Genomic DNA, 64,444 nt, shown 5'->3' on the forward strand with positions numbered 1-64,444 from the left:
GATGCAACGCGTAAAATATTAATTAAAAACACAATATATAATATCTACAAATATCTAAGCTTTTATAACACTTCACTACTCTTGTCCAGGCGCGCAACAGAATAGATTTCTTGTTTCATTTTATATCAGATGTGTTGACTTATAACTGAATATCCGGTTGGTAAGGTTAGTTTTTTATTGTTTAAGTATAACACACACGAAATATTTCCCCCCTCTTACCAAATGTCTAGTTGCGCGCCTGCTCTTGTCTAATAATAATTTAGCTTTTAACTGATGCTCTTTATGTCGACATGACCACGGAATTTGTTGGTTAATTTGGTGCATTTTCCAAAATAGGAATTTTCGACATTTTTTTCAGGACAAGATCCACATGGCTACATTCCCGTGAACTATCAACACTACTACCACTGGGCGGGATCTCATTAGCTATCGGTGTCAATACAGAGACTATAATATGAATAATGTCTCGACCAGGACACGATCTACACGCGGCTACAATCCTGTGAACTATCAACACTACTACCACAATGCGCGATCTTGTGAGCTATCGATAAGAATCGAAAGATCGTAGCTTTGTCAACCGGACAATAGCAATCAATTGATCAATGTCTCAAACAATACACGATCCACATGGCTACAATCCCGTGAACTATCAACGTCACTAACACTGTGCGTTATCTTGTTAGCTATCGATATGAATCAGAAGCTTGTACTTTGTCTCCAGACAATAGCAATCAATTGATCGATGTCTCAAACAGGACACAATCTCAACTCGTATGTTTCAACACCAAATTACTCTCAACGCTGTAATCAAAGCAGAGTCTCTATATCAACTAGTTTATTTTAGATATCTTATGTTACAAGTTAACATGAATCGACGTAATAACAAGTTCTTTGTAAACATATATACAGCGTAGTTTAAATTCAATGTACATATTTATAAGATTAGCGAGGATAGATATAACGTAGTTAATCTAGTCACAATGCATGTTGTAATCATGTTACGTAACTCATGTTTATCTAGGTATGCTCAGGATTTCTACGATATTTGCAACAGACTTAAGTTTATTTAAGAATATTATATATGAATATTTGATGATGACCCTACATCAAATCATTTAAAAGATCAAAGCTTTAAACGCATTAAACTTTAAATACTTTTGAACATTTTTGAATAGGAAAATTTACCGACGTCATGGCCTCGGATTCTGCATCTAAACCTTTAAAGGGACTGTACGCGTAATTTCAAGTGACCCTTCACGGAAAGATGACAACGGACGATTCACAATGTTACTCTTGAAAGCTTTTTCAGATCATGGATTATAGATTTCATAATTATATTATGTTAGATTGTATCTGTATACACGTTGCTTGTCTGGTTGTCTGTCTGTCTGTCCGTTTGTATCCAATAAAGGGAAGGTTTACGGAAAATTTTGAAAATCCACGATTTTTTTATAAAATCTGCATAACTTTTGTTAGTTTTTGTTTTGCAATGCATACAAAGAGAAAACGTTCACAATTGAAATATTATAATAGAAAAAGGGTACCGTCTAGAATCGGGGTGTGCCATCTTGGCAAAGAAATTCAATTGATTTATGCTTACAGTCCCATTAAAGAGTTAGTTTTTCTTAAAGATATTCTCTAAACCTTCTGAAAGAAAATTCCCCATACTTTTGTAGACTTTAATGCATCTTAGATTCAGACATAAAAAATTCTGTCAAACTTCTAAATTTATCGAATCTTGTAAAAGTTAGAAAAGTAAAGTGGCATTTTGGTGGAACTTGAAATTGGGTTTTTTATTGTAAATAAAAAAGTTAACAGAGCTGAAACTTTGAAAGTCACTTTGCGGTTAAAATTAAGTAAAGATCGTTCTGGCAATTTTGATCAATTCTCTATGTAAGATTAATCATTAAATACTTATTCCTGAACACCAGCGATTAAATATTTATTCCATGAAAAACAGCGATTAAATATTTATTCCATGAAAAACAGCGATAAAATATTTATTCCATGAAAAACAGCGATTATTCCATGAAAAACAGCGATTAAATATTTATTCCATGAACAACAGCGACTAAATATTTATTCCATGAAAAACAGCGATTAAATATTTATTCCATGAACAACAGCGACTAAATATTTATTCCATGAAAAACAGCGATTAAATAATTATTCAATGAACAACAGCGATTAAATACTTATTCCATGAACAATAGCGATCAAATCTTATTCCATGGCAAGCAGCGATTAAATACTTATTCCATGAAAAGCGGCGATTAAATACTTATTCCATGAAAAGCAGCGATTAAATACTTATTCCATGAAAAGCGGCGATTAAATACTTTTTCCCTGAACAACAGCGATTATTGATACTTCTTCCACAAACAAAAGCGATTAAAAATTTACAATTTTTTTATCGTACATTCAAATTTTACGAAAATCAAAAGTTTTTGGAGACTACTTTTTGTAATTCTGAGCATCCATAAACCTTCCCTGGGGTTTTTTAAAGGTCTCAAACAAAATTTGGGCCCAATCGGTTCAGCTGTTTAAACTTTTACTGGATACAAACTGACAAATGAAAGACAAGCAAAGTATATATATATATAAAAGGGATTACCTAAATCCTTCAAGTAGCAAGTGTTGCAAATTTGAGCTAACTTCTAGGGATTAAGAATACATAAGTTCCGACCTCTGGGCTCCACAATTTGCAGTTTAATCTGGGAGTAAAGCTTACAGCAGGATTCCTGGAACCCATTAGTTTCACTTTCTCCGTAGTCAAATCTGGACTTTTATAAAAAGAGAGCTGAACATTCTGTACTTTTTTCAAACATCTCATTTATATAAATTTTGATATAACGTTGACACAGTTTTGTATCAATTTCTTAAGACTGGGACATCAGATAGAACTCATATAGGTCGCGATCAGATCCTGAAGTGTTAAGGTTTCAGCCTTTACCCCCCCCCCTTTCATTTTCCTTGACAGTCCCTTAATGAGTAATGGTACAGAAATCAATGTTAATTAGAGGCCAAATGAGGGAACAGGACGTTTAGGAGTGGGCATCATTTCATGGAAATTAATAGCATCTCTATAGCACAGCTCAGAATAGGTTTAGGCATATTTTTGTCTGATAAAGATAGGGGGGAAGTGTTTTCCCCCCCCCCCCTCCCCTATGAATTTGCCCGGAGGGTTTAGATAAGGGAGTGTGATACATGTCCCTAGCCCAAATTTGCAAGGCCTTCCCATTAAAAAAATTCAGACCTCTAACTATCTTTAATGGTTAGTATGCAAGGCAGGATTTTAGAAAAAGTTCAAAAAGTACATCGAAATACATCCATTTTTCAAGTGCTTTTTAATTATATAAATTTAGCCCTGTAGCCTAATTAATAAAAAAAATGTATTAACCTTTTCTGATTTTTTTGAAACAACAACGACCCGCTGTTTGACTATCCTCCACCCTATCCTATGCATAAAACAAATTTTATCAAAATTTGCTCACAACTATGATGTTGAAAAAATGAAGAAGTTGTAGCGTTCTAATGTAAGTCGTTTTTGAGTTATTTTAAAAAACCACAGGGGGTGATGCGGAAAATCCCCCCGCCCCATTGTGATGGGGTTACGAACTAGTAACTACTGGATTTCAGATTTTTAATTTCTTGTTCCCACATTTTCTATTTTTGTGGAAGATAATAATTGGTATTTATGCAAAATACATACACACTGAAGAACAAACAACGTTTTAAATAGGATTCACACCTAAACAAACCCTACTGAAATCTGAGTGCTTAAAAATCTGATTTACATCTTTTGTTATATATTACTGTACAACTACTGTACAGTACACATGTAGAAAAACAATATTTTGACGAAAGAAATCTGCCCTCTTCCTGCACATCTTTGGCTTATAGTCCAAAAAAAGATTAAATTTTGAGTATTTAAAAATTGGCTGAAATTTTTTCAGAAAACCTATGGGTAGCTGGTTATCCCGGGGTGACATACTGGCATGGGCTGACAACATTTTGGATTTTTGTTAATTCCCTGGGTAACACGGGCAAAGGGAGGTCCCCGAGTAAATATGTATAATAATATAAACCTAGGCAACGCCGAGCTGAGTGCTTTACCTCTCTGAAGATTCTATTTCTATATATAAGGCTTAAGTTTAAACTTGAAAAGCAAAGTTTAGATGCAAGAATGTTTGGAGTTGATGTATAGATAAATAGAATTTAATATGCAATGTTCAAGCAGCATTTTTCAGAGCAGAAAGGAACTACAGACATACGGGCAGAAAGGGACTACAGACATACGGGCAGAAAGGGACTACAGACGTAATTTTAATTAACTCTTCCTGTTACATGTCTGATTTACATAGGTACCATTTAAACCTGACTGATCACTGATCAAGGGTAGTGGTGATATCCTTCTTTTCTTGCATTTAAATCAAGTGCCTACATATGTTATGCACAAAAGCGTTTGTAAAATTGTCATAAGGAATTGAGTCTTTGCTACAAACACCAACTTTCAAATCCTTATATCTTTGCAACCTAATGTCACAGACCTCTGATATTTCAAAATATGACTTCTGTCAGATCAAATATTATAAGATTGAAATGACAAAGATTTACACCATGCATCAGATTGCAAAAATATAGGTATTAGAAAATTTGAGTTTGTTGCAAAAACTAAGTTCCTTTCTATACATCTAGCTGTTCTATATTAAAAAAAACTCTTGCTATTTATTTTTAGGGAATCTAGAAACTCTAAAAGTTCGGGAAAGCCATTGATGGGCACACTCATTTCCTGGAACTCAATTTTAATCTAGAAATTAAGGATTGTATCGTCATTGATGATCACACACAGGTTTACAGAGAACAGTTGTAAATCAGACATGCCATTCTTTTTATGGTGGGTTACTCAAACATGAGTTTTCCAATTTTCAGGATCTAATTTCTTTCAGATAATTTAATAATTATTTAATGCAGGGTTAACCACAAAGAATGAGACTGTAATGACGACCTCATACTTATAAAATATGTCAGTTACAAGGTTAAATTGAGTCTTTTGTTTTGAATAATGTCTTTTAATGGATTATTTATTGACATGGCAACGAAAGAAACCAGTTAACAGATGACGAAAATCCTATAAGTAAAAGGAAATAGACAATATAAATACTGTACAGTCGTCTCTGAAGTCTCATCCTTTATGGGAAACCCTTTATAATGTTTTCTTGTACAAATATGAAATTCAACCTTCCCCCAGCTATATTTATTTAATCTTGAAACGCAAAATTTTGCTCTTGTCTGTCCTGAGGCAACCAAATACTTTGGATCTAAGGAAATGTGAATTCTTCTTCAACTGTATAGACTTATTTTTAATGGACTCTTTATTTACAGATTATCATGTTTGATCATAACAACAGTACAGTACAGTACAGTACAGTACAGTACAGTACAGTACAGTACAGTACAGTATAGTACAGTACAGTACAGTACAGTACAGTACAGTACCCTTAAAAGTGTTTTTATTAAGAATGCGAGAGATACGGATATCAATCATCTTCTTTCTGAAATTTTTTATTTTCAACTCTGGTTTCTGTATGCAGTGACTTGCGCATTTCTGTTTCGGGAAGAAAATTGTCTGAATAAAACAAATACAAAAGTTTCCAAAACAATAGTTACTTAAATCAGACTTAAAACTTGGCTTCATTAAAATCTACCACATTTGAGACCAAATTTGATGAAAAACAAAATTAGTTGAACCGTTCAAAGTCTAATTCATTTAATTAATTCAATTTATTTAATTCACTAAATTCATTTTGTTAATTCAATTCATTTGCTTTTAATTCATTCAATTTATGTAATGCATTCAGTTCATTCAATTAATTCAATTGATTAAATTGATTCAATTGATTCATTTTATTCAATTGATTCAATTAGTTCAGTTGATTAAATTTATACAATTCATTAATTTAATTAAATTCATCAAATTCTATCAATTCATTCAATTCATATAATTCATTTAATTCATTCAATTCATTCAATTCATTCAATTCATTCAAAATCATTCAATTCATTCAATTCATTCAATTCATTCAATTCATTCAATTCATTCAATTCATTCAATTCATTCAATTCATTCAATTCATTCAATTCATTTAATAACCAAAAAAGGGCGATATTCAGCGATGAAAAAATAGAAAATTTGACTCTCAATTATGATATGATCGAAGTTTTTTTTAAATTGGTAATTCCTAAATGAGTTTAGATTTTTTCAATTTTTTTCTTTAATCAATGTTGCTTCTAATTTGCTACTGTATATTATTTTCCTGGTGCAAAAAGAATTTTACATTTTGGATGAAATAGTCACATTCACATTCACATTCACATTCAATTTAGTCAATTTAGTCAATATAGTCAATTTAGTCAATTTAGCCAATCTAGCCAATCTAGTCAATTTAGTCAATTTAGCCAATCTAGTCAATTTAGTCAATGTAGTCAATTTAATCAATTTAGTCAATTTAGTCAATTTAGTCAATTTAGTCAATTTAGTCAATTTAGTCAATTTAGTCAATTTAGTCAATTTAGTCAATTTAGCCAATTTAGTCAATTTAGTCAAATTAGTCAATTTAGTCAATTTAGTCATTTTAGTCACTTTCTTAAGTGAGCGCATAGTGACTGGTGGTTTTGGCTGATGAATTTCGGTGGTGAAACATAAATACTCCCTAGCATCTGTGGCAGCAGTGGATGCTAACACCATGGAAGACTGGTCTATATTTGGGATCTCACCTACCTACATGAGATCTGGTTGGTATATCTCAAAACAAATGTGAGGCCGCACTTCTGACTGTGACACACTTACTAACTTACAGTTGGGGTACAGTCCAGGGTCCTCACCCCTGTGCCCGTACTAGAGGGTGATTCACAAGATGAACTTAAGTACAGAACAAAACTGGACGGACTCACATGACGACTCATGCGAGGACTATGGACGTTCTATATCTCCCGGGGGATTCCCCTTGGGGGGTGAACACCCAAGTGAGGGTGGGGGAGGGAGGGGAGGTGGAGAAGCAAGGGGAGGGAGCATGGGAGGGAGGAGTGATATGTGTTATTTGTGATAGAACTTTTGGGACCGGGTGGGGCCTGGCGGTGCATATAGCAAGGACACATAAAGAAGTAGCTGATCTGGCGACTAAGGAGGATCATAATAGCAGAAGATTGGTGCGATGGACACCAGCTGAGTTATTAGACTTAGCAGAGGAGGAAGCTGCATTGATGAAGAAAGGAGCACAGTTCATGATTGAAGCTCTACTACCACTCTGTCTGGGAAGATCTCTGGAAGCTATTAAAGGGCAGAGAAGGAACAAGGCTTATAAGGAGCTTGTAAAGACTGAATTGGCGAAGATTGTTGCAGAAGGTTTGTGCATCGCTGGAGACGACGGAGAAGGGGCTTCAGTGGAGGGAGAGGAGGGCAGGGGTGAGGGTCAAGGGCCATCTAGGAGTGGTCCAGCATCTAGGACACTGTACAGGACTCAAGGAAGTCTGAACCAAAGGATGGAACCAGAACAACAGAACGACCAACAGAACCCACTAATGGGCACTGAAGGGAGGGCGACAGGACTGGCACACCTAAGGAGAGACGCTTTGAGTGAGAGACAGCAACAGATCGACATGACATGACAAGAAACAACCGTTTATAAGTAAAAAACATGAGAAGGCAAAATTGAGACACGCTGCATCCAAGCAGTGCTATCTGGGAATCTAGAAGTTACTCAGGCAATACCCAAGGAAGAATTAGAGAAGTATTGGGCTAGTATCTTCTCCAGAAAACCAGAAGGCATAGTGAAGATCGATACTGTTAATCCACCTTCAGATACTAGTACTAGTCTAAAAGATAATTTTCCAGGACCAGATGGGTTAAAGAAGTCTGATGTGGTGAAAATTTCAATACAAATACTCCATCCAATGTTACTGCTCTTCCACTGGGAAATGTAACATTAGTACCGAAGAACGCAAAACCTGAGAATCCAGGGCAATACAGGCCTATAACAGTAACAGTTATAACAGTTACTAAGGCTATACCACTGTATATTGGCTAAGAGGTTAGTTAGGCTCCCTCTTAGTAAAAGGCAGAAGGCTTTTCTGCTGCGAGACGGTATAGCGGAAAACGCATTTATTATCAAACGCCTGATAAAAGGTGCAAAGGCCAGGAAGGATGATCTGTTTCTGGTATTTATGGACGTGGCCAAGGCATTTGATTACTTAGCTCACACTAGCCTTCTGCAAGCCGCAGAGAGGATTGGAATACCAGCGTTCATGTGGGAGTATATAGCTCTCATATACGAAGAAGCTAAGATTCAATTCAAAGGAAGCAAAAAGAAAATCAAGCAAACCATGGGAATAAGGCAAGGATGCCAGAAGTCTGCCCCATTGTTTGACTGCATGCACTTAAAGTGAACATGATTGGAGGACTACTACACTCACTAGTGTTGGTCCATGTGAGTCTTAAAACTTTTCTAAATTTAGACCGGACAGTAAGGAGATACGTTAGGAGATGGCTACATCTACAAAGCGATACTCCCAACAGCTATGTTTCATGCCAACACTGCTGATGAAGGACTAGGAATTCCATCTATGGTTACTCGGATCCCTAGGCTAAGGAGGAGCAGACTAGTTAAGATGACACAGTCGGACCATCCATTAATCAAGATAATGGTATCGTCTGGAACCAAGGAGGCGGCTGTAAGGTTAGCGAGTAGTGTAAAAAGATGTCCAAATTACCAACAGGCAATCTGAACGGAGAGCCTGGAGAGAAGAGTTGATTACTAAGACTGACGGATGAGGTTTGCAGTATCACACTGGATTTGGGGATGGGTGGATCACAGAGCCTTTATTTCCAGCCAAAGGAGGGGAGTTTGTCAAGGCATTAAAGGTTCAATGTTTTTTCTCTAAACTGTATTAGTCCTTCTCTAAATTGTATTAGTCTTAAAAGTTTCCTCTCCTCAAAATATTGCTTAAAAATGCAAGATAGTATTTTCCACAAGCATCCTTTTTTTCCAATCATTTATAACCCTTCTGATTAGTAACCCCGAAAATTACCCTCTGCCTTCTGCTAATTAATCTGCAGAATTGCTCCATGTGTACATCTATAGTCAAAATGAACTGCTTTGATCAGGTGTATTTTTAAATAACGAAAAATTACTGCCAAGAAAAATTATACGCTAAAGTAAGTTTAATTATCTCAGAATAGTAACAATAATAATACATATCCAATTAATTGGTTGATTGAGTAATAAAATGGACATTGGAAGGCGTAACTCCAACGTAAATTAATTATTTCAAAATAGGATTACAATCTCTAGTACTTTTCACTGATTTCTTTTCCCTGAGTCTCTTCTTATCATTTTCCAAAAAACTAACTTTAAGCTCACTTAACTTTCACTTATAAATATATGTTATACATTTTATTATGGACACACTGGGAGCAGACCAAGCCAGAGTAAGGGAGGACTATAAAACCTAAGTTATCATTCTCGAGTCGACTAAGGTAAAAAAGTTAATTATAATCTTTTTTCTTAACCTGTGCATTACTCCTTCACATCTACAATTTTACCTGCAGAACTTCTCTACTTGTACAATGAATGAATGGTAAAAATAATTGTCAAAACAATCGTCCAAAAGCATGATTGAAGCATTAATGAATCAATGTCAAACCTGTCAGATGCTTTCTATTAATTAAGTGATTGTCTATTTGGATGCAGCTTACATCCAATAATCCCAGTATAGAAACAATAAAAATACAGGTCTGCAAGTAAACTACCATAATCATATTTATACATGAGGTCTATTTCTGTTCTAATTTATTATGATTGTCTGTATAACCTTAAACAGGGGATTTAATGAATTGATTGATTGACTGGGCAGTAAAATGAACAAAGAAATTTAACCCTTAACGCAAAGTAATTAGTCCTCAAGTAAATTACTATAATCCTTTTTTATGAGGTCTATTTCTTGCTTATTCTAATTGCCTTTACATCCCTAAATTTAATTAATTGATTGATTGAGGAGTAAAATGAATAAAGAAATTTAAACCTTAATGCAAAGTAATTAGTCCCCAAGTAAATTACTCTAATCCAATTTATACATGAGGTCTATTTCTGTTCTTGTTTATTCTAATTGTCTTTATATCTCTAAATTTAATTAATTGATTGAATATTAAAATGAGCAAAGAAATTTACCCCTTAACGCAAAATAATTAGTTTTAGATAAAGGTGCATCCCTTAAAATTGTCACTCTTTCACTGAGAGATTAATTACATTTCACTCAAAATGCACTTTTTAAAAACGTTTTATACATTTATAAAGGGTACGCTGGAAGCAGAATTAAAGAACATGTCAGAGTAAGGGAGGACTGATAAACCTCAGATACACCCTCGAGTCGACTATGGTTACGTCAGAAGATATTAAGAATGACTGCTTCTGGGAACCTTCCTATTTTGTTCTCAGCGAGATCCAGAGGAGCAGAAACCATATCACTCACACTCTACTCCAAACTATTTCCGGTAAACTTAAAATTCCAATGGGAATTTTATTTAATTATATTAGTTGGTTTTATCTTTGTCTAGGTCCAAGCACTTTTTGTGATGTGCAAACTGAAACTCAGAAGAACCAGCTCCGATTATAAGCTTGATCTGAAATAACAAAAGTAATAATCCCAGGGATTAATGCAATATGTAAAAGAAAAGGTCTTTCTTACTTCCTCAAGCTAAAATTGCTCTAATTCTGGTAGAAATCCTTGTCTAAAAAAGTTTTCCTTCTACTGATAAGATTAAGATAGAAATTTATAATTTATAAAAACTGTGATCTTAGAAACCTGTGAATCTGAACAGTACACATACTGTGTACTGCATTCCATACATATATAGAGAACTATAGACTTGTGTACATTTTCATATACTTTCTAATTAATTGGAACATAATTTTGTACTTTTATCATAGAAAGAGATGACCTGGGCAGTTGAAGCTGGAGATATTTTATATGAACTCTGCAATACATAGATTTTCATGTTACTTAGGTCTATTACACCCTATACTCATAATATAGTACGAGAATACCACTGCATAGGAACACAAATTAAATCCTAAGGATAAATTTCTGTAAACTTAAAATACATACACTACAGTATAAAATAAGCGCATTGTAAACATTCCTAGTGTAAAATATGATCATTAGTTCCCCGGAGACATATAAGCTTCTACATTACATACATATTTTACTGCTCAAGTAATAATTTCATATGCAAAATGTTTTCAACCCAATAAACAAACATTTACACAATATTTGAACAGGAGTAAACTGTTTATCAGAAGCACCCACAGCTCTTAAGATCATCCCCTGCTACGTCTCTACTTAGTTCTACAAAGTGTATTCCATATACCAAACTTGATATAATTTCGAATTATGGTATACTGTCCTGGTTAAAATTATTCAAATGCTCAAATGCGGCTTCTGCTATATAAAATTTTTTCTAGAATTATTTGAATGCTCTGATATGGTTTCTGTTACATGCAAGTTCTTCTGGACATTACTGAATAAACCGACTACAAAATGTTTATATGTGATACACAAATTATCATGTCCTAAAGTATGTCTCTTAGTATTCTCCAAAAATACCATCCTAAATATAAAGTATTAAATCTTCTGATTTTTCTTCCATGATAAGCATTTACGATATTCTTACTCATAGTAGAAAATATGTGGTGCCTTAAAAAAAAACTTGACACTCCATCCTTTTATTACAAGGCATCGTGACTATAAATATGTTCCTGTAACATGCAGTTTGTTCTTTATAATATGTTTTTTAATATTCTCTAAAAATGTTGTCCTAAACATAAAGTATAGAATCATCAAAATGTAATGTATTATATGCGTTTTCGATTGCATTAAAGTAAATATTAACATGTTTTATATCTCTGCAACATGCAATGTATTTTCTTTTTAAAAAGGGCAACGTCAGCATTTCAGCTAGTTGCACATAAAATATAAAAACTCATTTCCGTTACCCATCAATGTAATATATGTAATATATATTATGTAATAAAACTGTATACATGTAAAGGATAAGAAATAAGAATAAATATTTTGTTTTAAAAAAAAGGGTTCGATGTAATGCCATGAAGACGCCTGTGAGGGGGGACAGAGGGGCCCCGACCTGCAGATTGGACAAGCAAACAGCTAACACGACTGACAAAAGTCAAATGTGTCAGTTAACTCATGGCTTGAGAGTCAAAAGACACGATGGAATTGTTAAACTAGTCAGACTGGGGTTACAGAGAGTAGGATATACAGTTCAGCTGCTGGAGCCGAAGAACACGACTGAAGGAACAGTTGTCAAAACGGACATTGTTGCTTGGAGGAGAGACAAAGCTGTGGAGACAATTGCAACCCAGAGGAAAGGTATAGACAGAAGGTGACTGCTTTATGACAAGAACGCTGTGAGAAGGTACGTGAAGGAGTAGGCTCTCCGGGTTAGTGGTGCATCAGTGGAAGAGATAGAAGTACATGGATTCACCATCAATTTTAGAGGTGGCTGGTCTACCTGCACTAAGAAGCTACTTAGCAGACAGGGGTTGGGTACCTCTCTCAAGCACTAAATCAGCATCCAGACGCTAACAACGACATGGACAATCATACAGACTTACGATAGGGTTAGTTTGGGGTACAGGAAGTAGTAGGAGGAGGGAAGAGACTGGGAGGGCAAACCCAGCAAATGCACAACAGTGTGTGACCCCATATCCTTATTTGGATATGACGTCAACTTCAGCGCCTAACACACACCTGTAACTGCAAATGACATTTGGCGCCCCCAAGCAAGCAAACAACACCGGGGGGGGGGGGGGGAACTACTCACACAAACACAACCGGGTTTAACCGGGTTTGATTGGAGACCTAACCCTTAAATGCATAGCTCTGTTAACTCGGAGGGTAGGGTATGCAGTAGGCCCACAAAACGAGCTACCTTCTGCACTCTCCTACGGAATAAATTGTCAGAACTCAAAGGTGTAAAAGCCGAAGAGGCTAAAGTAGTGCAATGTAAAAGGCGGTTTGACAGTTTCTAAACGCTATAGGGTACTGCCTCGGCCCGGCAATGTGGAGTAAAAATGAAAAAATAGTCAATTTAGTCAATTTGGTCAATATAGTCAATTAAGTCATGTTTTTTTGTTAAATCTTAATATTTTTTTTTAAACTTAAATGTTTTACAAAGGAAAATTGATTGATTGGTTATAAAATATTAGAATTTTCAAAATAAAGAAATTGAAACGTTAGAGTTTGTGACAAGTGGTCCAGTCCTTTGTCCAACATAATCCAAAGTATAAAATAGAATCAAAATATTTAATCATATTTGCCAGTCTTAACAATTAATCTATACTTTACTATACATATATACTTTAGGTAGAGTGTAAACCACATTTCAATAAGACTTTCTGATACAGTGTTTCATCAAAGAATTTAGTGAAAAATTTATTTCAATTATTAAAAATAAATTTCTAAAACATTTATATAATTAGAAAAGAGTTTTTCGATTTATTTTTAGCTGTACAAAAATGAAGGGAGGGGAAAGGAAGGCATTTTATATTCTAGAACCCCCCCCTTGTATCGGCCATTTATATTGTAGAACCCCCCCCCCTTGTATCAGCCGTTTATATTGTAAAACGGCCTCTCCCCCTTGTATCAGCCGTTGCAGAATGTTTGTTGACAAATTGACAACATTTTACATACAAAGTTTAAAGCTGATGTAATTTGTAAAAGTTACACAGTTCTTATACTCTGAGAACCAAGAATGGAAGTAATTGTAAGACATAAATAGATTTACATTTATTTACAAATTTATCACACGTCAAGCATTTTCAAAAGGTTTTAAAGATACATATTTTTACGTATGTATTTATACCAAGTAATTTTTCTAAGTATCTAGGATCTAATTTCTTTTCTTTACTTTAAAAAGTTTCTAGGTGTTAAGGTTTTAACAAACATATTTTTACCCCATACATATAATTCATACCGAGATATATTTCTAAATATCTAGGTTTTTAACAGAGATAAGAGAGTTACAGTCGTTACAGAGATAGATTAAAACCTATAATATGCGATATTTTCCACAGCATGTTCTATTGTGTACAAGTACTGTACACGGCCAATCAGGAGACATCTGTATTCAGGGATATTTAAGGATCCTTTGAATAGGAAATGCAAAATCTTTAAAAATAGACAATATTCATAAACGTTATGTTTTATGTTTAAAATTGAAGTATTTCTTTATAAAGTTGTAAAACTTAACCCCTGAATGCAACAAGTGGCCGAGAGATGCCAGTCTAAAATATTACATGGAATCATAGCATGGCGTGCCAGGACACTATGGGCCTGCTCAGCCTATCCAGGTAGAGCATGGATGAGCATTCTGTGTAGTCTGTGTAGTCCGTGGTTTTAAACAATAATTAAGTAAATTTTATACCAACAAATTTTGTTAGGTATCTATTTTTGGTTACCAATATTTATGAAAATTAGTTCAAAGAAGAAATTTCGAAAAATGCTTCAACTCAGAATATGCTTCTGGAAAAATTGGCAGCTTAAGCTTTCTTCCCCTCGAGCATCCTTGAAATTATCTCTGGATTTTACGGTAAACTGAAACATCTCATACAAAGTATTTTGTCTAAGTCCATATGTCTGAACATATGTAATTGTACCCAATAATACATAAATGTAATACCAAAGAATTGAATTAATTGTCAGTTTTTAAAATACAAATACTTTGTCTCATACAATGTTAAATAATTCTTAACTGCATTTAAGAATATGTTCAATAAGTATAAGCTCTGTTCTGTTCTTCAGCTTATGTAAACTGAAAAATTCCTAAATTTACCAAATAAAGAATTGTTAGATTTTTGCCTAACATATGTCAATATTTTTACCAAAGAAATCTTTACAAAAGAAAGTATGTCCTTTGCATGGATGTTAAATACGTATTTTGATGTTTTGCAAACCTAGAAATATGTATAAATAAATAAAAAGTATTTACAGGTTTTTCTGTTAGTATATATAAGAGTTCTTGTATTCAATAAACAAATGATGACGACATTAACCGGCAAGAATCAAAGGTATACAAACAATACTTGGATCGAGAAGAGGTCATGTGAAAGTAATAAATTCATAGTCACTAACTTTTGATAACTTTTTATAAAACCCAAAATTCACTCACATATTTCTTAGTAAATGGACAGACATGGACATTTTTGGTTCAAAAAACCTGTTCAACCATTTGATAAGTTTCCCCCAACGGAAGTGAGTCTTTGCCACTAACTCTGATTCTCTAATACCTATCTTTGCAACCATTTTTTCGAATACCTTATAAGATATTTCAAATTATGAATTCTGTAAGATCAAATAATCTATGTAAGTTAAAACATAACAGGTCTACATACAGGGTGTCCCACATCAAATTAGACCGCGTCAATGGGTCTAAATTACAATTTGGGGGACAAATCAGAAAATTTAACAAGAATGAATCATTGTTGCAGAAAAATAATACCCTGTCTGCAATAGCAGGAAATTTAAAGTGATTCTGTATATGTGGTTTTAAAATGAAACAAGAATAACTGAACAATAATTTATTACTTTAAATACAAATATGTATAAATTCCACTCTTGAAAATAGAGAGCTCTGTGGCACTGACAGACTCGCAAGACTCTTCCGAACTAAACAAAAGTTGGGTTAAACAAGCATTTAAAAGTTTACAGCCATAAGGGTCCCATAAAAGGTCCAATAGCTACAGCTGTAAAGAAGCTAAAGTTAAGCTTATAATTCATAAGTTTAAAGCTTAAATCATGGTATTAACCAAACTCAACTCTGTTTACTTTAATTGGAATGCAATAATGGTGCTAATCAATAAATTATTATGGCTATTTAACCATTTTATTAGCATTAACTAATGCACTGGTGACTCGGTAATTATGAGGACCACTGTACTTTTAAAAGTAATACTCTTGAGAAAAAACTCGGTAATTATGAAGACCACTGTATCTCTCAAATTAAAACCATGTAATAAATTGCATGGTAAAACTTTTGCATAATAAATGCAATGAATAAAATTGGCGAACTTAAAGCATTTTGCCAATAATTGCAATGTAAAAGTTGCAATAAATAAGAAAGGTTGCAATAACGTTGCAAAAATTAAAGATATCGCTGCAAAAGTTGCAATAACGTTGCAAAATGTGGCAAAACGTTGCGAAATGGAATGAATTGCTGAAACTTCCAAAAAGGCAAATTTCATTAATTGCAAAAGAATTGAGTTGCAGAAACTTCCGAAAAGGCAAATTTCATGGGTTGCGGAAACTTCCAAAAAAAAGGCAAACTTCAAGTAAACTTAAATAAAGGTTTATGCTTACTTTTCCGGGCAGAACCACAGATGAAGAGATGAACTGGCAATAAAGATGCAATCAAAGAACAGGCTCCAAACCAGAATGTCCCGTCTTTCAGTTTCAATTCAGCTCAATTCAATTCAATCCAATCAATCCAATTCAATTCAGTCGTCGCTAAATATAAAAATCATTAGCTTTAAGTAAAAACGTAACTCTTAAAACTGTATTTAGCTCAAACAAATTATTATAATGTTAAATTTAAGAAAACCAAGAAATAAGGATTCTAAGGATTCTATTTAAGAGAATCAAATGTTTTAAACCTCAATTAACTTCAACAATTTAAAGAAATAAAGATTCTAAGGATTCTATTAAGAATTTAAGAAAAATTTTTAAATCTCAAATCTCAATTATCTCCGGCAATCCACAAAGATAGAAATAAAGATTCTAATCAGAGATAATAACATTTTACGACTTTTCACGTAAAACATTAAAGTTTTGGCTCATTAAAGTTTAAGGCTCATTTTTACGCCAAGAATAAAGAAGTAAACATGTTTATACCGACCTCTAAGCTCCGGATTCACAACACAACTGGCGTGTTTGTTTACATTTAAATCCAACCAAGGAGCCTGATGTGAATCCAACCAAGGAGCCTGATGTGAATCCAACCAAGGAGCCCCATTGTGAATCCAACCTTTGAGCCTGATGTAAATCCAACCAAGGAACCTGATTTGAATCCAACCAAGAGGAGCCTGATGTGAATCCAACCAAGGAGCCCCATTGTCAGGGGCGGATACAGGATTTAAGTGAGGGGGGGCAAGATTTTTTAGGAACAAAAAAATTCATAATTAAGAATTGACTTAAAAGACTCAAAAAGAGTCAAAATTAATGACTAAAGACTAAATACTAGATTTTTAACTTTTCACACATTATAGTTTATTAAGACAGATATTTTCCCATCAGGACATTTGGAGGAAAATGTACGCTAGATTCTGACGTGTGTATTTTGCTTAGTCAACTACACTGATCTTGTTATTAGGTGCAGTACGTGGAAAAGGGATATGAAAATAAACTAACATTTCGTGGGGGTGGAGGAACCATTCATGGTCTAAATATGGGTTATAAAAAGAAAGAATTGTAACTTTTTCTCCACCTTAATTGTATACATGATAAAATGGTAAATGAAGACAACTTCTCATAATTTTACAGTTCTCTCCAAAATAAAATGGTAAGTATTGACTACTTTTCAAAATATACACTACAGTGCTTCCCAAAATAAAATAATAATAATTGAAAACTTATCTTAAATATACAGTGCTCCTCAAAATAATATGGTAAGCATAGACGACTGCTCTTAAATATTCAGTGCTCCCCAAAGTAATATGGTAAATGATGACTACTTTTCATAAATATACAGTGCTTTCCAAAATAAATCTTCTTTTCTCACTTTCTCTTTCTTCCTTTTTTTCTCTTCTTATTTCTTCCTTCCATTTACAGTAACATACAGTAATAAAATGGTGAAGTGAAGACGAATTTATATAATATGCAATCTTTTTACAAGAAGCATCTATCCGATGTAGAATGTAGACATCGGTGAAAATGTCCCCTTTGTATAGAATGTAGACATCGGTGAGAAAGAATTCGATTTAGTATATACTACATGGTACCGACATCGAAGTGTTCAGATGTGGGAGATCATATCTGCGCTGTAGTATATACTACATCGTATGTACGACAGATCTTGGTGGGTGCCGTTTACTATACCGCCAGGACCTACATTGGATGATGATCGGAGCTCCGCCCAACTCTGGCGAAGCCTCGTATATACGAGGCAGTATAACCAAAATCAGTTATTTTGCTATCTGGGAATGTTCAGTAGAACAACATTCATTATAAGGCACTAAAAAGTTAAAGAAATAAATTAGTACATTTGAACAAATGTACTTAGTGATCAATTTAAATATCATGTACAATTTCAAATAACATAATTCAGATCTTAGGTCGGATACATTAGTTGTTTTCCAATGAAGTGTGTATCCGACCTATGGTACATCGGACCAACAGCAGCTCGAAGCTTCTGTAAACCAACTGCGGAACTGCAGGTAGGTCCGAAGTATCGTAGGACGGATGTAAAACAATCCATTTAAAGACATTCAGCAAAGACGACTATTTTGGTCTACCAGAAGATTTCGCGGCATTATTATCTAAAGGCGCATGTTTGTCTTGTTGAAAGGCAAATAAAAACAAACAAAGAACACTCTTTAGAAGAATTTAAGTATATGAACTATTTAACAGGCTGATCTTTTCAAGACTCATAATAATGATAATGTGAGAAAGGTGGCGACAAGCATCATGGGTTCAACAGAAAAGTTTTGTTTGAAATGGAATGATTTCCATGTAAATATCGGCGCGGCTTTTCAAGAAATTCGTCACGAACGCGAATTTTTCGATGTCACTCTGGCATCCGAAGATGAACAGATTCAGGTACGCTTTGCGCCTCTCAATTCTAAGTGAGGTTTTTATCAATGTATCAGTTTTTTGTGTCCTCGTACATTTTTACAATTATAATAAGTTACTCTTTTTGGATTTTATCTGGTAACACGCTGGACCCCTGGCTCTGGAACCATGCACGACAAAATAGGTTTAGCCATGCCTTTAGACGTCTTCACCTTACTCCCATAAACATTAGGGTAATTTCCTAGAGAACGATTTTTTGGACCCCCTCATATCAATTTTGTACATGGTTAACAAATGGATAAAGTTGATCAAGTGGCCGCAGCGCCCGACCCCTTAGCCTGTTCTAGCCGCGCCGTAGCGCTCGGCCCCCTAGCCTGTCCTAGCCGCCCCGAGCGCTCGGCCCCCTAGCCTGTCCGAGTTACAGCGCTCGGCCCAGAAATTGTCTTAACCTAACCTAAAATAATAAAAAATAAATAATAATATTTTTGCTGAAAAATGAATAATAAGTGGTTATGTATAAAATTGATAGGAGGGGGGGGGGGGGTCAAAAAATCATTTTTTAGGACGGACCCAACACGGATACGTATACTAGGAGGAACTGATGGCCCGCTACTGGGGGTGTATGTAGCGGGTAGGCCTACCCATCCCCCCTTTTGAAATTAAAACGTAGGTTTCCAGGGCGGATCTGGCCCCCAACGGTAGCCCCCCCCCCTCCATAAAATTTATATAGATGCCCCAGACTGAAGTTTACCCAATATATATCAACGATGTAAAAAAAAACTATATTTAGGCGCACAAAGTCATCCTGTCAGCCTGTAGTCCATTTTTCCGAGGTGTGCTCAGGAAAAATAAACATGAACATCCACTTCTATATCTTAAGGTGGGTCCTGGTTCTTGATGTATTCATTTATGATGTTAATCAACGTTTTGATGATAAGAGCAATGATTAGTTAAAAATTTAATAATTATAACATGCAAGGTTTTGGTTTGTAAGGTAATTAACGATCTGCAATTCTTTTACTCAGAAAAAATAGATATTGATATACTCTTGTAGTAGATGCATTAAATGTAGTTCATGCATTTTTTAATAAATAAAATATAGTAGCTTGATAAATTGAATGATTGGTTAAATGATTTCTTGTCAATACATAAATAAATTAATAGCTTGATTGATTAATTGATTAAATGATTTCTTGATAATACCTAAATCCACTAGCTGCTTGTTTAATTGATTGATTGATTGATTAAATACATTTTGGTAATACCTAAATCAGCAAATTGCTTGATTAAATAATTTTGATTGATTGATTTCTTAATCATTTTGCTTGTTCAGGGAGTTAAATTTACGGAGCTGCTCTCAATATTAAACTTTATGTACAACGGTGAAGTAAATGTAGCTCAGGTACAACAGTTAAATTCTTATGTACTGCGGATCTTGTAAACAATACAGTGTACAGAGTTACCCACAAAGAAAGAGTCTGAAGAGGCGACTGTAGAAATCTTTTTAAATAGTTCGATTCGGAGATTTTTTGTCAAATATTTAGTATTTTTCTGATTCAAAGTCAAACAAAACGATTGTGATAAAGAGGTCGCCAGGGGGGGGGGGGGGGGGGGGGAGGACATTCGCCCCCCCGAATTTGGAATTTTTTGTTCCCATTTTCAATAGCATACTTAAGGGAAAGAAACCCTAGTGCAAAACAGGAAAAATATCTGTCTTAATAATAAATAATAAACTATAATGTGTGAAAAGTTAAAAGTCATTTAGTTTAGTCATTAATTTTGACTCTTGTTGAGTCTTTTAAGTCAAAAAAAAGTTTCGCCTGCTGCACGATTTTTTGTTCCTAAAAAATCTTGCCCCCCCCCCCCCCTCACTTAAATCCTGTATCTGCCCCTGGTGGTCGCCGCTTCAGTGTCTCTTTTTTAAGGTAACAGTGTATTTCATAAAATCTTCAGATATGTCAACAAACATTTTCTTTATTTTTTTAATATGTATTGCAAGGGGTATCTTTAAACCCCCCCTCCCCCTGATAATAGGTATGTTTTTGTGGAGCGGGAATTTTTTTTAATGATTTATTCGCTTCATAGAAGAAATTAATAAATTTTGGAATAAAGAATTTAAATAATTTAAAAAAAAATTGTTTTCTGATGTCAAATATTTTTTCCCCCGAGAACATAAATAAAGTTGAGCATATAAACCCCCAGATTTATCGATCTTTATATTTCGAAAGAGCTCTGAATAAATATTTTAATTGTATTATTTTGATTTGTCTAGGACGAATTATCCTCCTTTCTGGCTGTTGCTGAGGAGTTAAAGGTAATTTTTTTTAAATATTATACCCTGGTGATAATATTATATCCCAGCTGCTAATAGTATATCCCGGATAAAGACTTCTGCACTTCTAAGTTTAAGGATTTTTGTCTCGATTGTTTTCTTGCTAATTTGAGTTTCAGATTGATTCTTTTTATCCCGAACTTGACACAAGAATCGGAGGATAAATCCTAGAATTTCTTATATAATTCTAGGATAACCCCATTGTCATTGACTTGTAAACGATATTCAGATCAAGGGATTGAATAATTGATCTTGTTGTATTTAGATCAAAGGATTGAATATTTGATCTTGTTGTATTCAGATCAAAGAATTGAATATTTGATCTTGTTGTATTCAGATCAAAGGATTGAGTCAGACTGTTGATCAGTCGGAGAATAAAGTTGATCAGGGTAGAACCAAGGATACTAGTCCCAGGAGTCAGGGATATTCAGGACCCAGGACCAGCTCATCATACCCTACACCTAGGTAGGTCAACTCAGTTACGCACAGGTCCAGTCAGTTGAATCTGAATCAAGTCAGTTGAATTTAGGTCCCGTCAGTTGAAGTCAGACCAAGTTATTTGAGGTTGGATAAGGTCAGATAAGGTTGGGTCAGGTCAGTTGAGGTCAGGTCAAATTAAAATAGCAAGGTTCAATTTATTTGAAATGAGGTCAAGTCAGTTTAAGTTAGGTCGAGTCAGTAGAAGTTTAGTCTAATCAATTGGAGTTAGATCAAGTCAGTTTAAGTAAACCTAATTAAGGTTAGGTCATGTCAGTTGCAGTTAAGTCAAATCAGGTGAAGTCTTTTGAAGTCAGGGTTAAAAAGTAGAAGTTGGCCATTTTGCTGCAACAAGTTAAGTAATAGCAGATATTTTATGTCAAGTGATAAAGTCGGCAATATTTTAGGCCATATTTTAGGTCATATTTTAGGTCAGATTTTAGTTCATATTTTAGGTCATATTTTAGGTCATATTAGGTCAAGTTTCGACCATTTAAAGTCATGCAAGGTCATTCTAGATTTGATTTGATTTGATTTGATTTGATTTGATTTGATTTGATTTGATTTGATTTGATTTGATTTGATTTGATTTGATTTGATTAGATTTGATTTGATTTGATTTGATTTGATTTGATTTGATTTGATTTGATTTGATTTGATTTGATTTGATTTGATTTGATTCGATTCGATTCGATAAATATTGTTTATGCCCAGGTCTAACTATGGATCTCCCTCCCCTGCCAAACGACCCCGGACCAACCAAACCAAACCTACCCATTCAGCTTCAAGCACACCAAAGAGTATTTATAAGGTAAACTTCTAAATCAAGAAGTTCGAAACGGATCTTTTATTCTTATACAGTATTTTATTCTTATTAAGTATCTTATTTTTGTTAAGTAACTTATTCCTAATATATTCATGAATATATGAATTAAAGAAAATATCAAGAATAAAAACTTGTCAAATTTATATTTTTTAAATAAATACCGGATCTACTCTGGAATGGGTATTTTACACTGTACATATAATTTTGGATTGTGATATAAAGCTTTAAATTACAATCTCCGGGAGTATTCAGAAATTTTAAAAAGAGCGAATTATTTAACAAAATTTGAAATTAATAAAAGGCTAATATGAAAATTTGCATTCAGGAAACGATTATCTGAGTATTCTGTGCGTATTTTGGCGTTAAAGCTTGGAGACAATCCAATAAGCTCTGTATAGTATACATGTATCATTTTCTACTTCACATAATGTACATGATACAATTGTTTGCAGGATGAATGCTTAGTACCAGTTAAGAATGAGCCTGGAACACCAGTAGACAGGGTAATTTAGATTGGTATTATTAATAGATATCAATAAATCAATCAATCACGAAAAAATCAATCGCGAAAAAATGAGAAACTTTCGCGCATTAAGAAATGTGAAAATTTTGCGAAAAAATTCGGAATTTGAAAAATAATGAAATTTTTTTGGCGAAAATTCATCAAAAAAATGTTGCTGAAATATTTTCGTGAAATGCCAAATTTTCTTGAAATTTTTTTTTTGGCGAAATTTCCCCTTGTCTTTGCATTTTTCGCTTCATTCATTTTCGTGAAAAAATGCCAAATTTCGCGAAAAAACTAGCGGAATACAAGCGAAAATTTTCACATTTTTTCGCGAAAAGTTTCGTTCGCTTCAAACCCTAGTAGTAATGCGCAAGTCACTTTTACAATTATACAATATATCAGTTTAAACATAATTTTCATTTAATCTTTCAAGTGCGTACCTTGACATGGGGCATATGAGAACTTATCAGAAATTACTTGTCCCGATTTTTGCGATTTTTAAGCATCCTTTTTTTAAATCGTATTTACATGATGGTCTATCAATTCTCTTCTGTACCTTTCTGTCAAAAACGATGATCTTCCCTTTAAAAAGAATTTAATATATTTAGAATTCGTCTCCTGAAGATCAATCTGGGGAAGATGTGCCGAATGAAAATAGAGCTTTATCTGTGAATAATACCCAACAGGTAGCAATGGTTTTATGTACGTATTATATTTTATCTATCAGTCTTGTTTCTTTTTTAAAAGAGATTTGTTTGTCCCCAGGACATGATCGGGTTGTTACAATCAAATCTTGGAATTTTTTCTATTGCGAAAGTTTGGTGTTGTCTGGGGTTGAAACCACAGGTTTGTGTGGAGTACGGGAATCGAACCCGTGAACACCAGTCTGGACACCAATCCAGTTACTAGCTGTGGACAAGTGTGCTTAACTTCAGTCATCTGACGAGAACTGGTGTCACACACTTTCCACCCCACCCCACATATAGACTTATATCTATCTATCTTCAGTCTTATATCTATCTGTCTTTAGTCTTCTATTTTATCTGTCTTCAGTCTTATATCTATCTATCTTCAGTCTTATATCTATCTATCTTCAGTCTTATATCTATCTGTCTTCAGTCTTATATCTATCTATCTTCAGTCTTATATCTATCTATCTTCAGTCTTATATCTATCTATCTTCAGTCTTATATCTATCTATCTTCAGTCTTTATCTATCTATCTTCAGTCTTTATCTATCTATCTTCAGTCTTATATCTATCTATCTATCTTAAGAATGTCTTAAGCAAAAAACATTATGAATGCAATACCTTACTTAACCTGCCGGAAATAGTTAATGGACGATCAGATTTTTAAAAAATTTTCCTTCAAAAAAAATTAGATTAAAAGAAATCCATTAATAAAGATTGTAATTTGAAAGGTCCTCGAAACCTAATTTTGTCTCACTTATATTTTAAAGGCTTTGGCTTTTTTTGGTTGCCCTTTGAAAAATGCCCTTTGGAAAGTTTATTTTGTAAATATATAAGTACCCAACCAACACCTAATAACGAAGAAGAACTTCGGTCGTTTTTGAGGGCCTTAAAATCATTTTTAAAATATTAAAAAGTATTGAAAAATATTTTAAATTATTTGTAGGATCCTGGATATTTAGAAGAGTTTCCTGTTGAAGATTATGAAGGAATGGATGGGTTAGAAGAAAGCGACATTCAGGTTCGGGGTTAATCATCCAGAGTTGGGAACTGTGATAAATAATCTTGATCGTTTGATCTCGATATTTACTGTTGGCACTTTTAATTTGATGATCTTTAAAACTACACCTTTCCATAACTTCATTTAAGTTATTCTTCCCCTCATCTAACCTCCATTTAACCCCGAACTTGGTGCGATTACACTGCGGGATATCGAATAAAGGTTAAATTAATCTGCAGATTAAAAAAAGATCGAGGTAGATCAAGCATTGATCTCTATAAGCTCATTAAGGATGAGGTTTTAGACACCACTTGTGTAAAAAAGGGAGAGGGGGTGGAAGAGTTGATTTTAGTAAAATATAGCCCTTTTAAAAACATCTTGTCTAGTAGTCTTAAGTTGAACTTTTTCAAAAAAAAATTCAGATAGAAGACCAAAGAAATCAAAGATATTGGGTTTAACAGAATTCATTGTGAGTCGTTGATGGCATATTGAAAAGAGAAGTACAAGGGTGTTTATTTTTAAGAATTGATTTTTGGTTGACATCAAAAGGAAAGTCTTTCATTCTTTTTGATACTTTCTAACCAAAAATTCATTTTTTTAAATGTTTCAATTTTATAATATTTTTCAGGGCAGTAGAAAAAATTTATGAGGCCCCAATTTTATTTGTCATAGGTTTTATTTAAGTTAATCTAAATATAAGACATACGATGCACTTAAATTCATTTAATGACGGGTTGTCTTTTTAATAATAATAATCTTTATAGAAGAATTCCCCCCATTCTGTAAAGAATGTAGACTTATGCTATTTTTTTTAAAAATTCAACCAATTAGTTTTCGATTGCCTTTGAAAGCTGTAAGCTGGAGATCTTTTAAGAACTGTTCTCGTGATTTTTCTAGATCAATTCATGGGACTTTTTAAGTTCCAAAAAATTATCGTAAAATTACACCACCTCAATCCTTAGCCATTTACCAAAATACAGGATAACCTTCAAAGATGAGACTGTAAAAACGGCCTGAATCTCTTTAAATATTTGAAAACCTGGAATTTCTGAAAACTGTAGAACTAAACAACATATTATGAATCATGTAGAAATGAAGCACTCGCAGGAAATACTTAATAATTATTTAATTTATACACTTTTTGATCAGTTTTAAAGTTCTAGAAAGAAAAAAAATACAAAAAGGTTTATTAAAACAGTTTTAAAAATTGGTTCAAAGAAAATTATCTTTTTTTCTATTTAAATTAAATCCAATTGATGTGTTGTGTCTTTTTCGGAATGATGGTTGATCGCTTGCATGTTAGTTTGTTTGTTTGGAAGTGAAAGATAAAATAATTATAAAATTCTGTCTCTGCAAATTGGACATCATTCATAAATTTTCATCTCTGTTTTGAAATTTGATGTTGATATTAAGTGTATATCCAGGGGCCCGGGTACACGTGTCCTATCTGTAATGTTCTAGTCCCCTCCTACCAGGCCCTCCACAAGCACATCTCCAGGAACCACAACACCAAGAAGAAGAACGACGTCGTCCATAGTAGTGTTAATTCATGTCTTATACCAGTAGATTATCTAGACTACCCACTCTAGTTTAATTTGAGACTCTACGTGCCCCCCCCCCCCCACCTCCATTATCCACTTCAATATTAAGTTTGACCCTGTGGCATTCATTCATGGAGGTTAATGATTGAGGGATGTGACAAACCTGTTTTGGGACTTAAGTTTCCGGGTTTTCCCTTCTTCCCATTGGGATTATCTTGATTGTACACTTTTGCTTTAATCACAACAGATATATGTATGATGTATGTACTTAAACTGACACTTTATTTAAAGATGCCATAAATGAACACAAAAGATCTACCCTTAGAACATTTTGTGTCCGAAACTTTTAAGTTAAATGTTAGGTAACAATTAATATATTTTATAAATGTTCCATAATTCATTGTTGTATTTACTCCGACAAGATATGGAATAATGGAATTAAATTGGTGAATTATTTAATAAAATTAAATTGATGCGTATGCCGTATATGTATTCTGAACTTGAATTTATAAATAACAGTCAATTCCTATTATTTTATTGTTATTGATTATGAAATAAAACCTTGAATGCATATTATCATCTCTAAAAAAGGAAAAAAATATTATAAGATAAAATAAATATGTTTTAATTTGAAGATTTCATTGTCAAATAATATACAGGATTTCCAAACAGTGTAGAACTCGAAATCATTTTTTAAAAATCATTGAACCGGTAGTTTACAATAGTTTTTCCTAATCACAATAAATACCCCTCCTTTTTCATGAATTTTTTATGTGCCAAATTTATTATGTTTTTATCCTTTATTTGTACACTTTAAGAAGTATTTATGTATAATTATTGGGCAGTGTTACAAACCTTGTATTTAATTGTTAACTTAAATAAATTTTGAATTGTAAATTATATATTTTATTATTTTTTTTCTTTTGACTCTTGTATCACATTTAGTATGTGGTGTTCATATGCAACTTCTTAAATCACATTTACAACAATTACAACTTGTGCAATGTGCATAAATATCATTTTTTTGCAATGAATTTTTGATCTCTTTTCAATGTTTGTGAAACTATTTATTACATTTATCTTGAAGTTGAAAATAATCAAGAAAACATAAATCCAAAATTTTATACTTTTTTCGTCTCTTTTGTTTAAATTGTTGTTTTAACCTAATTTCCGACTGTGTCGGGAAAAAATACCTTTAAAAATCTTTGTCAATAAATTTAATTTCAGTTTTAATTTTAACTTTTTGTTTGAAATTTTCAGAAAAAAGATGGTCGCTGAGTCCCAAGTATCGTTAGTTTTCAATCAAAGACTAGCGAGGGTGCGTATTTACTTTTTCCATGAAAAAAAAATGTAAAACGAAAAGTTAAAAATGTTATGATTTTGTCTGTTTGTTAAAACATCTAAACAAATAAACCAGTTTTTTGTCACACGGTTGCTAGGGTTAAAAATATTTCGGACAAAAAAAAACATATTTTTCAATTATAAACGAAGAAATCTTCAAAAAAAATGTTGTCAAAAATAAATTAACTTTAAATGTAAACACAAACAAACACTTAAAAAGTCTTAAAAAAGAATGGAGTAGCCTCTCCCCTCCTTAGAATTTGTTTCAGATACAAATAAATTCAAAACATTTACTGATGTTACATATATATTAGATTGCTGATCAGCCGATGCACTATCTTAGTGTATTTTCAACAAACATTCTGTTTATTATTTCTTATTTTTATTCTTTACAGTCTTGTATTTACTGCTCAGGTTCAGGGCTGTATGCTTGGTAAACCTAAGAAAATAGTGGAATCAATTGATCTTGTCAGTCTACAAATACTTCAGAAGGTAATGCAGCAATATTTGCCTTACTTGACCAAATGCAGCAATATTTGCTTCATTTGGATGGAATGCAGTAATACTTGCTTCATTTGGATGGAATGCACAAATATTTGCTTCTTTTGGGTGGAACGCACCAATATCTGCTTCATTTGGATGGAATGTACCAATACTTGCTTCATTTGGATAGAATGTACCAATACTTGCTTCATTTGTTTGGAGTGCACCAATATTTGCTTCAATTGAAAAGAATTCACCAATATCTGCTTCATTTGAATGGAATGCACCAATATTTGCTTGAATTGGATAGAATTCACCAATATCTGCCTCATCTGAATGGAATTCACTAATTTACTTCACTTGGTTGGGTTGGAATGCAGCAACATTTCCTTGAATTGGATGGAATGCAGCAATATTTGTTAGATTTGGGTGGAATGCAGCAATATTTGCTCGATTTGGTTTCAATACAGCAATTTTTTTATTACATTCACTAAAAAATTAGTTAAACCAAATTATTTTTATATTAAAATTTTTCAGACTATAACTGGTCTACTGGACCAAGTTGAGGGAAGTAGGACGGAGAAAGAACGGGAAATCTTTCTCTTTCTTCTCATTAACACTCAACTCAAGTGGGAGGAGGCAATAACTTTTGAAAACCGAAAAAGTTTACTTTTAATCGTTTAAGAATCTATTTTAAATTTATATGATTTTGCTCAGTGCCACCTTGAAAGGGTAAAGAATCTTATTGGGAAATGTTCAACAATGAAAGGGTTAAAACTTAATTAAAATGGTTTTGTCAATTCCTTTAAATACTCGGATAGAAAAAAATTTAAAGTTATTTGTCCTCTAGAATCTGTTGGATAATGATAATTATTCAAGTTTATCCAAGATATGCACACAGCTCACTGTACAACAGTTTATAGGTACTTTATAATGACATAATTCGCTGTACAACAGTTTATAGGTTCTTTATAATGTCATTGTACCCTGTACATGAGACAATAGATTTTTGGTTATGTAATTTAGAGCATTAAACAGTTGGCGTATGGCGTAGGTAGTAGGTATTGTATACTGTACACTGTACAACAGTTTTTAACTTTAATAATAGTTTATTTTTGGATAAAGATTGTGGGCACAAGCTCACGCATACAAATAAAAACGAAATATCAATAAATCTATTTCCAGTTTGTTATCAAAGTCTTTCTATTATTTTTTCTGCTCAAGATTAGTTAAAAGTCATACACCCCAACGTTTTGTGTTGCGCCATTGTCTTAAAAACTTGACTATGGGTAACCCTGTAAACCATAGTGAACACTTATTTTGCGCGGGCTTAACTTCCTTTTTTCCTTAGGCTTAACTATTTGGTTTGGTTGATAATATGATTTTTAATAGTCGCATGAAGCGTTGATTTGCCAATGACTTGTAGAAAGCTGGATTTTCAAACATAATTGAGTTATGTTCTTTTGTCCTTTTCTCAGTCAGTTATTAAAAGTAAAAAGAAGAAATAAGAAAAAAAAAAATTTTTCCTTTCAAGAATTTATTTTGTTTCTTTTGTTTTTTCTCTTCCATCTAACCTTTCCTATCTTTTTTGTTCTCTGTGTTCACTGGCTCCGTAAAAAATTCTCTCTCAAATTCTCCTACTTAACTTTTCCTTACTTACTAGTGCTATCCTTTCTGCACTTTTAATTGGATCAGCCTGTGCAAATGTCATGTTCATCAGTGCCCATCATTAGTCTATTGCTTGACAAAAACACAACACTCCGGCCAGAATATATTCCCCTCAATCCTCTTGCAAAACAAAATAAAAATTTTGAATTGTGTAAATGGAAGAAAAGACATCATTAACTGTTAGGAATTAGTTTTAATTATTATTAGAATAACTGTCATATGTTTAAAAATCTATATACATCAAACACACTAGATTGCAACAAGTATGATGCAAAACTGATAAAAAAGAGAATATCTTTATTTTTTAGAATGGTTTATCGTTTAAGTTTACTTTTTTTTTTCTTCATGTAATTGTGTTTATACAATAATAAGTGAATAAAAAAGAAATAATAAAGAATTATATTTTTTAATGGAGGTGAAGCAGGAGTATTGTAAGAGAACTCAGAGATACTTAGGAAATGATTTAAGACATTTTACGATGGAGAAAGTTAGAAAGGATGTGTTAGTAGTGTTAGTTTATTATTAATTACTTTGTTGGGATAATTCTTTTAGTTAGACTAATCCTATTTTATCCTACTATAACGTACTCACATCCTCTGATTTCATATATTGTCATATTTTTTACTCCTTCATTAATTCCATTTCTTCCCTAGTTCTCTTTTCTTTTTTTCCGATTTTAATGAAACACAAAGCATATAATTTAACATTTATTAATTTCCATTATATAGATACTTTTCTGATCATAAGATTATATTAGTTGTCCACTGTACAACAGTAAATAGCTACTGTATGGTGCACAAGAATACAGTGATATGTCCAAAATAAATCTTTTTATAAATAATAAATAACTTTCTTGAATCTAATTGGTATATTTATCTCGTTGTTTAGATACCTTAAGTAAAACTGGATTATGGCAGTTTCTGTTCGATTCCGCACCATTTCTTCCTCATACCGTGCTTTCTCTTCTTCTTCACGAGACAGCAGAGCTGCTTAAGAAGAGTTTAACTGCTTCATCGGGAGCAGCTGAATCCTTGAATAGCTTCGCTGCTTCTGATCTGAATACTACAGCGGTTTGGACTGGATTAGGAAAAGCAGCAAAGTTCCTCAACAATGAAGAAAATTGGATAAAAGGTGATTGATATATATTTATCTTTTTATTATTCTTTGAAAAAGTATCAAAAGTCCTGTAAACAATCTTATTTTCTGTAAATGTTAGTTTGTTTCGATCTTTTTAATGCTTATGTTTTTATCCGATATGAAATTTAAGTAATCTATTTTTAATTTTTAGATTATCTCAGTCAGATTCTACGACCTGGAAACAACAAAACCTCCCGGATTTACAACTTCCTCTCACTTCTGACCGTACTCCGGGGACACCTGGAGAACAGCAGTAGACCTCAGGAGCTCATGAACTTCTACAGATTCCACCAGGAGAACAGGACGGATACAGGAACAAGGACGGAGATACTTCAACCTCTCTTGGTCGCACTCAGAGCTTTCATTGAAGATTTTAGTTTTGAATCTTGGATTGAACTGAGTGAGGTTGGTTACTGCTAACTTAATAGGGGTTGTCTAGTGATTAGGGTGCCCAGGATACTAAATAGAAGTTGTCCAGTGTCTTGAGTGACCTGGATACAAGTAAAGTGTTGTTCAGTGTTTAGGGTGCCCTGGATACTAGATAAAAGTTGGCCATTGTCTTGTGTGACCTGGATACAAGTTAGGTGTTGTTCAGTGTTTAGGGTGCCCTGGATACTGAAGAAGGGTTGTCCAGGGTCTATGGGGGCCTGGAGAGAAATAGTTTGGCTTTAGAATTCACGAAATTCTTCTATCATCTTATTGTTTAGATGTCTAGTGTACAGCTGATGAGAACTAACCATATGGTGTGGAGTTGATCTCATGTACCGTCTCATGTACAGTTTATTCTATATGTCTAGTGTACAGCTGATGAGAACTAACCATATGTGTGGAGTGGACCTCATGTACCGTCTCATGTACAGTTCATTCTATATGTCTAGCGTACAGCTGATGAGAACCAACCATATAGTGTGAAGTGGATCTCATGTACCGTCTCGTGTATAGTTTATTCTAGGTGTCTAGTGTACAGCTGATGAGAACCAACTATATATCGGGAGTGTGGAGGGATCCTCATGTACCGTCTCATGTACAGTTTATTGCCGCGCATTTACTGCACGAGTGTGCCACTCTTCTTAAAAGTAAGCAGGGGTATTTATTTTAAAACAAAAATGGCAAACACCCCCCCCCCTTTTTTTACAGTTGAGTGAACCCCGTTTTTTACTGATAGAATTGTCTAAACCTGTTCGAACTGTATGTGGAATGTGAATTAACACTTTAAAGAAACATTGGATATCAATAAAAGTATCTCCAACTAGCTCAACAAAAATTCTGACTCATTTCGTGATTCTCTTATTATAGCTCTACGCCAAAACACAAAATAATATGATTTAAATCAGATAATACTAGGTAATGTAGATGGCAAGGAGAGTCAGGACGCATTGTTGAATGTTATCTCCGGGTTCTCCTGTGAATACAGGAGGGAACTTGAACTCAACCTGGATGAACTAAAGCTTGACGAGATCCTGACCAACCTGAAGATATCAGGACTTGAAGATTGGAAGATACAAGCTTATCTAGGTATTATTCAATAAGCTATGGGAAGAGGGAGGGAGTCCAGAGTTCCTCAAATAGCAATCACCGCCACCCAAATCTGTTTTGCGGCAAGCGCTCTCCTCAATTGGTAATCTCCACCACCTCAATTAGTAATCACCGTAAAATTTTGTTTTCTGTGATTTGATTTTAATGCACTTTTAACACAATTTTTGACATCTATCGGGGTTTTAGGGCATCTGTATTGACTTAAACTAAATTTTCAAATTATTTTCAGATTTGTTTGGTCAACAAAAACTGAGAATCAAGGCACAGTTCATTTTAGCCGAATCTTAGATCCAATTCGCCACTTTAATGACTACATTTCATGATTGGCGTCAAGATACAAAAAAGGTCGGGCTGCCTGTCTACTAAAAATTATCTCATCACACCCAAAGTAATATCCATCTCCATTTAAAAGATATTTTCAAAAAACCTTTACAGTGTTTAGATTTTTGTATTCGCCTACTCGAGTTCAGCATCTACAACAAAACTAATTATATGCATAGAAAGAACATAAAATTTTGAAAAATTAGTCTCATCACACCCACTACTGAAAATGAAGTATTTAGTCCACTAATAATGGGTTAAAGTTTCCTCTCTATATAAGGAGTTTAAAACAACATTCAGAGGAAAATGCCGCAAACATTCTTAAAGCGAAACTTAAAACCAAAAAACGTAATGTATTTCTAGCACTTAGTGTGGAATATTTATTGATTTATTCTCGAAACTAAGGAGCAATAAAGAAAACTTTAACAATATTGTACACCATAGGGCAATTAAAAGAGGTCAATATGGTCTTATTTCTAAGAAATAAACGATTTAATTTTATCTTTTTTGGGGTGATTACTATTTGAGGTGGTGAAGATTACCAATTGAGGAGCGCGCTTGCTGCAAAACAGATTTGGGTGGCGGTGATTACTATTTGAGGAACTCTGGACTCCCTCCCTCATGGGAACCGGATATTTGGATTCTCCGAAATGGGGACTTTTTTATGAAATCAATCTGAACTAAAACTTTTAAATTTACGTGTTTAACTCGATGATATGTGTTAATACAAATTAGGTTTTCTGTTCTTTTATAAGTCAAAGTTAAATATTCTTGATCTCTGATTGGTCCAATCTTGAATCTACGAACTTTGACCAATGAAAGGCAAGTTTATGTTTGGAGTTAAGCTCATTTCATCCATCCTGGCAAACTCAGACAATATAGTTCTCAGATTTGTAATTCTTTGTTTAATTGGATGAAACAAGTGGTGGATGTCAACCTTGATAACACATAAGTGACAAATATTTAAGCGTAGACTTTGGGTAAAAAAATTGTTTAATATCCTTATAATTTCATAAGTAATGTACTAATTAATTCAATTTTAGATAAAATTGTATCTGCCCATCTACCGGAAGTTCTGAAACTAGACGAAAATATCAAGATTCTAAGTGAGCATGTATCAAAGCTGACCGGCGCCCTAACCGGCCTCTACCTGGAGCTGACAGGTCAACCTGATATTCCAGAGTTTCAGAGACAATTTCTAGTTCGTATTGCTCGATGCAGTTCTTCAGAGGATCTGTTAAACCTTCTCCGGGTAGACCTAGAACCAGGGAGAAGGTTTGATGTCCTAGAGACGGATTCATTCGATCTTGAGTTCGTCCAAGCTCTAAACAAAGCCTCCGGTGTGGAAAATGACGAGGTTCGTCAGGACTTTCTCATACTTGCTCTGCAGAACGGAGAGAAAACTGTTGAAACCTTGGTGGAGGAAGGTTCTAAAAACTCTGGACAGATTGGATCAATCTCTAGGATACTTCGATACCTTGAACCTGTGTGTACCCGGAGTAAGGACGGGACGAGTATTCTCGGAGAAATATTTATCAAATACATCCTGCAGAAAAGGTAATAAGCCCGACTAGTCCAGTTCCAATAAAAAAATAAACATTTTAAAATCCAAGTTTTTTTAAATGTTGATATGTACTTTTTCTTCGTTAATATTTGATTTTTTTTCTAGATTTAAATTTTAAAAAATTTGGATCCAATAACTATTTATTTATCTTATTTTTTAATTGTTTATTATTATTATTAATTTCTTAACAATTGCGAAAGAATTGAAAGTTGTTTTTGACGTTTGAAATAGTTTGGACATTGATCTAGCAACCTAATTTTAGAAATATTTTCACAAAGTATTCCTAGTCTTACCAATTCACAAATGTGGTCTGTCTGTTTTCGTGCTTTCATAATTAACAAAGAAAATAATGACTTGGTTTAGGATAAAACAATTTTGGTTTTGTTTAATAAATTGAAACCTTTACAAAATTCTTTATATCTCTGGTAATATAGAGACAAAAAACGGCAGACCACATTTTGGAAATCACGCTTTAGTAAGATTGGCGCTAGTTTCGCTTTATTAAGATTTGCACTAAATATCATAAATTTTTAACGAATAAGAATAATAAAATGAATATGTAATCTCTAGAGCTGAAGAGAATAGTCTAGAACTGTTTCTGCAGTTGGGAGGATACACCCTGATATACTCTCTTCAACTTTATCCTAGTCTTCTACAAACTATATTCAATCTGTTTAATCAAAATCAGGTAATTTAATATCATTTTTATCTCATTTTTTACAATTTATTATTTTTGAATTTTGAATCTTATATAGAAAAATTAATTTTGAAAGAAAATAGAAATGTTGCCAAAACCAGTATTTATTGGGACACTCTGCTCAATTGTAGTTGTGCGAGTAGGTGGGAAGTGTAGTAAAACGGATGATGAGTAGGTCGGAAGTGTAGTATGACGGATGATGAGTTTGTCGGAAGTGTAGTATAACGGATGATGAGTAGGTCGGAAGTGTATTATATTAGATTTCAGATGTATTTGTAATGTTCAGTTTTATTGCTTATCCAGGAATGTCTGACTATACAACTGATTGAAGGTCAGGCCTTCTAACACATAGCGAAACTCTCCTTCTCTGCACTAGGAGAGAGAGCTACTCATCAGAGATTACCTACCGTTTTTCATGTTCAATTTTCTTTTTTCTTCTTGTTTTTGTTTGTAGGTTTCTGCAGTTTTACTTTGAGTTTCATGTCCAAATCCTGGTTACGTTTTTGACTAATAAAAGTCACTGCTGAGCGGGGTTTGAAAATTCCGAGGATCCATTGTAAGAATTACGCTTTAATAATGACAAATGGGATAAGAAAGGTTAAGCGCTCAAGTATAAACTGGTATCATAGTGCATGGTGCACAACCTATCAGGATTCTACTTTGTAAGTTTCCATTTTCCTTGTTTCTGGCAGAGGGAGGAAGAAGAGAAGCATAGAGAAACCCCTCCTTCTCTGCACTATTATTTTCTTTCTTTTTTCCAAGTAGGGTGTACTGTCATGTTTTATTCCATACAGGGTTCTCTTCAGCCACAAGAAATTGGAGAGAGTTGTATAAGAACCTGACTGTTTTGAGCTCCCTTGATGCTTACACATGGAACCAGATTCAATCGAAAGAATTAAAGGGACCGTTCACTTATTTGGGTAATTTCAGGGTAAACTAAACAGCCTATTCGCTCTTGATTGGTATTAGTCTTACTTTTCAAAGACAACTGTGGCCGGAGAATAAGCCGATTTTTCGTTCAGAATACGAGCGCAAAGGGACGGTCCCTCTCTCTAGACAATATTTGATGTTTTTTTAGTAACAGCAGCCCAATAACATTTAAATTTATTATGTTTTAATGTCATTATGTGTTCGTTATTATGTACTAAAATATGAAAACTTTTGATATTTGAGTTAACAAGAAATTTCCGTTTTTCGTAAAATCAATTAATCGTTACTCGATTTTGGTTCGTAGATTTTGTAGATTTAGTTCCCGTATGTGCACAACTTTTCATTTTTCATGCCGCGTTCAATTCAGCTTTTTAAACAGGCAATACACAATTTTGAATGCAATAAAATAGTGTTTTTTTTTAGAAATAGAAAGTTAAAAAACAAAAGAAATTTAAAAATATTGACATTTACAATTAACGATTAGATACTACAGTTTAATTTTATATTTGAAATTTATTTTGATACACAAGTCACAACATACTGAAGAAAACATCAATTAGTGTCTAGAGAGAGGGACCGTCCCTTTGTGCTCGTATTCTGAACGGAAAATCGGCTTTTTCTCCGACCACAGTTGTCTTTGAAAAGTAAGACTATTACCAATCAATAGCGAATTGGCTGTTTAGTTTACCCTGAAATTACCCAAAGAAGTGAACGGTCCCTTTAACGTCTTTCCGACGAGTTCGGATACTTAATAACAGCTAACTAGGCTTGTTATTAAGGAGTATATTTATAACTCTCAGTCGCAAAATCTGAATACAGCTAGGTAAAAAACCTCCATTCTCCAGGTTAATACAGCGTTAAAAGATTAACTTATAGTTCCGTTTTTTTCTTTTCCATTTGTGTACAGGGGTGTATTAGGGGGATATACACCCCTGGCTAAAGTTTCTCTAGTTTGCCATTTTCTCTCTCTCACCCTGTATCTCTAAATACTTTGAGCAGTGCCTGGCAAGACCTAATTGTTGCTTCTCTGAAAGCTAGATGCACACTGATTTTTATTAAATTTGATTTTTTATTTCTATTTCTCAAGCATGTCAGAGAGTTTGATAAAAAATTGATTCATGCTTTTTGTTTAGGATATTCTCGTTCTTGTAGACCTAACAGCAAAAATATTGTCCTTACCGGAGTTTATCTCTAGTCTCCCAGAGACCGAGAGAAATGAAACCTTAGTTCTCTTCTCCGTCCTGCTGAACTCAACCAACCCAACCCAGTCAGAGAATGGTTTCAAACTCCGGGAGGTTTGTATCCAGGTTTTCAATTTGTTGATGAAGAATCTAGAGGGGGGCAGCCATCTTGGATCTCTCCTTCATCCGTCCCTCCTCTCATATTTTTTGGCGGGAAAAACTCCTTGTTTACTGAGCTGTATTCAGTACTCCTACTCGCAGGTAAATATTACAATTGTAAAGCGCATATCTAATATCTTTTCTTGCAGAGTTAAGTTTAATTTAAAGCTCATTTTCTTTTTCCATGACAAATGTATTATCCTGGACAGTAATCAATGGTTTTTTTTAAATTCTAAATTTTATTTTAATTTTCCCTTTGAGACGTAATTTCCACAAAATTTTATGGAATTTTTTTTATTTTTATTTTTATTTTTTTTTATTTCTAGGGAGGATTGGTTGAAGATGTAGTGCAAAGATTACTTCCTCTGGAGAATTTAAAAGAAGAAATTCTGGCGCTTCTTCCCATACTGATGAAACAGGAATTCATCATTCTTCTCCAGGTACAAACTTTGCAAGATTTTTTTTTGAATATTTAAATCTTCCACAAATTTTTCTTCATTGTCTTATCCTTAGGTGTTGGTTCGTTTGCATGATCAAGGCAAGATCTTGAACCCTGAACAGAGTGAACAGTTGAACCCTGAGCAGAGTAAAACATTAAACCCTGAGCAGAGTGAAACATTGAGCACTAAGCAGAGTAAAATCTTGAACCTTGAGGAGAGCAAGATCTTGGACCTGGAGCAGAGTAAATCATTCAACCCTGAGCAGAGTAAAACATTAATCTCTGAGTTTAAGTCGCTGAAGATTATCTCTGATTGTGTCCGGATTCTGGTTTTATCTCCGGGAATGAAGGTCTAATTCAGTTCTTTTTCTTATTCATTGTTCATCTTTAGTCCACGTCCTTTGTCTTGTCATAGCCTTTTTACTGGTTCTTCTTGTTCTTGTCTTTGTCTACGTCCTTGTCCTTTCCTTGTCCTTGTCCTGTTTTTGTTCTTTTTTGTCCTGTTATTGTCCTTGTCCTATCCTTGTCTTTGTCCTGCCCCTCTCCTGTCATTGTCCTGTCCTTGTCCAGTCCTTGTCCTGTCCTTGTCCAGTCCTTGTCCTGTCCTTGTCATGTAATTATCCTTGTCCTGTTCTTATACTGTCATTGTCCTGTCTTTGTCCTGTCCCTTTCCTTGTCCTGTCCTTGTCCTGTCCTTGTCCTGCCCTTGTCCTGTCCTTGTCCTGTCCTTGTCCTGTCCTTGTCCTATCCTCGTCCTGTCCTTGTCCTGTCCCTGTCCTTGTCCTTGTCCTTGTTGAATTCTTATATTTGTGTAGATGAGAGTAGAGAATGTATATTTAAACTACTGTTCCCTGTTCTCTGGTGTAATCAAGACAGCAGACATGAATCTCCTTGTTCATCTTTACAACCTTTCTATCTGTGATATCGCCATTATTAAAGGTGAACATAAAACCAACACTATCCTGGCCCTATTAGACTCAAAAGTGGTGACCATTCATTGATGATGATGATATGACACCAACCAAATTTGTTCTAGCTGTTATAATCAACATCTTAAGAAAAGACGACATTTAGTAAGTGATATTCAGGATAGAAATGCTGAAACTAAATTTCGTCTTTTTTACAATCCTATCCAGATGAATTTTTCATAAATATTACAGTGGTAGATGATTATATCAATTAATGAAGACTATTATGATTTAAATTTTTATTTGTATTAAGCTGTTAAACAGCATGGATATTGGATACACATCAACATAGAAGTCAAGAGAAGCTGTCAAAAAAAGCTTTTTGACAATCAAAACTTAAATAAAAAAGTCATCTTCATTGTATTGATATAAACACCTACCACTGTATATGAATTTAAAACATGATAAAATGAAAGAAAATCTTTACTTTCTCTTTTATTTAAAGGAGACGATGAAGAACTTGAATCCGTCGTAAACTCTGGAGTCGGAGAAGAATCCGTCCTTGAACCTGGAGCCGGAGAAGAATCCGTCCTTGAACCTGGAGCCGGAGAAGAATCCGTCCTGGATTTACCAACCAAGAACCGGATTCTGGACCTGTTATGGTCGGTGAGCCAAGGTTCTGTGGCTCAGCTCCTGAACCTGGCTCCGGGTGAGGAGGAGATCAAGAGTATTCTCATCCCTCTTCAGATCTTTAAATCTAACCCAGGGAAGGAAACGATTATACGAATGGTGGAAAATTATTTAGAAAAATAAATGTTAAGGAACTTTATTTCTTCGTTTTTGATGTATAAATGGTATTAACATTAACTAAAGTGGTCAGCATAAACTATGTATGTAAATAGGGTACCATAATGAAATGGAAAACGACCAGGTCTGATTGAAAGTAATGAGTATGAGTGTGTTAAAAGAGTCACTGGGTTTATAGTAGAGATATCCGGCCAGGGGGTTGGAGAGGGAGTTAATTTCAAGAAAGAAAAAAACATTTCTAACAACAAATTTAGGCTGTTGAACAGGCCATGGTTATTTCATTTCTCTGGAGCGAGGAAAGGATTGATCATAACAATTTATTATATCTCTCATGGAGAGGATTAGCCTATATATCGGAGTCTGAGTCTGAGTCTGGACGGATCCTATATTTTCATCTATCCTGCCACCTTAACATGGAAGGATTCAATTCTCCAGGATATATTTAAGTCTGGATCCGGAACCTTATCTCCACAAAACACCCAGATACCAAGGCATTTGGGAAATTTCCCAGATACCCAGGCATTTGGGAAATTCCTATAGGTATTTGAGGGTGGTATATTTTTAAGATTTTGGAAATTTCTCAAATGACTGGATATTTGGGGAATTTTCCAAAACCTAGGCATTTGGGAAATTCCCAAAATGCCTGGGTGTCTTGGAAATTTCCAGTCATTTGAGACATTTCCAAAATCTTAAAAATATACCATCCTCAAATGTCTGTAGGTATTTGGGAAATTTTCAAGATACCTAAGTATTTGGGAAATTTCTTAGATACCCAGGCATTTGGAAAATTCCCTGGGTTTTGGGGAAATTCCTATTTATGATATTTTTGATAATTGCTGTTACTCCCTCCTAAATTGGCAGCATGTCTCTGAATTGACCTGTTATATTGAAATTTCTAAAACAGGGTTACCCACAAAGTATGAGACTTCAGAGACGACTGTACGGAATTGTGTCAGCCTTTTTTCTTACTCTGATAGTTCCCCAGCCTTGTAGCTTTAAACTATCTGATTTATTTTATAAATCATTTAGCACATTTTTTTATAAAAGACCAACCAACCCTTCCATATCTTAAGAAAGAAATACTTTCAAGTCGTTAATTTAGTCGCATCCTTAGTTGGTAACCCTGAATTTCCTCAATAAATACCTTACATAACCCAAAATATATTTATAATTAGAAAACTTCTGCTTTTATTGTTGTCTGCATGGTTTCAATTCTAATATTACTTTTAATACAATTTTACTTTGAACTAGAATGAAGGAGAAAGTCAAAGTTATGCGACATTACTGGTATGACTTTGTGACCTCCTAGCTCCTCTAATTTATTTGATTGAAGTCAATATTGGTTTTTATTATTCTATTGTTTAAAGAAAAGTGGTCAAAATTTAATGTTATGCCTGGAGAAAAATGTCTAAATTTGCAATTTTTGTAAATCCACCGATTTGAACAGAAAAATCCGCGAAATATTTTATTTTTATTGATGTAAAGCAGAAAGGAATATGTCTGTTCATTATATAATTTTACATATATCTATCTCAGACATTACTGATTGCCTTCCCCTCTTTATGAGAATGAATGAACGGGTATTACCAGGATGATCTTGGTCATAATCCTCGTGCTTTAACTGCTGATGTGATACCGGAGGAGACTGGAGATGAAGGAGTTCAAAGCACAGATGAAGGAGAACAAGAGAAGGGAGGTCGAGGAGTAGATCATGATGAGACTCTAGATCATGTAGATGAGATCCTAGATCATGTAGATGAAATGGAAGAGTTTACAGAGTTCTGGAACAATCTAGGATTAAGGTTATCGAGAACTGGAAGAGGATCAAGGGTTGGATAGAAGTAATCTGGCAGGAGCTCCAAAGGGTTGAATTCCGTCCAAAAGAATTATTAATAAAGATATTATTAAATAAATCATGATCTACCAGCTCTAAATATGTTTTAATAAAAGGAATATGTCGCAGTTGTTTTATTACTATAGTTTTATCAAATAAACAGAATTTGTTGGTCATACAGGGTGTCCCAATAAACATGGGAATTCAGTGACGAATTCGATATCGTCTTTACAAATAATTCTTTGATTTAGTATAGTGATACCTACTGAGAAAGCTGTAATCTGTATAAGTTTCGTCTGCTATGTTCACATTTTGTTTGTTTATGTTTTGACTGCATACGGTTGTACATAGTAAAACAAGAAAATTAAAGTATACAAACAGAGTAAACTTGTCCGTCTTCACTATTCATCTTGTGGAGACATTATAGACACATCTTTACATTCTTTTACCCTTTTCATAAAATACACTCTAGCAGACATAATTATATTATGGCTTTTGAAATTAGGTATTACAATGCTAATTCATAACAAAGACCATATCTAATTCGTCACTGAATTCCCATGTTTTTTGGGACACCCTGTAGAAAATAAATCTCGGAATATACAACATTAACGTTGAGAAATATACCGGCTTTAAAACAACATTTAAAAGCTTAGATTGTTATTAGAAAAGGTACGCGCAGCACCCTACAAGCCTAGCATTGTAATAAATGTCTATATTGTGGAAGACGATGCCTGGCCGCGTTAAACTAGTTCCACAAGATTCAACAGAATGAGATAGAACGGATATATGCTAGACGCTACATGATAATGAAAGTTTGATAAATAAACGAAGATTAAACAGCTGCAAGAGGAGTTGAAAGCAAATAAATGAAAATTTCATAAAAAATTCCATGATTTTTTAAGATAGTTTTGCACTTATAAAAATAGAACTAAACTAGCTTTAAAGAAATTTCCTTAATGATTTAAAAATTAATTAATTATGTCCTCAAATAGTATTTTAAACTTTATAATACGAGAGTACACATTACACAATGTATTATCTCTGAAAAAAGATAAGATTTTGTCTAAACCTGGAGTTCAGATTAGTATTTCATAAGAAAACATTAAAAACTTTAGCATATCTTATTTAGCTAGATCATGGTTATAAAAAAGGTTAATAGCAATACTTCTTTCGATCTTTTACGATCTTGGAAGGTCTTTTTAAAGATAATTAGTTGTCAAGCTGGCAAAAGAACTTAGAAAGGAGCAAAATTCTGTTGTGTAATTTTGTAATTTTGTAATTTTGAAAATAAGATTGAACAAAACAAAAACTTGTAAAGGAATTGACTCTTTGCCACAAACTCTGCTTTTCTAAACCCTATATCTTTGGATTCCAATGTCGTAGACCTTAGATATTTCACACTATGAATTCTGTTAGATAAATTAATATAAGTTTGAAATATCAAAGATGTACGACATTGGGTTCCAAAGATAAAGGGATTATAAATTCAGAGTTTGTGGCAAAGACTCAATTCCTTTCCTTTTTTAAACCTCTTTCAAGGTCTTCAGTTTATAGTCTTATAAATAAACGCACAAAATAGGTTTCTATAAAATTGTCTTTTAATTCTACAATGTTAGAAGCTCGGTTCTTATCTTCAAAATAATTTTTGTTGATTATTTTGTGGTTTTATGCAGTACTATATATTTTTGCAGTACTAATATATTTATGCAGTACTATATATTTTTGTCTAGTGTGTTGTTTCCTTTGATTTGTCTTCGTAAAACATAAATGCGTTTTCACTGTAAAACAGTTGTTTTTTACTTAAACCAATCAGAAGTGAACAGCAATATATCCAATAAATTAGGAGAAATTATTGTAATCCAATTCTCATAGATTTTTTTGAAAATCCTCAAACCCTTAAGAGTTTTCGTTATGCATCAGTGCAGTAATTAAGAATTGTAATAAAGGAGCATTTCAAATAACGCTTATAGCCCCTTTGAGAATTAAAATTGCACTTAAAATTACGTATACAGTCCCTTTAAAGGGACGACCTGGCTATGTAAGGTAGTTGAACTGAGTATGCAGTGTTGTGGAAAGCTTCTTTAGGATTCATTTGAGACATATAAAACTTTTTAAAGATCTGTAAATCCTGAGTTTGAGCGCAAATTCGACGTTCAAAACTTCTACTTTGGGGGCGGATACGTTTTCAAAATCGTTTTTTTAAAAATTATTATATAACGACGACAAAAAATGTAAACAAAACTCTACAGTAAAGTAATTAGTTGTTTGGGAACCGGTTGAGTAAATAAAAATTTATTTTATCATCGAAAATAAGTAATCTTATTTAATTATTAGTTTTATTTTCTCATTATTCACAAAGATTTTCTGCAGATTTTCTGGAACTATTGTTGAAAAGACGACATTTGAAGAATTTGAAGAAACTGCGAATAAATTCATAGAAGATTAGAAATTCAATAATAATGAAAACGAAATAATTGATTCTAGCATTGATTTAGTGACAAATTTCTTTAGAGAAATATGTTCCTAACCATCTGATTTTACTGATTTTACTGTATCAGTTTTACTTTATTTTTCGTCGTCGTTATTTAGTAATTTAAAAATAAAACCAATTTTGAAAACGTATCCACCCCCAAAGTAGGAGTTTTTGCGCTCAAACTCAGGATTTACAGATCTTTAAATAGTTTTTTATGTCTCAAATGAATCCTAAAGAAGTTTTCCGCAACACTGCATACTCAGTTCAACTACATTACATAGCCGGTCTGTCACTTTAAGAATAAAAATGGCGGATCTGATAAATGCACTGAGTACGGCTGAGCTTGTTGAGTATGCTAAAAACGAGTTTGGCGAGGATGAAACACAAATGAAGGTAGGTCAAGGATAGGTCAAGTTTCAGCACTAGGCTATAATATTAAACAATAACAAAAAAGTTCGCGGATAATTAATAGTATTTTTTCGCGCATTTTTTAAATCTAATAAAAATTATTTATAACTTTTGGATACAAATTTTTCCAAACACCATTTCTGGGGTCATTTTTGGCCCTATTGGTTCAGTCGTTTTGACGTTTATTGTACACAAACAGACAAACGAACGGACAGACAGACAAGCAAAGTATATATATATATAAATACAGGGTGTCAGAAAATTGTAATACTAAATCTCAATTGTCATAATAAAGCCACGTGTACTTGTATGATGTTTTTTGTAACATTTGCTTTGTAGTTAATGGCGTTCAGGAATTTCTATAAACAAATTGTGAACTCTGGCAGAATAAACATTCTACGGATAACAGCTTCCTAAGAGACAGCGCAAAATTAAATTGAAAATTATTTACAAAGATGATTCAAAGTCGTTTTCATTGGGACACCCTGTAGTCCAATTTGATTTGGACTACATGAAGATCGCAGTATATGATTACAAAATATGTTCAGTTTGAATATTTTTAAACAAAATGAAAATCTACTTTATATAAAAGAAATAATCCTAGAATGCACGGGAGTAGGCAAAATAATGAAGACGACGTTATACCTAAGTTTTATTTGTCAACAAACCTTTTGAGAATTACAAGTTTACAAGGAATTATAGAGAGGCTTTTTAAATTGGCAGCTTCTCTCTGTTTCATGTTTATGTGTTTCATGATTCATGCTGCTTAAAAGCTTGATATAAATCAAAATGAAAATCTAAAGTCTTTTTTATATATTGATGTAATCGCCTACCACCCTAATATAAAAAAGAATAGGAATATACCGAGTATGTAATAATATGTATTAAAAAATAATGATCTACTGAAAATGTAAAATTAAAAGTAAAGATCTACTGAAAATTTAATGTTAAAAAATAAAAATCTACCGAAAATGTAAAATTGAAAAATAAAGATCTACTGAAAATGTAATATTAAAAAATGAAGATCTACTAAACATGTAAAATTTAAAAATAATAGATCTACAGATACCGAAAATGTAAAGTGAAAAAATTAAGATCTATTTAAAATGTAATGTTAAAAAATAAAAATCTACAGAAAATGTAAAATTGAAAAATGAAAATCAACTGAAAATGTACTAAAAATGTAAAATTAAAAGTATAGTTCTACTGAAAATGAAATGTTAAAAAATAAAAATCTACCAAAATGTAATATTAAAAATAAAACTCTACTGAAAATGTAATATCAAAAATAAAGATCTGCTGAAAATGTAATATTAAAAATAAAGATCTACTGAAAATGTAATTTTTAAAAATAAAGATCGCTTGACAATGTAATATTAAAAATAAAGATCTACTGAAAATGTAATATTAAAAATAAAGATCTACTGAAAATGTAATATTAAAAATAAAGATCTACTGAAAATGTGATATTAAAAATAAAGATTTACTGAAAATGTCGTGTTTTTAGAAAGATGTAGACTCATTGCTACAATGGATTGATAAAAGTCCTCATTTGCAATCTATTAGAAAAGGTAAAAATTCTTGTTTTAAAAACAAATAATTTTCATAAAAAAAAATTATATTAAAAAATACATTATTTAAGATGATGCATTTTTGCGAGTTTTCCTGCGAGGTTGCAAATACAGCCTCGAAAGGACAAAGGTATCATTTTTGTTTTAAATAATAGTAAAAATTAAATATTGTAATTTTTGAACAGAAAGTCCCAGTTCTCTTTGCTTCTGAAAAATGTTTCTCAGTTGAGCGCACTGTATCAAATTAGCACAGAAAAGTGTTTAAATGATAATTGTACAATTAAAAGAAAAATTTGTTTGTTACTTTTATCTCTTCAAACATTATTTCAGGAGAAAATAGATTTTTTCTTCACCGTCCGAGGGAGCTGTCCTGAATTTTTCGCTGACTGGAATCCAGCTCTCGTAAATGTTAAAACTGTTATAAACGCGGGGTAGGTGAATTCATATTAGTTCCTGATCTTAACAATTTCTTTAAAGGATTTATCAACTTTTTAAAGTAAAAATGAGAACGTAAAATTTTTCGCAATTTTACGCAAATTTTCTTGTGGTGTGCGCAAAAATATGCTTTTGATGGAAGTGAGTTTTGGATATCCTGGTGCTCAGGAACGTCTTCGAGTAGCCTGTTCAGGAATCTGATCTATAAACCTCCTGTTCAGGAATGTGATCAATAAACCTCCTGTTCAGGAATCTGATCTACAAACCTCCTGTTCAGTAATCTGATCTATAAACCTCCTGTTCAGGAATCTGATCAATAAACCTCCTATTCTGTCCATGAATCTGATCTATAAACCTCCTGTTCAGGAATCTGATCTATAAACCTCCTGTTCAGGAATCTGATCAATAAACCTCCTGTTCAGTAATCTGATCTATAAACCTCCTGTTCAGGAATCTGATCAATAAATCTCGTGTTCAGGAATCTGATCTATAAACCTCCTGTTCAGGAATCTGATCAATAAACCTCCTGTTCAGGAATCTGATCTTAGACCTCCTGTTCAGGAATCTGATATATAAACCCCTTGTTCAGGAATCTGATCAAGAAACCTCCTGTTCAGGAATCTGATCTTTAAACCACCTGTTCAGGAACCTGATCTATAAACCTCCTGTTCAGGAGTCTGATCAATAAACCTCCTGTTCAGGAATCTGATCAATAGACCTCCTGTTCAGGAATCTGATCAATAAACCTCCTGATCAGGAATCTGATCAATAAACCTCCTGTTCAGGAATCTGATCAATAAACCACCTTTTCAGGAATCTTATCAATAAACTTCTTGTTCAGGAATCTGATCTATAAACCTCCTGTTCAGGAATCTTATCTAGTTAATGTCAGTTTTATGATAAAACTTTGATTTTAATTAAATTCTTAGATTTTTAACTTACACATATTTTTAGGATAATTATTCCTTTACGAGGATATGACAAGCAGGGTAGGTATGTTCTACTTCTCAAACCTGGAAATCTAAATCCTTCAACTTCAAAACTCGAGGATTTACTCAAGGTACAGTACGGGGGGCCGAAATGTCGTCTTTTGTCTATTTATTTTTGATTTTAGCAATATATTAAAAGAATTTGTTCAACCTTAAAATATTTGATTCACATCCCAAAGAGATGTAGTCCTTGTCATTATTTACATAGGAACTAATTTTCTAACTCTTACATTTATTTTTGATCGATTAGAATTTATAGTTTGAAATATAAAAGGTCTACGACATCAGGTTTCCAAGATATAGGAATTAGAAAATTAGTTTTTTTGACAAAAACTTATTTCCTTTACCTAAATAAAATAAATACATGTTTTAGCCTAAATTGTTATCTATCATTTATTTAAATAAAAAATAAACAAATTCATAAATAATTAAATTCTGATTTAAGAAACATTTCCGATAGTTTAAATGTCCGACCTTCTAATCTTGAGTTACAAGGAAGCTGGAGTCTTCCTTCCAGGGGATTTCAAATTTTAATTACTTTTTAAACGACCTTTATCAAATATTTTTTGATACTGTTGTTCTTAATCGTTTTGAAAAACGATCGAAAAACGTTTTTTTTTCGTTTGGTTTTTATTTTTTTCTAAAAACTATCGTTTCGTTAGAAAAAATGATCGTTTTGAAAACGAAAAACTTGGTTTGAATCTTTTTTTTCAATTTTTGTTCAGCAAGATAAAGTTATGATTGTTGTCATAATTTTTTTATCGAGACAAATATCTGAATGATTTTTCTACCAAAAAATGTATTTTCTCTTTAAAAGGAAGTTTACGATCGTTAACGAAGGGTCGTCGTTAAAAGTCGTTAACAAAGGGTCGTCGTTAACGGTCGTTAACGATGGGTCGTCGTTAACGACCGTTAACGAAGGGCCGTTTTAAAAACGATCGTTTTTAAAAGTGTCCGTTTTTTTAAACGCAAAACGATCGTTTTTTAAAACGACCGTTTCGTTTTCGTTTTTTCTTCATTGTTTTTAAAACGAAACGATCGTTTTTCAAAAAAGTGGAATCGATCCATCCCTACCAGTATGTTTATTTTTGCATAAAATTTTTAAAAATCATTTAGTGCAACATGATGTTAACTGAGCTTGCTATGCGAGATAATGCTCAAGCTGTTCTGAAGGGTGTCAGTATTATACAGGTAATGTATTAATGGAATCAATCAATTAATCAACCAATAATAACCTGCTTTTGGTTTCAAAAGGTTCAGTATCGAATACTGGATATTAATAGATTAATCCATCAATCAATAAATCAATTTAACCTAATCAAAAATCAATCAAACATTAAATAATTTGCATTTTGTCATACATTACATACACGCGCATTATATAATGTTTTTGCATTACATAATTGGTATTGATGGTATTACAAAGTTTGATGGGTACATGCATTTTTGTTATTGTATTATTTCATGCAGTGGTAGGTGACTATATCGATGAAGACGACTTTTTATTTAAGTTTTCATTGTTATCAAGCTGTTTTCGAATTTCAAGTTTACAAGTAATTTAATTAACATCTTCTCTTCAGTCTTGACTTCTTATGTTTATATTTACTATCCATGCTGTTAACAGCTTGATTAAGCTCTTCGTCTTCATTGTATTGATATAATCGCCTACCACTGCAGGATGATTTTGGTATCTACTTTTGGACCCATTGTGGAATATGGAGATGGTTTATGTTCATGTTAAATTAAATTCTCAAATTGAATTGGTTTGTGTACACTGTACAGTGTACACTGCCTTACTGCTGTATTTCTTGTTTATCGAAATATTTAAAAAAAAAACTGTCGTCTTCTTATTTCACAGTTTTCTAGGACATTTTGTATGCGATGCATATGTTGCATGATGCATGATGCTTCAAAGATAGTTTAAATATTGCGATGCTTTTTATGTAATATCAGGAATGGTGTCTAGGAAAAACAAGAAATACTATCTATATAATAAAACAAGACATTTGTATATAAATTTTTTGTGGACACTCATGTGAGGCCAGGAATGTTATAGGTAAAAAATCGAATTATTTTTTTTATTATTATTTTTCCACGGGCAACACCGGGCCCTTCAGCCAGTTTAGTATAAACATGCTGTTTTGTAAATACAAGGAATACTGTTCAGTGTAAACATGCTGTTTTGTAAATACAAGGAATACTGTTTAGTATAAACATGCTGTTTTATAAATACAAGGAATACTGTTTAGGATATGCATGCTGTTTTGTAAATACAAGGAATACTGTTTAGTATAAACATGCTGTTTTATAAATACCAGGAATACTGTACAAACATGCTGTTTTGTAAATACAAGAAATACTGTTTANCCCCCCCCCTTCCCCCACTGCATACGCCCATAAACTAGTCAATCCTTTTCCAGTCATTCAATACTCTTCAAAAGAGAAAGGTACGGTTTTCTAATTTTTCTAAGTTTTATGTGTTTTGACAATATTCATTTTGAAAAATTCCATTTTACATAAAAAGATTTTTTATTTTTTTCTCTTCTTTGTTTATTTTAGTTGCTGTGTTTGTATTATTTATTTTTATTTTTTGCTTATATCTGTTATATTATAGGACAAACTCCTGATGATGCTAAAGTTTTTGGCGAAATATATTGAGAAGAAAATGATATAATTCTAGTGCTAGAGAGTAGGGTTGGGATTTGTTTAAAAACGATCTAAAGTGTAAATACAAGGAATACTGTTTAGTATAAACATGCTGTTTTGTAAATACCAGGAATACTGTACAAACATGCTGTTTTGTAAATACAAGAAATACTGTTTAGTATAAACATGCTGTTTTGTAAATACCAGGAATGCTGTTTAGTATAAACATGCTGTTTTGTAAATACAAGAAATACTGTTTAGAATAAACATGCTGTTTTGTAAATACCAGGAATGCTGTTTAGTATAAACATGCTGTTTTGCAAATACCAGGAATGCTGTTTAGTATGAACATGCTGCTTTGTAAATACCAGGAATACTGTTCAGTATAAATATGCTGTTTTGTAAATACCAGGAATGCTGTTTAGTATAAACATGCTGTTTTGTAAATACCATTAATGCTGTTTAAGATATGCATGCTGTTTTTTAAATACAAGGAATAAAGTTTAGTATAAACATGCTGTTTTGTAAATACAAGGAATACTGTTTAGTATAAACATGCTGTTTTGTAAATACCAGGAATGCTGTTAAAAATATGCATGCTGTTTAGGATATGTCAGGAATGACGGCCGGACATGCATCTCTGATGAGTGCATCTCTAGCTAAGAAGATTACTACTATTTTTCAAGATGCATACCCTAACAAGCCAAAGGTATGATATTAAAAATTTCGATGTATTAAATGTGTGTGTAGGCTATCCATGTGTTGAATGTGTGTGTAGGCTATCCATGTGCTGAATGTAATGAATGTGTGTGTAGGCTATCTATGTGCTGAATGTATTGAATGTGTGTAGGTATCCATGTGCTGAATGTAATGAATGTGTGTGTAGGCTATCTATGTGCTGAATGTATTGAATGTGTGTAGGTATCCATGTGCTGAATGTATTGAATGTGTGTGTAGGCTATCTATGCGCTGAATGTATTGAATGTGTATGTAGGCTATCCATGTGCTGAATGTATTGAATGTGTGTGTAGGCTATCCATGTGCTGAATATATTGAATGTGTGTATATGGCTATACATGTGCTGAATGTATTGAATGTGTATGTAGGCTACCCATGTGCTGAATGTATTGAATGTGTGTAGGCTATCTATGTGCTGAATGTATTGAACGTGTGTAGGCTACCCATTGCTGAATGTATTGAACGTGTGTAGGCTATCCATGTGCTGAATGTATTGAATGTGTGTAGGCTATCCATGTGCTGAATGTATTGAATGTGTGTGTATGGCTATCCATCTGCTGAATGTATTGAATGTGTATGTAGGCTATCCATGTGCTGAATGTATTGAACGGTGTAGGCTATCCATGTGCTGAATGTATTGAATGTATGTGTAGGCTATCCATGTGTTGAATGTATTGAATGTGTGTGTATGGCTATCCATGTCCTGAATGTATTGAATGTGTGTGTAGGCTATCCATGTGATTAATGTATTGAAAAGATGAAAGGATGAATCGAAGAATAGATGAACAGATGAATAGGTGAATGTGTGTGTAGGCTATCCATGTGCTGAATGTATTGAATGTGTGTGTAGGCTATCTTGGTGCTGAATGTATTGAATGTGTGTGTAAGCTATCCATGTGCTGAATTTATTAAATGTGTGTGTAGGCTATCCATGTGCTGAATGTATTGAATGTGTGTGTAGGCTATCCATGTGCTGAATGTATTGAATGTGTGTGTAGGCTTTCCATGTGATTAATGTATTGAATGTATGTGTAGGCTATCCATGTGCTGAATGTATTGATTGTGTGTGTAGGCTATCCATGTGCTGAATGTATTGAAAGTATGTGTAGGCTATCCATGTGCTAAATGTATTGAATGTGTGTGTAGGCTATCCATGTGCTGAATGTATTGAATGTGTGTATAGGCTATCCATGTGCTGAATGTGCCCGGGATAATGGAGAGTTTACTCACATTGATGAATAGCTTGCAGAAGCAGAAGATGAGAGACAGGCAGCATGTGCATCCTAAGGTATTACATTAATCCCAGTAATAGTGGATTATTCATCCGGTATACGTTCTGTTTTCCTATTTAAAGGAAGTAACCGGCAATGTATGGTGGTTGAACTGAGAATGTTGTATTGTGGAGAAATTTTTTAGGATTTATTTGAGAAATATCGTTTTTACGGTGCATATTTGTTCAGTTAGAGCGCAAAATCAATCTTCAAAATCCTCATAGGTTGTCCATTTTAGAGGGATGGTTTTGAGAATCGGCCTTTTGAAAAAATTTTAAATGACGACGACTAAAATGTAACAAAAATTCTGCAATAAACTAATTTGTTGTTTAGGAACAGGTTGAGAAAATAAAATTAACAATTATCATCGAAATTAATAAGTTTACTTAGTTATTGGCTTCTGTGATTTCTCATGTTGTTCTTTAACATTTGCTGTAGATTTCCTAGGATTTTATTGAAAAGACGACTTTTGAAGAATTTGAACAATTCTGTGAACAAATTCGTAAAGAATAATAAAGTCAATATAATGATGCAAAAGAAATAATTGATTTTAACATTGATTTATGGACAAATTTCTATTGATAAATATGATTCTAAACAATGGATGATTTTGAACGTCAACTTTGCGCGCAAACTTAGTAATCATACATCATATAATGCACAACACTACATCATCAGTTAAACTACCATACAGTGCCGACTGCCGGTCACTCCCTTAAAGTCACTATGAAATTATGAAATTGCTTTAATTGCTCAGAGCTTGACTGGAGTTTCCAGTGTTCACCCTAAATTTGAATAAATGTCAATACTAAAAAACAAAATTACGTAATTTATAAATGTTATTAATTTTTACATAACTTAACGTAAATACTACAGCATAAAGTCACATATGGCAAGCCCGTCATCATAATCAAACATCTAAAATGTAGAAATTAATTTAGAAATTTTAATCATTTTGAGAATTGTCATCTAATCAATTTGTAAATTGTTATCTAATCAATATGTAAATTGTTATCCAATTAATTTGAAAATTGTTATCCAATCAATTTGTAAATTGTTACCTAATCAATTTGTAAATTGTTATCTAATCAATTTGTACATTGTCATCTTACCAATTTGAAAAATTTTCATCTAAAATGTATAAACAATTCCTTTACATTTTAGTTATTTATGGTTAAAAAAATCTTAGATGTTAAACTTAAAGTGATAACTATTAATGTAACTTTTTGCTTTTTATTTATTTTTTATTAATTTTTTGTTTATTTTTTATTTATTTTTTATTTTTTTTAGGGTGATTATTCAAAACTTGTTGAAGAGCTTGGAACTGACATTCTGCCAAAGGAATTTTAATTTTACAAAAATAATTAAAAAATAATTCTTAGATTAATTATTCTGGACTAGATTTTTTAATATAGTTTTTCTTTTAATTTTGTAAATCTCTAAAAGGAATATGGAGGAACAAACGGAATACTAGATGAGCATCGTGGTAACTTTCAAAATAAAAATTTTAATATCTTAAAAAATATCTTTTGCTTTTGTGCATCTTTGTTTGTATCAAAATAACGTTTTTTTATTTAGAATTCTGGAAAACTGAGGTTGTGAAAAATGCTGATTGGCTTTTGCAGCAAACAAAGTAAGTTATTTCACAACGAAAAACTTATTGAGGTCAGAGATTTTGTGTAGAATATCGTTAATCTTGATCTCGATATTCATTGTGTGCACTTTGAAAATTAAGGATAAAGGCTTGACTCCTTAATTAAAGTTTTCCCTGTAGTGTATGACCATAGGATATGAAAGAGGAAATATATTAATCAGAGTCCGAATTTAATGAATTTAAGCCGCGTCTCAAATCCCCCAAAAACCGGTTTCAATTAAGCGTAGGCTTAAATCTTGAAAAATTAAATACAAGTGGAACCAACCATATTTGAGCCGCGACTTATTAAGCTGCGGGTCAAAGCTGCAGCTCAAATTCTTTAAATTCGGCCTCTGTAGATCTTTATAAGAAGGAGATCAATGTTTTAGCCCAAGATTCAAAACACAAACGCTCTTACTTCTGATGAAGTAAAATTAATAATATTGAGCCTAAAACTGAAGAAAAAGCTGGGTTTTCAGTTGATAACTAAGATTTTATCTTAATTGGCACATAGTATTATCATTATCTTTTTAAGATTAGTTTTATATTCTCTTAATATAGAGTTCATAAAACCTTTTTGTACAATTAAACCCTAAACATCGAAAGAATTCATCAAATGTCGTATTCTTCACTTTCTGATAATATAGAATGTTGCAGATATTTAGTTTTATAATTAAATTATTCTATAAAGCTCTTTAAAACTGTTTTTTCTCAGTCCCCCAAGGTTTTTAAAGCACCCCCCCCCCCCTCCCCTTAAAGAAAACTAACGCCCCCCCCCCAATTTCTGAGTATACGCCCCTGACCAAAATCTATATTTTGTAGGTATAAAACGGATGAGAGCAAAAGACCTGGTAAGCCTAGATCACATGCGGATCTATTCGGTATTGAGGGATCTTTTAGAAAACTGGAAATAGACTGATTCCCATTGATTTGCTAAAACTGACTGATTCCCAGTACATATCGCATCTTATGTAGTGTTACCCATAAAGGATCATGGTGAACTAATTAGCACTTAGCGCATTTGTTAATATCATAATATAATTTCTTTAATCTTTCAACTTTTTCTTCAAAAACTAAATTAAGTACAAAAGTCCAAAATCAACCATCATTACGTTACTTTTAAATAGTTTTAGGTCATCTTTAAAGATGCGTCATTTGCGGGTTACCCTGTTTTAGTTTAATTAGAATAAATTCAATTTTTTGTCAAAATTTTAAAAAATTAGTAACCTAAAACATTTCAATGGAGAATTAAAAGGTTCAGATTAGACAATAAATCACAATTAATGAAAAAAGGAAGAAATAAGAGGAAAAAGAGAGAAATTTGAATGTCGTCTTTGACAAACAGAATAAAGAAAGAAAAGATATGACATACAAAGATAATAGGAAAAGAAAGGAAAACTAGAATTATTATTATTATGAACTGATTGTGACTTGTGAGACGTATTTCCTAGAATTAGTGCGTATTATAATGCTCATCAATGTTTCTAAATATTGCGTTGGACGTGATAAATGCGTATTGGGATATTTCGTGAAATCTGATTTACATGTTGCGCATTTCAGTTATGCAGGATGGGTGGATATTATTAAACTTTTTGGAAATCATTTTTTTCGGAAATTGAAGTAAATACAGGACAATATCCGCCCAAAAAACAGGCTAATTATGCGTAAAATAATTCACAATACTATGCATGAAATGTTCAATCAAATCTACAACTATAATGTGGGAAATCACGTCAAAATAAATTAAATTTTAAAAAATGTTTTTAATTTCTGGAATGGAACCGAATACATTTGAGTACGTACTTAAAATAAGGCGTAACACGGAAAAGGGTTAGAGTAATATCTAACTAGAGAAGCCAAGAGGTCACAATATCGTAGTTTATATTTTATAGATTGGATTGAAGTCTGCATTTGTTAAAAGAATTTAGATTTAAAAACACATTAATCGATTAGAACATAAGATAGATCGATCAGCATGATACATATACCGTGTATGTAGTACGCACAGATGAACACTAGGTTGAACTAAGAATATTAATTAGATTCTGAAAGAGAAATTTATGATTAAGGATTGGGAAAAGAAACAAGACATGAATTACAACCAAAATGTTTACAATGATATATACAGATCGTTACAGCACCAAAGACGACTAAAAACTCTGCAACAAGAATTAGAACTAGAATATGTATAAGAATAAGAATAAGAGTAAGAACAAGAATATGAAGAATAAGAATAAGATCAAAATGAAGAACAAGCACAGAATAAGAATAAGAATAAGAATAAGAATAAGATCAAGAATAAGATTAAGAGCAAGAATAAGTGCAAGCCATAATAATGAATATGAACATGAGCATGAACATGAAAATGAACATGAACATGAACATGAACATGAACATGAACATGAACATGAACATGAACATGAACATGAACATAAACATGAACATGAACATGAACATGAACATGAACATGAACATGACCATGACCATGAACATGAACATGAACATGAACATGAACATGAACATGAACATGAACATGAACATGAACATGAACATGAACATGAACATGAACATGAACATGAACATGAACATGAACATGAACATGAACATGAACATGAACATGAACATGAACATGAACATGAACATGAACATAAGCATGAACATGAACATGTGTAATAAATATCTGGTAACACGAAATTCTGTAAAGCTGAAGTACATAGTACACTGTTAACCATCTATGTTTGTAAACTTTAGCTTCTCCGTAAAAGCCATTATTCATTTGAACTGAATACAGAAGCATGATTAGCTTAACCATGTGATATATAATGAAGTATATCTTAATTGCGCTTATTTTAACTGAGCTGTAAATACGGAACATGATTGTATTAATCATGTGGTATCGATAAAGACGTAAGAATTGTAACTACATCGATTAACTTTAACTTGTAACATATAAACCCCAAATAAACTAGTTGATATAGAGACTCCGATTTGATTACTGCCAGAGAGTAATTGTGTCCTTGTTCTACAGGGTGTCCCAAAAAACATGGGAATTCAGTGACGAATTCGATATCGTCTTTGTTATGAATTAGCATTGTAAAAACATGAACATGAACATGAACATGAACATGAACATGAACATGAACATTAACATGAACATGAACATGAACATAAAAATGAACATGAACATGAATATGAACAAGTCATAAACGAGAACAAGAATGGAATTAGAACAAAGACTAAATTGAAAAATGACGTTAAAAAGATAGGAAAGGATATCGGAGCTGAACCAGAACAGCATAATTAAAATCTTAATTAAAATCCATTCTTTGAATGAGATATTTCTAATTATTAATTAGTGTCATATTTAAGACAGGAAATAACAAGCAGGGGGGCAATTATTAATTATTAAACTGTATATTATAAATAATAATGATATTGTACATAAAACATCTTGTACCAGGCCTATAGCCTGTAGGGGAACTAAACCCAAACCTTATTCTCAAAGTACGGGGGGGGGGCATTATCTCAGAAAGAAAAATGAAAAATGTAAAACGAAAGAAAAAGGAATAAAGGAAAGAAGAAAACAGTGGCAAATAAAATAATAAATATAATAATAAAATAATCTTCCAAAAAACCAGAAGCCACTAGAATATTTTTCATACGAAAACTAAAATAATGAATTCTATTTATGCCAATAAATTGCTCGCGGACAGTTTAAAATAAAAAGTTCAAAATAGCATTTGATCGGAAGAGATAAGCCTTCAGGCTCTATATATGTACATGTATTTATGTAACAATAATCACAAAAATGCTTCTTTCTTGCCTTTACCAAATGTTACTTTTTAGTGCTTTCAATATTACCGAAGGAACTTTGTTTAGAATTCAATTTATTAAAATTAAACCAAATTTGTCGAAATCTGAACAAAATTCTTACAATATCAGGTAATTTTGAAACTATTAAAAAGGCAGACCACATTTTGGAAATGCCAGAACACAAGGTATTTTGTTATAATCATTTGAGAATTTTGCTTCGAAAATTAGATTTACGAAGGAAGGCCGGTCAAAGACGATACTGAAGTTGTCTCTTATCTGTCATGTTTGGTTAGACACAAAGATAATAGAATATATATTAGAGGGGAATTTACTAGAAAAAAGTGTAAAACGGCCATTTTGTTGTACTGTTTCCAAACTGCAGGTTTACTTCACATATTTGCGCCATATAACCTTTTGGGCCCTGGAACATCATTTTATAGAAACTCTAAAATTAATGTTAAAAGAAAACCAAATTATGAAATAGGCTGGTTTCATAATTGACCAATGATCATTTCATATAGACTCTATGCCTTTCACTTTACAAACGATGATTTTCAGTTATAACTATAAATCAAATGATATTTTTTATTCACCTAATTCATTTTATAAAGTTTATTTAACAGCTTAAAAAATCGAAATTGAAATGGATAGTGTAGGGAACATACTGTATTATTGTAACTGCATATAATTTGTGAACATTTACATGATTTGCACACTTTGGACTCCTTTTCTGGGCTGAAAGGGAGTGACAAAGTTCATACCGAGGGATTGTCTAAATTCCACTCTAATATATATTTTATTCTCTTTGGTTAGACATCCTTTATCATACGTTAACATAATGAATACTCTGCAGTACACATGTGATGATTTTATTCTTCATTAATAAATCCTAAAAATACATTTGCAGTACGCCATATATTCAGTGTACTGCAGGGAGTGCGTAAAAAATATTATATTATCTACACAATTATCAATCATTAGCTTTATCAAATCAAGGGGTAGTTGCATTGTTAATGGACTTTTTTAACAAATGTAGACATTATCTATTTTTAGAATCCATTTTATGCTCTCGAACAAGTAACCTACAGTCTCCATAACACAAACAATTTCAACATAAGACAGAAATTCGCTTTCTGTATATGCCACTAGTACGACTTAGCAGCCTTTTGTACCCATCTATAGTTTTAAAACGTATTTCTTACTTTCAATGGTAGGTCTTCGGGAGCGTATTTTTTTCTTCCAAATAATCAACTATTTTTTGATTTGCAAATTACTTTTGCACCGTTATATGTTACATTTTTACAAAACTTTTTCATATTTATAAATTTTTAAATTGTTTACTACATCATTTCTTTTTCAAGAGTTGATGTGATTCTCGGAAATATTAAAACTATGTTAATTTACGCCTAATGGGAGATACAATTCCTTGAAATCTACGCATTTATTGTATTTTTTATTACGCATTATCAGAAATTAATTACGAACTGTAAATGCGGGAGAAGGATTATCGTGGGGGGGGGGAGTAAGTAGAGTAGTAGAGGGGTGGGGGAGAGGGTTGAATACCTATATAAATACCAGATAATCACGAATGATTATCATTTGTTTCACAGCTTTCCAATTATACACATCTATCTAACCATTTATCAATTTAAGATGGATCTCATTCCAATTTCAACCCGAGATCTCTTCTTCAAGGATCCATTTTTCCGTTCCAGCTGGGACGATTTCGGTCGAGTCAGAGAAGGTATGTTGGCTGAGCCGAGAGATATTTTGCGTCGGTTTGAGGATGATTTCATGAATGCAAGATGTATGATGGAGGGTGGCATGCCTGTGAGGTCTAAGTAAGTTTACATAATTTAATATTTGTATTATTAATTTTTGAACTTTTTCGGTTTGACTATTATCTTTCAAGTGGTTTCTTAATTTCATTCTTTAATTTGATCAGGTTTGGATCCGACAGTTTGATGTTCCCCCGGCGTGCAATGTTGCCCTCAATGACCGGCCCCCTGGTGAACATGTTCAAGGATGTCGACTTGTTCACTATGCCAGGAGACGTGGAGCTCATCCGATGCACCCAGAACAAGGATAAACTAGAGGTAAGGTTTAAATTAGAATTTACCTGAGCTAAAGGATCTTGTTGGACGGTGTTACTCAATATCTGAAGCGGGAACTTTTATTTTGTGGATCAATGATTAATCTTTTCATCTCAGTTATTCCACCGTACGTTTACCAGATGCACTATATTATAGAAAGTTTAAATTAATCTGGAGATTAACATAAGATAGATATCAAGCATTGACATCGATATCCAAGAGTTGTACAATAATTTCAATTTCTGAACGCTTACTCTACAGTCTACACCTTTCATATTCCTATTTGATCTAGCAGAGTTCATAGTTCTTAGTTTAAAATATCAAAGGCTTTCAATATCAGGGTTTATCAGTATCAGAATTTTTTTTTTTTAACAATTTCATGTTTCTGTTTAGAAAGGGGTTTAGAAAATTAGGGTTTGAATTTATCAGCTTTTATAAAACAAATTTATGTTTAGGAAATTAATTAAATTATCAACTTCTTATTTAATTAAAATTATATCTAGGTTAGCCTAGACACCTCGATGTATCGTCCCTCAGAGCTGAGCGTCAAGTGTGAGAATGGTTTGTTGCATATCAGAGGCTGCCATGAGACTGAAGAGGCCGGAGGTCGGAGGAAAACGTACCGGGAGTTTAGACGCCATTTTACTCTACCTGAAGGGTGTACACCGGAAGATCTGGAATCCAATCTATCAGCTGATGGTGTTCTCGTGGTCAGCTGTAAAGGACATCCCGCCATTGAAAGGAAGAAGACGCCTGCCGTAGAGTCGAAGAAGTAAAGACGACATTTAAAATTTGACTACAGATTTAACATTTATACAACACACGCATTGGATTCGTACAATTTTATAGTTTTAGTTCTGCGATGAGTCATTTGATTTCATGTTTTGTAATATCATACTAATAAATTATTTTATTAACATTTTTATTTTTTATTCTATTAAGCAGTGCTCGACAGAGTTATTATTATGATTTGTATTTCATGAAACTTTTGAATATCATGGCAAATCATTTCAGACAGCTGACTCGATAATAATTAATAATTAATTTGATAAAATTATTATAATTCAATTATTATAAACTAGCGAATTGATTAAGTTCCAATATTTATGGGATACGACAATTGTGCAGTGTAATTAGACCCATTTCACTAAATTTGTGATTGAAGAAGTGGCTAGTAAAATCGTCTTCCTATTTCAGAGTTTTCTGGTTATCACTGTAGTGGGAATCAGAATTGTATTGTTTCAAACTAGTAAGATTCAGATATTTATGGTTTGAGTTAATAGGATGTAGATATTTATGGTTGAAACTTGTAAGATTTAGATATTTTTGGTTCCAAACTCGTAGGATCTAGATATTTATGGTTCAGAAATAGTTGTAGGATTTAGATGTCTCAAACAAGCAATATTAAAATATTTATGGTTACAAACAAATACGATTAAGATATTTTTGGTTCCGAACTTATTGGATTCAGATATTTTTGGTTCCAAACAAGTAAGACTTAGATATTTACTGTTCTAAACTAGCAAGCTTTATATACTTATACAAGGTTCAGAACCAGCCATGGTTCCTTAATTATATTTCTCCTGGACCGTGTTTACATATGTCTCGTCATGCATTCATCCTCTCTTCACACTTGTAGGATTATCCAGGATGAATCTGCAGTACGCCTCACAGGTATTAACTCAACCCTTCTCCTAGTATATACTCACACTGTTGAGATGGAACCTTCTCCTTGATATGAGATGAGACGAAACCTTTTCCGAGTACTTCCTGCCTGGATGTAATATAATGTGCTACCAGGAGCAATTTAATCTTTATTATCTATGTTTCGTTATCTATTTTATCTATGTAACCCTGACTGGCCATTCCGGTCAGTTCTATTCACCTGTATTAATAAATTAGTAATATATGAAACGTTGAGTTATATGGACGTGTATAGAGCCTTGAGTTTTGAGTTGAGATTTAGAGCCTTGAGTTTTGGCTAGAGATAGAGTCAGTGAGACTAAAATTAGACTAAGAGCAGAGTAATCTCGGGACCTAGATTTATTACATGGAAATATTAAACCTTCTCCTATTATTTCCTGCCTGCTAAGAACAAACCTTCCCGGAGTATTTCCTGCATGGTAAGGAGAAACCTTCTTCGAGTATTTCCTGCATAGTAGTAAGAAAAAACCTTCTTCCAGATATATTGGAGATGAACCCTTCTCCGAAAATTGGAGATGAAACCTCTCCGAGTCTACCTGACACTGCTAAGATTAAAACTTCTCCAGGTATACTCCTGAATCAAAAAGAAGAATTATCATCAGGTTTATAAATATTATATTATAATATTGGAAATATTAAGTTTTCAAATTTCGTTAAACTGATTCAGATCACTATTGATTATTGAGTATTGATTTATCTCCAATATAGATATTGACCCTTCAATGCGAGAAATCCAATGGATTCCTGAAACTTATTCATAACACATAAAACAGGATATTTATATGTTTCGTGATTTTTACGGAAGAAAATTATTTTCAATGCTTCAACAGTTTCCTAATAAGTTTAGATTCTTAAAGCAATGCAACCCAGTTTTGTACCCCTAGATATTTTTAAGTTTCCTCTTCTTTAATCATGTAGATTAGAGTGCAGCTCAACTGCACAGGGTTTGGCATAGTGGAAGGTATTGTCTAGAGCAGACTAATTGAAGGTATTGTCTAGAGCAGACTAATTAATCAAATATTTGATAAATTGTATATCCAAGCAAATATATTGTATACTGTATACCTGTTTAGGACTCTTAAATAACTATGTCTTGTCAATTTAAAAATAATTGCTGAACGTATTACCCCCCCCCCCCCCCCCCCCCCCCCACCTTCTCAACTTCTCGAGCAAATGATTTCTCCTCAAGATATACCGCCCCTAACCCTTGTGCAAAAACTTTGCACTGTTAAAAGATTAATTCTGCAAAGAAACAAAATGGTGCCTTAGCTTCAGATTCTTTATACTTCAAGTATGTTAATAGATACAGGGGGATCCACAGCAGATGAGACGATTGTAAAGATTTAAATTTTGTCCAGTTTCCACAGAAAGGAAAGTATAAAGCATTAACAAAAGAAGATGTGAATGAAAGAATAAAAGTATTAATAAAAGAAGATATGAATGAAAGAATAAAAGTATTAACAAAAGAAGATATGAATGAAAGAATAAAAGTATTAAAGAAGATATGAATGAAAGAATAAAAGTATTAACAAAAGAAGATATGAATGAAAGAATAAAAGTATTAATAAAAGAAGATATGAATGAAAGAATAAAAGTATTAATAAAAGAAAGCGCTGCAGCTAGGCTTGGATTAGATGTCAAGCGCTGCGGATAGAATATCCTATGGACACAGCTTTGCAGGGGAAAAATACGGAGTTGGAAACTCAGTCGAGTTTTTCTCTTCAGGGCTCCGATGGAGTACGTATGGGTGTACATATATATGTATGTATAGGTGAATGTATGTACTATGTATGTATTTATGTATGTATGAATGTATGTATGGGTGTAAGGGTGTATGTATAGGTGAATGGAAGGATGGAATAACCTGATGAATAGATGAATAATTGACTTGAGGATAGTTTAAGTCTGTAATGACATGCCAGATTTAATTATCCTGGAATCAGGGAAAGATTCTAGGAATTTACTCAGGGTACACCTTGACACTGGCGACGTAAATATATCCTTTCTACTCATCATCCCATGGTACTAATTCATTCATTTATTCATCCTTCCTTCCTACCATTCATTCCTTCATTTATTCATCCTTTCATCCTTTCATTATTCGTCCTTTAACGGTTTCCTCATCCTTCAATGTAATAGTAATTCCTAGAGATACATCTAATCCTTTTTTATCTATTGATACAGGGTTAACCACAGAGCATGAAACTTCAGAGACGACTGAACGGAATTCATTCTGTCTTTAAGGTTTAATGTTTCATTAAACTTGTTTTTTTTCTTTCCCAACCCATTGAATATGCCAGTGAACGATTATCTTGCAAGGAGAATCTCAAATAAAATCTTCAAATCTTTATGTTTTAAGAATTTCAGGTCGTCATTAGAGTCTCATCATTTGTGGGTCACCCTGTATGTAGCGGAATTAAACGGCGAATTTTGTACCATGGTTAAAGTAAAAACAAAGTCAATCATTTTTCCACAATATTTTTCATAAGTTCTTCAATGGCCGTCTTTTTTCAACGCGAATAAATAGCAGAACATAATTTTGGAATCGCAGACTTCGTTCATTTAGCATGGTTGGGCAAAGAAAAGTTTAAAGAAGTTTAAACTTTTAGATTGTAAAGATTCTTTAGAAACTATAGAGGTATCAAAGTGAATAAATACTAAAGTGGAACAGACTAAGGCAACGACGACAGGTTGGGCCATAAGATTTTATTTGGTTTGGAAATAATTGCATGAAAAGATTTCTTTTGGAAAGTAAAGACTAGAAAAAATGTAAATGTCGTCTTTAGCTAGAACTTCCAAATTTTCATAATCAAAAATAAAAATTTTCGTAAGTTTTTTATGTGTTTTATATGCAAATACTATATTGTCGCTTAATAAATTCATTGATTTTGCCTGGCAGGCTTGCACTTTTAATTCTATAAGAATTTATCTTTAAATCTGCTTAGTTTTGTTTTGCCCCAGCCTCCCCTAAAAAGAAAAAGAAATGTATGCCCTTCATGGAAAACAAAACCTGAATACGCCTCTCTTAATGTCTTTAAAGCTATGTCTGTCTAGTTCTAAACTACTCTTAAATTTGTCAAAATACAAAAGTGAAGACCAAGAGATATATTTCGAAGATCTTTATTTTTCGATATCACAAATTCTGCATTCCATGTTTTACAAATTGCAGGCATTATTGTGCTGTCTGAAATTATTTATTGTGCAGGAAAATGGCTAAAATTCACATCTAAAATCTTAATTTACGTTAAATACAAATTCTAAGTCTGTGTTTGTAAACAAAGGGAGTCCAGTTTCTGTTGTACTGTGCACTCCGTATACAGACCAATTTATCTATATATATATATATATAACTGTATATATTTAAATACTTGGGACATAAAATGTCGTCATCCAACTATGAGTTTGGCCCACTTTAGTATTTAATCACTTTG

The 64,444-nt window shown here is 33.0% G+C and overlaps 4 protein-coding genes and 1 long non-coding RNA gene across 5 annotated transcripts; 4 read left to right on the top strand and 1 right to left on the bottom strand.

Annotated features, from left to right (window-relative positions):
* Positions 1–15,641: 15,641 nt before the first annotated feature.
* Positions 15,642–17,003, bottom strand: LOC111704024 (uncharacterized). Its single transcript, XR_002765730.1, has 3 exons — positions 16,970–17,003; positions 16,435–16,581; positions 15,642–15,744 (listed from the first exon to the last, which is right to left on the bottom strand). It is a non-coding gene; the product is annotated as an uncharacterized LOC111704024 (long non-coding RNA).
* A 1,610-nt stretch (positions 17,004–18,613) lies between these two features.
* LOC111704022 (broad-complex core protein isoforms 1/2/3/4/5) lies at positions 18,614–26,279 on the top strand. The gene is made up of 10 exons (XM_023476133.1): positions 18,614–18,888; positions 19,652–19,741; positions 20,195–20,263; positions 21,134–21,175; positions 21,531–21,658; positions 22,385–22,481; positions 22,949–22,999; positions 23,610–23,687; positions 24,637–24,711; positions 26,115–26,279. The coding sequence occupies exons 1-10, from the start codon at positions 18,757–18,759 to the stop codon at positions 26,277–26,279; spliced, it is 927 nt and encodes a 308-aa protein (XP_023331901.1). The 5' UTR covers positions 18,614–18,756.
* Positions 26,280–27,492: 1,213 nt separating this feature from the next.
* LOC111704025 (uncharacterized) lies at positions 27,493–39,424 on the top strand. Its single transcript, XM_023476134.1, has 15 exons — positions 27,493–27,549; positions 27,987–28,064; positions 28,593–28,694; positions 28,906–28,978; positions 30,612–30,854; positions 31,012–31,265; positions 31,813–31,936; positions 32,205–32,375; positions 33,761–34,274; positions 34,852–34,969; positions 37,042–37,350; positions 37,575–37,688; positions 37,762–38,037; positions 38,503–38,626; positions 39,101–39,424. Exons 1-15 carry the CDS (start codon positions 27,499–27,501, stop codon positions 39,406–39,408), a joined length of 2,859 nt encoding a protein of 952 aa, XP_023331902.1. The 5' UTR covers positions 27,493–27,498; the 3' UTR covers positions 39,409–39,424.
* Positions 39,425–44,007: 4,583 nt separating this feature from the next.
* On the top strand, positions 44,008–54,461 carry LOC111704036 (alpha-tocopherol transfer protein). Its single transcript, XM_023476147.1, has 12 exons — positions 44,008–44,105; positions 45,628–45,691; positions 45,763–45,821; positions 46,022–46,122; positions 47,081–47,186; positions 48,232–48,306; positions 50,369–50,470; positions 51,683–51,787; positions 53,061–53,111; positions 53,217–53,256; positions 53,349–53,403; positions 54,226–54,461. The coding sequence occupies exons 1-12, from the start codon at positions 44,019–44,021 to the stop codon at positions 54,320–54,322; spliced, it is 942 nt and encodes a 313-aa protein (XP_023331915.1). The 5' UTR covers positions 44,008–44,018; the 3' UTR covers positions 54,323–54,461.
* Positions 54,462–58,797: 4,336 nt separating this feature from the next.
* On the top strand, positions 58,798–60,230 carry LOC111704032 (uncharacterized). Its single transcript, XM_023476144.1, has 3 exons — positions 58,798–59,057; positions 59,162–59,312; positions 59,813–60,230. The coding sequence occupies exons 1-3, from the start codon at positions 58,870–58,872 to the stop codon at positions 60,083–60,085; spliced, it is 612 nt and encodes a 203-aa protein (XP_023331912.1). The 5' UTR covers positions 58,798–58,869; the 3' UTR covers positions 60,086–60,230.
* Positions 60,231–64,444: the final 4,214 nt, after the last annotated feature.

The sequence above is a fragment of the Eurytemora carolleeae genome, unplaced genomic scaffold (genome assembly GCF_000591075.1).
Source record: "Eurytemora carolleeae unplaced genomic scaffold, Eaff_2.0 scaffold156, whole genome shotgun sequence".
Lineage (NCBI taxonomy): Eukaryota > Metazoa > Arthropoda > Copepoda > Calanoida > Temoridae > Eurytemora > Eurytemora carolleeae.

Coding starts and splice junctions, on each gene's coding strand:
- LOC111704036 (XM_023476147.1), top strand. CDS start 44,019: ATGGCGGATCTGATAAATGCACTGAGTACGGCTGAGCTTGTTGAGTAT. Junction 45,822..46,021: donor ACAGCCTCGAAAGGACAAAG/GTATCATTTTTG, acceptor ACATTATTTCAG/GAGAAAATAGATTTTTTCTT. Junction 53,257..53,348: donor AATACTAGATGAGCATCGTG/GTAACTTTCAAA, acceptor TTTTTTATTTAG/AATTCTGGAAAACTGAGGTT.
- LOC111704022 (XM_023476133.1), top strand. CDS start 18,757: ATGGGTTCAACAGAAAAGTTTTGTTTGAAATGGAATGATTTCCATGTA. Junction 21,659..22,384: donor TCATCATACCCTACACCTAG/GTAGGTCAACTC, acceptor GTTTATGCCCAG/GTCTAACTATGGATCTCCCT. Junction 22,482..22,948: donor CACCAAAGAGTATTTATAAG/GTAAACTTCTAA, acceptor AATTGTTTGCAG/GATGAATGCTTAGTACCAGT.
- LOC111704032 (XM_023476144.1), top strand. CDS start 58,870: ATGGATCTCATTCCAATTTCAACCCGAGATCTCTTCTTCAAGGATCCA. Junction 59,058..59,161: donor GGCATGCCTGTGAGGTCTAA/GTAAGTTTACAT, acceptor TAATTTGATCAG/GTTTGGATCCGACAGTTTGA. Junction 59,313..59,812: donor AGAACAAGGATAAACTAGAG/GTAAGGTTTAAA, acceptor AATTATATCTAG/GTTAGCCTAGACACCTCGAT.
- LOC111704025 (XM_023476134.1), top strand. CDS start 27,499: ATGGTCGCTGAGTCCCAAGTATCGTTAGTTTTCAATCAAAGACTAGCG. Junction 28,065..28,592: donor GTCTACAAATACTTCAGAAG/GTAATGCAGCAA, acceptor AAAATTTTTCAG/ACTATAACTGGTCTACTGGA. Junction 31,266..31,812: donor CTTGGATTGAACTGAGTGAG/GTTGGTTACTGC, acceptor AGTTTATTCTAG/GTGTCTAGTGTACAGCTGAT.